This window comes from Marmota flaviventris, chromosome 1 (assembly GCF_047511675.1).
Source record: "Marmota flaviventris isolate mMarFla1 chromosome 1, mMarFla1.hap1, whole genome shotgun sequence".
NCBI lineage: Eukaryota > Metazoa > Chordata > Mammalia > Rodentia > Sciuridae > Marmota > Marmota flaviventris.
Window position 1 is genome coordinate 200,982,405 of NC_092498.1, and position 72,089 is coordinate 201,054,493.

General features: G+C 40.8%; 1 protein-coding gene across 1 annotated transcript; it reads left to right on the forward strand.

The window, feature by feature from the left end:
- Window positions 1-4,596: 4,596 nt before the first annotated feature.
- Abhd5 (abhydrolase domain containing 5, lysophosphatidic acid acyltransferase) lies at window positions 4,597-31,421 on the forward strand. Its single transcript, XM_027932334.2, has 7 exons — window positions 4,597-4,681; window positions 14,887-14,972; window positions 18,162-18,534; window positions 25,505-25,659; window positions 26,491-26,602; window positions 28,414-28,600; window positions 29,175-31,421. The coding sequence occupies exons 1-7, from the start codon at window positions 4,635-4,637 to the stop codon at window positions 29,262-29,264; spliced, it is 1,050 nt and encodes a 349-aa protein (XP_027788135.1). The 5' UTR covers window positions 4,597-4,634; the 3' UTR covers window positions 29,265-31,421.
- Window positions 31,422-72,089: the final 40,668 nt, after the last annotated feature.

A 72,089-nucleotide genomic window follows, 5' to 3' on the forward strand; every position in this document is an offset into this window, starting at 1 on the left:
CTTGATATATCATATTTCACACTTTGATTCAAGTTGAATCATATTTAATGGATTCTTCTTTTTCTACATAGTAATATGCTTTGGAGTTCTTCCACATTTAGTACATTTTTCTTAATTGCTGCCATAGTATTTTATATAATGGAGATATGAGGATTTTTTTAACCGTGGGCATAATCTCAGGCATTCTTAACTAATTTCATTTCTCTTTTTGAATACTGAAGCAAATATCATGGTATGTCTTTATGTGGGCATGAGAAAGACTAGAACCCCTGAAGTTAAATTTTGGGGACAGAGAGTACCTTAATTTTACATTTTTAAGCAGATAATTCCCAAACCACTTTCCAATGGCTGTACCAATTTGCACTCCCACCAACAAGATAGAAACATTCCCCACTGATCCAGGTCCTTCCCAATATTTAGCTTTTTTTTTTTTTTTTAACTTCTCATGAATGTGATCATGGTTTGAATCTGCACTTTCCCAATCATCAATGAGTCCCAACATCTTGTGGCTGCTTATGACTTGAGGCCTTTTTCTTCTGAGATGACTTTTAATTTTGTTCTTATTCATTTTTTTCTTTATGTGTTTATGATATGAAACCTGGGTTTCTTACCATGTCCAAAATAGTTGTTTCCCAGTCTGTCTCATATCTTTCACTGTGTTTTATTGTGCCTTTTTTTTCATACAACTGCTTCAAATCTGAATGCGCTAAAGTTAATCACTCTTTTCCTTTACAGCTTGGGGGTTATGTCTGGCTGACAAAGGCCTTCCAAATGGTTCTGAGAGTTCAATTAATACTCATTGGTTAATCAGTTTCTTGTCTTTGGGGGCTAGCTCTACCACTCAGTTCTAGAATCCAACTCCTAGGGAATCATAGTCCCCTTTCTTCTTCCTGCACAAATCATGGGGGAATCTCTCAACCTCCATTACATAGACATCTTTGAAAGCAACAACATAATGATATAAGGGAATCTGGGAATTGTCAAGTCTCAAACTCATTTTTATAGATGAGGACTGTGGAATCTTTACTTGCTGTCAGACACGATAGCCATAAGCCACAAGTAGCTTTTAAATTTTAATTAAAATGACAATGAAAAAAATCACTCTCACTAGTCAAATTTCCAATGCTCCATAGCCACATGTGACTAAAGGCAATTACACTGGATGGTGTGGGTCTAGAACATTTCCTTTACTGCAGAACGTTCTAGTGGACAGAGTTGCTCTAGAGTTTAAATACATTCTGTGGAGTGGCAGCAGGAACACAGGCATTACTGAGAGCTGGTTAGAAACAGAGAATCCCAGGTTCCACTCCAGATTTACAGTCAGAATCTGCAATTAAACAAGATCCATATATGTTTCAATGGTGATTAGAGACTGAGAAATTCTAATTCTATGATTGCGTCTCAAGATCATACAGGTGACCAGCGTAGGCCCTTTCCCTAATCAAGCTACCACTTGACATTATCTTCTGTCTCCTTCCTACTATCTCCCTGCCACACTTGATTTCTCAACATGTTTAATTACACAACTTTTAAATAAATTTTTATAGAGCAACTAGGCCATTGGGGGCCTCAGAAAATTTCCCCTTTTCCACGCCTTCACCCTCTTTCTGGTTTGCAAGTGCTTGCTTGGTAGACTTGTGGTAAAGATCCCAAGCCCCTGTGATGTTGCTCAGTATTTTCCTCAAGGGAACCACTGGTGAGAGGCTTCAAATTAAAATAAACCTCGAAACCAGTGGGGCACGAGTCATCAAACTGTATAATATACTTGCCCTTGGTGATACACGGCAGCATTCAGTACTTTCAGTCACAACCCTAGGGTAGAACATGCAAAGCAGGTTACATACTTTCCTTGGTTAGTATCCTGACCATCTGATTAGAGAATGCAAAGTAGCTGTTGGTGATCTCCTAACATAAGCACTGCTAACTGGCTAGCAGGTCACCTAAAGGAAGTGATTTGGAAGTAGGGACCAGGTTGGCCTTAAACTCTGGGAGATCTGCTTTCAGGGCACGACCAAAGTGCAGGGAAGTAATGATGAAGGAGATGTGGCCTAGGCAGTGGTTGATATTGGTGTTGGTGGTGTCCTCAAGCTACAGGTTAGTGACAGCTGTTATATTCCTTGTCTTCAAAGACAGAGCATAGTAGTTAGGATGGGGCTTAGGTTTAAACGCTGCTGCCTACACCCAGGGACTAGGTAGATGGCTAATTCCAGCTTGGTATTCTTTTTTTTAAAATAAGTTTGGTTTTTTTAATAGCTTTATTTTGTTTATTTATATATGGTGCTGAGAATCGAACCCAGGCCCTTGCATACGCGAGATGAGCACTCTATCGCTGAGCCATAACCCCAGCCCCCCAGCTTGGTATTCTTGCCATAGTCAAAGAAAGTTCCTTTATCAGCATCAAGGTGAAGCCTAAGCCAGAACTGTGTCCAGAGTTGGGGAAGATCATCAAGGCCTATAACCCTATGCAAAGCTCTGTCAGTTTATGGATAAACTCCAGCATTTGATCAAAAATCTCCTATTTTTTTTTTTAATTGTGCAGTAGCCACATACATCTATGAAAGTGAGCTTCAGGTACACAAAGACTTCTGAGGGTGCATGCTACTAGCCAGCCCAACTTTCTGAAAGTTGGATATGAACTGCTGCCACAACCTAGGGTTTTGTTGCTGGACACAGTACCACTGGGCTGGGACTGTGTTCCAGATAGTAGAATCCCCAACTAGGCTAGAATCTCCCTATCTAGAAGTGCTCTGAGAGGTAGAGATTGTAGAAGGCTGGTTTCTGCAGACACATTACAAGTCTAACAATGCCATTAATTCCTATAAAAGTATTTTTATACGTTCTGATCTTCCCTAAAATATTTTTTGAATTGGATCCAATACAGTAAGAAATATTTATTAGTTATTACTATGCTCAACAGGTTACAAGTGGCTCCACTCATTCCTTGAAATCACAGAACATACCACCATCTTTGAGGAACTTCCAGTGTAGTTGGAAGGATAATCAATCATGGCCATTAAAAAGCTGTAACAATTAAACAAGGCTGAGACTATGAGTGTCTGATGGGCTATAGACACATCTGGTTTATAGGGGGGATCAGAAGAGAAAAAAAAAAAAGAGGCTGCTCTGAGGGTGGAGTGACAGAGGAGAGTGATATGGTTTCAATGTGTCTCCCAAAGTTCATGTACTAGAAACTTGATCCCAATGCAGTGGTTTTGGAAGGTGGGGCCTAATAGGAAGTGTTTGGTTTACAGAAGCATTGCCCTCACACATGCATTAATGCTGTTATCTCAGGAGTGAGTTTGTTATAAAAAGAGTTCAGCCCCCTTGGAGTCTTTTTTGCACTCTCTTTGCCCTTCTGTTAATACAAGTCTCAGGCAATACTATGAATTCCTATAAAAGTGTTTTTTATATGTTCTGATCTTCCCTAAGGTATTTTATAAATTGGATCAAATACAATAAGAAATATGTATTAGTACCGTGCTCAAGAGGTTATGAGTGGCTTTCCTCCCTTTACATCACACAACATGACCTGTGAGGAACTTGCAGTATGGTTGGAAGGATATTCAATACTGTCCATTAAAAAGTTGTAACAATTATACAAGGCTGAGAATATGAGTGCCTGATGGGCTACAGAAACACATCAAGTTTACAAGGGGGATCAGAAAAGAGAAAAAGCAGAGTCCTTATCATATGCCACGACTTCCAGAATTGTGAGGTTTATTATAAATGACCCAACCTCAGGTATTCTTTTATATCAGCACACAATGGATTAAGAAGGAGAGTAATGAACTGAGTTTCAAATAAATGGCAGGATATTAACCTAGGCTCTGTAAAGGCAGGAGTCCTATTTCAATCCATCCTTTCCCAGCACCTAGAAAGGGTTGGGCACATAGTAGACCCACACTAAACACAAATGGATAAATGGTAGGGAACAGTATAATTTAAAAAGCAGTTTGTATCTGATGGCTATTTTGGCTTGAAAATAGGTCAAAAAAAATGTTGACATTTACATTAGTGATTTTCTCCCTCAGGAACCCTAAGTTCCTGAACCCTAAGTTCCTCAACACCTAAGTTCTTTTCACCCCTTCACCCATCCCATGTATTTAAAGCCCGCGGGTGGGGGTTGCTGGTTTGGGTCACTACTGTAACTCCAGAACCTAGAGCCACAGCTGAAGGGTGCTGTGAGTCATCCTTTCCTGCTGTCCACCCACTTGCAGGGACCAGGTGGTGAAGGCCAAACCCATCAAGTGGACTCTTTCAGGGAAGGGATGCACCTTAGTCCCAGACTACCAGGTGCTCGAACGGTATGCAGCTCTTAATAGTCAGTACTACCGGATGACCTACTTACAAATTCATTATCGAATGAGTTTCTACCTAACTCTCTCAGGTGAGTCTCACCAGTTCTTCCAGGTTGACTCTGCAGCAGCGGGTCGGAACAACGCATGCGCAGATGGTCGGCCGGCGGGGTGGGGGGAGGGGGGAGGAGAAGCCGCTGGGCACGCGCAAGCGCGGGCTTCCCGGCGGGTGTGCGGCGCATGCGCGAGCGGAGCGGCCTTAAGAGCGGCTGCGGCCGGGGCGGCGCAGTCGGCCCGTCAGCCGGCTTCCAAGCTTGTCCGGCTTCTTGCGCTGCGGCGATGGCGGCGGAGGAGGAGGAGGTGGACTCCGCCGAAAGCAGCCAGGGGTAAGTAAGTACGGCCGGCAGAAGGGTGCGTGATTCTCGGGCAGCGCCCAGGACTTGTCCCCAGCTTGGCAACGCCGGGCAGCGGCCTCGTCCAGTCCGATGCGCGTCCGCGCGGCACCCTGACGTGAAACCCCGCGCAGCTCTGCCCGGCGGGCGCGGTCAGCACCAGCCCCTGGGGCGTCCGAAGTGACCCGCTGCGCCTGGGGCCGCCCGCTGTTGTGTAAGTAGCTCAGCGAGGCGGTTGGGTGGCTGCGTTTCTGGACCCGCGATGGAACCTGGCCCGGCCCGGCATGGACAGCGGTGATCGGTCGTCCCCGCACCAGTCCCCGAGTCACTGTCCGCCTCCTAGCGCCTCTGGGTGTTGAAGTTCGCGCAGTGCTGGGTCCAGCTAGGCAAGACGGAAGGTGCCGCGGGCGGATCATCCCTAAAACCGGGGGAAAGGGGGCGGTGCCTCCTCCGCAGTCCTGGAGAAACAGCCCCTGAGAAGCGGGGAATTGGGGTGTCCAGGGAAAGGGGTCTGGGAAGTGGGCGTGTGGCTTTGAGTTCTGACTTCAGACTTTATGGAAAGAAGGTTAACCCCTTCTTTCCATAAGTTCAGCAATGAAAATTCATCTTTCAAATGTAGATCCTTTACTTCCAAGCCCCGCTCTCCTTACTGGAAAAGTGTTTGTGTGTGTGTGTGCGCGTGCGCTTAACTCCAAAAAAGACTCGCAAGTGTAGGAAAGTAGAAGGTGAAGGGCACATCTGATGTGAAGGTGTTTTGATAGAGGTAGACTAAGTATTTTTTTTTTTTATATCCACAACTAATTTCATGCAGTTGTGTGTAGAAGAGGAGTAGTTGGTTGTTGGAAAAGTTTAATTACCATAAAGATTATTGCTTCTCCAGACTAGTACTTTATGTTGGAGAGTAAAGTTGTGTACTTTTCCCTTATAAATTAAATATTTTGACAATAGTTCTACTTTAGATGTGTGGAGGAATTTTTATAAGAAACCTAATCTAACTGATAGATTATGGAGTATCATGAAGATAGGGGCATTTGGAAAGATTGCAGTAGGGGGAAATTGTGAAATATTAGAAACTAGGTTCTTCTCTGAGTTTTGTTTATATAATGATAGGGTCCACTGTTTTGCTTTATTAATGAACTTCCTTGTTACACAGAGATGAGTTGATGAATGTCATGTGATGGCAAGTAGGAATCCAGCTGGTATCTTGTGTTCCTATCAGGTTTGTCCGAACATTTTTGGCTCTTTTGGAGATTTCTGACAGGTGGACTTTGTAGTCTTGATGTTGTTGTAGGGTTTGAGAGTCCAGAACACAGCTGTTAAAAAAAAAAAAAAAAAAAAAGGATATATGGCTTTGGTGATGGCTGGAGGTCATTGAGGGCACACCATTAAAAATCATTAGCAGCTGATGAGCTATAGTCCCTGAATAGAGGTGGGCCTCCCTGGTATTCTTGGCAGTACACTTGAGCAATGTCCAGTGTCCACTCTTTACCAAGAAGGGAGAGAATGCTATGTTCCTGTTCCTACTGGTCATATTAAACCTAAAATCCTAGGTATTCCTGTTCCTATTTTGCAGTTGAAATTGCCACCCATGAATAATAAGGTTAGGTTGGAACCTCTTTCCTCTAGCTGTCTGGATTTAGTTTAAGGTATTTCCCCCATATTTGTGCTGCTTCTCACTTGGATTGGGACTGATGGGATGTTTGGCTCTTGTTTTGAGTCAAGTATCCTAGACTTAAGATGTTTAGGGTTTAGGTGGTGTATTGGTTTGAATGTGGTTTGAGTGTCCTACAAGGCTTCTTCACATGTTGAAATTAATCTGCATCATGAGATATTAAGAGGGTAGAAACTTAATCAGTCTATGATTTTAAAAGTAGGGCCTTTGGGAACTGATTAGGTTCAGAAAAAGTCTTTAGGGTAGAGCCCCGATGTGTATCCTTGTAGTTTTATAGGAAGAAAGAGAGAAATCAGACACATATACATACTGTATACTCTTGTACTCCCTGACTCTTGGCATGTGATTCTCAGTGCCACTCCAGACTTTTCCAGAAAGAAGGTCAACACCAGATGAGGCCCTTTAACCTTGTGTCTCCTGAATTGTGAACCAAAATATTTCTTTTCTTATAACTTTGTCTGTGATATTATCTTATTGACAATGGAAAACAGACCAATACAGATGGGGAGATAACATTAACAAATGAAACAATTATAAAACAGTCATCTGACAGTTTTTTGAAGTGTATAATTTTTGTCTTTTCCTTTGTGGCTCTAAGTGAAGATGGGCCTGCTGGGGAGCCATTTTTGCTTTCAATATCCAATCTTTTTAATTGCAATACAGTTGAGAAAGTGATATGTAACAAGAGCAGGATAGACTTCTGTGAATGGCTGTAAGGTTGTCCCAGAAAATTAATAAATATCAATGAAGTTTAGAGGAAAGTTGTCACAGAATAGCTCATTTACAGGATAGACCATAAAATGGGTTGTTTGCAGAGATATACTAAAGTTGATTTATGCCAGCAAGCCATTGTTAAATTTTTAAGAATTTTGCAGCACAAGCCATTGCTAAATTCTCGACATTTTGATCAACCATCAGCAGCTTGAAATGGGCTGTGGTGGGAGTATTTACAGTGTGAAAATCATTAAATGCTATAAATAAAATATAAATAAAGGATTTTTCTCTCTACTCCATGCCTCAGTTGGTTTGCAAGCATCACACTAGTTTCAGAATTTGAATGTAGTTCTTTGTGTTGGAGCTAGAAGAGTGGATTTCTCTCTTTTATCTTAAACAAAACAAAACAAAACTATTATAGTCTATTCCTTCCACCTGCTGCCATCTCCCCTTTTGTAACCTTTGCCACCTGACTTTAAAAATCAAGAAACTCCTCAGTGCCACATCCCATTGGCATTTTATTTTTCTCAGCTTTTCTTCTTGGATCCTTTTCAGTGTTTGATACCATGATAGCTACTTCTTTTTGAAACTCTGATTTAGACATTCTACCTCTTATGACATTTTGCTTATTGTCTTACTTGATGGGAACAGTAAACTTTTTTTATTAGGTTCTCTTAACTATTTTTATTCTCCAAGAGTCTATCTTCATCTTTGTTTTTACTTTGTTTACTCATTTTATGAACCGTCTCATCTGTGGAGAAGACACATCTCTCTTTATATTCTAGTGCCATTTCTAATTGTTGGATGTTTACATCTGATTTGTTAAACTTAATGTGTTCAGACCTGGACCTTACTTGTACTGTACTTACTCTTAAACTAGATAATATAAAATCAGCAGTTCTTCTTGACTTCCCTACTTTTATTAGGAAAATTACATTCTTTTGTTTATTATTTTCTTTAGTTTATGTATTTAGGGTAGATACATTCTTCTGATCTTCCAGAATCACAATTGTGACATTACTGTTGATTCTCCTTCGCTCCCTCCCTTGCCCCTGAATACCAAATCTCTTACCAAGTCCACTGGATTCTAAATGTATCTCTCCTTTCTAGTCACACTGTTACCTGGGAGCCACCTGGTTTAGACCCTCTTTATTTCCTCCTCTGGATTATTATAAACTCAATAACATGGCTTTTAGCATAGCTCATTTCATTAGATACTTTTATGTTTCCAAAAGGACCAGTCCTGTTTGCAGCACAGTAACATACAGTGTGGCTTTATTATATGTCCCCCCCCCACACACACACACACAGTGGCTTTATTATATATCTTTAACCTGACTTTAAAGCTCTTTGTAGGCAATGCAGCTCCCACCTGGCTTTTTTTTTTTTTTTTAATTTTTTTAGTAGTTAATGGACTTTATTTTATTTATATGTGATGCTGAGAATCAAACCTAGTGTCTCACACATGCTAGGCAAGTGCTCTACCACTGAGCCACAATACCAGCCCTCCCACCTGGCTTTTGAGTCTTTTTCCCTGAGTACTGTACTTTAGCAAAGCTTTAGGTTTCTGAGTCCTGAAAATGGCCCTTGCTCCTCTCTCATTTTACTATGGTTTGTTTAACATTGTTTTCTCTAACCTCAAACAATTGTGATCTCCCTTCTCTAAAGGTCCTTAGTATTTTTTTAAACTTTATTTATGACACTTATATCAATGTTTCCTAGTATAGTTTTTTATTATATATTTGTTTTGTCAGCTCAGTGAGAACAAGGCTTTTGTCTTACATATATGTCTGGTAGACCTTAAATTGGCTTTAAGCTTCAATACATTTTTGTTTAATTAAGCACTTCAACTATTGTAAATTTATGCTGATACAAACATTAAGATAAAAAACATAGTTCACACAGCTGCAAAATGTTTAAGAAACTCCTATGTTTTTTCATCATAAGATATACAGAAAAGTTTGAATTTGAATAGGACAACACTTAGGATCATGAAATTAAATTGTACTGGGGTGAATGGGAATAGGATTCTATTTCTTGACCTTAGTTGAACCAACCCATGCCTCACTGTTGTGCCTGCTCTCCAAAATGCCAATCACGAGCCAGCAAATGCAGATTTTAGTCCTGTGACAAAAGTCTTTTAAACAAAAGATTGTAAAGTTCCAGGAGTGATCCATTTAATAAAAAGCAACACAGGATAAATATTTCAGAATTACAAGTGTTTTTGATGGAGTCTTTAAAAGCTTGAACTGTAGTATTTATAATAGCTATTCTGAAACATTATATTGGCTTAAAAATAGCCTTCACTAACTGATAGACTAAAAATTTAGTTAGACTAAAACTCTTAAGTTTTAGTCTAATCAAAACATGGTTCCATAATCCTCACTCTGATTGTGAGTTATCAAAATAAATGCATGGAGACATGATTTTATTAAAAATAACTATTCTGTTTGAGACCCAGGATTTTACACTGTTATTTTTTTATCTAATGGATAAGTTTATTTTAGAACTAACAAAGAAATGTTACTCTGACTTGTTAAGCTATGTAAATGTAAATGTAAATGTACACATGTAGCTGCTTCAGGTTTGTTTGAAGGTGAAGTCATGAAAAGGTCTGACTTTTTGAATGGTCTGTTTTGCTGTGTGAGGGAAGGTAGGAAACAGTTGGCTGGAAGAGGGAGGGATTTTACCAGCACATGGCTTGTCTAAAACACTGGTCTTGGGCTGGGGATGTGGCTCAAGCGGTAGCGTGCTCACCTAGCATGCGTGCGGCCCCGTTCGATCCTCAGCACCACATACAAACAAAGATGTATGTCCGCCGAAAACTAAGAAATAAATATTAAAAATTCTCTCTCTCTTTCTCAAAAAAATAAAAAAATAAAACACTGGTCTTTTAAAATAATAAACTAGAAGTGGTGGTGGATGGGTGGAGTTAGAAAACTCTTAAGTAATGTGTTAAAATTAGAGGGTCTGTGTTGACATTGATATGATGGCCAGTGATAATTTGAATCATTTAAGTATCATTTGTCTAAAATAAAATGGTGTGTTAGTCACTTAAGTTGTAGTTGTATGAGACAGTTTTTTTCTCTTTCCTAAGAATAGAATTTAAGAAGTCAGTTCCCAGGAAAGAAGACCTTTAGTTGTATTACAGTTTCTAGTTTGAAAGTTTTCAATTATTTATTGGTTGAGGGATTATTCAGAACACATATATTTACACTTCAAATTAATCCATATATTAATAATAAAAATCAAAACCTCATGATTGCTTTAAATGAGATGGATTAGTGTGCTTAGTTTAGTTTGTAGAGAACAATAATAAACTTACGTGATTTTTTTTTCTTGACTGTACCAGTATAGTGTTGGAGGCTATTTTAAACAAAACTATAATCTAATGAAATCCTTTTTACTTATAACCTGATTAGCGATGTTATTTTAAGTGGCCAAGAGTGTGTGGAAATTGGCCAGACTTCTGTATATTTTCTTCAGAATACTTTGAAACCTCTTTCACTATTTCATAATATTTATAGATTGTGCAATTCAGGTTTAGTAATAACTATAGATATCTAGTCAGATGTCTTGGAGAACAAAACAGGATTACCAGGAAACTTAAATGTTCATGGCATGGGGTACAAGTACAATGTTAATAATATTGGAAAACAAAAAAAGATTAGGTAGAAGGTTACGGGGGAAAAAACTGGTGTTCATCTCTCAAACTCAGGATACTTAAAATCAGATTCTCAAATAAATGCACTCTAATATGTTCAGCACATTTCATTTGACTTTCCTTAATGATCACTTCTAATGTGGTCTTTTAAAGTTTTCCTTAACTCAGAAATCTGCTTATTAATTTTTTTTCTGTGTTTCCAGCTACAGTGGTTACAAAGCAAGAATACTTTTATTTGGTTTTTGATTGAATGCGTTAGGGCTTGGGTCTTTTGCCCTGCTAGTAATACTTGTTAGGGGCCAGCTGATGGGCTGTGTAGGAATCCTTTTGGGACACATTCCTAAGCCTCCTTGGTATTACAGATGTTTACTTTTGGAAAGTTACAGTCTCTGTGGTGATTGGCTTTTTTCATATTACAGTGGATACTTCGATCTCCTGAAATCTGGGTCTCTGCAGTGGATGATAGTGCTTACTGATTATCTGCTTAAATAAAATAGAGGAGTTAGGTTTTGTCTTTCTGTTCCCACCCCCCAAAGCTATGAGGAGGCAGTCCTGTATCTATTTCACTGTTTTATGGATAGACCATATAAATTTTTACTTTAAGGTTTGTGACCTCAGAAGAATGGCTAGAAATATGATAGGCTGTGTCCTTAGTTCCAGTCTCATGTCCTTGGTTCCAGTATTCCACATGCTCAGTCTAGGGAATGCTGAACAACACTGAACAGCATAGAAGATTCAGTGGGAAGCAGCAGAGGTCTTTGAAAGTGAGGTTAACTTAACCAAAGATAGGAGGTAGGGTAGGATGGGTTAGTTTAGAGGGTTGAGGCAACGGATGTAGGAAGATAAGGTGTGGGAAGCCTTAAACAAAGGGCAAGAGCTAAAGGGTGGATAAGATAGATCTTTGTTTTTCACTCTTTAGAAGTGTTCCTTTGAACCTATTAGGCATATAACACTCAATCCTGCAGTCTATCTCTAAGACAGAGGTAGAGGACAGTTTCTATAAAACATTTATCATCTGGTTAAAGTAAACCTGGACAGAAACATTGTCAGGGCTTAGGGGAAAAGTGTTCTATTACAAATGAAAACAAAATGTTTTATTATATTAAGAATAGATTTTTCAGTTTAAATATACTTGAGAAAAAACATTTAAAAAATGCTTTGATGAAAAGGCTGCTGTGCACATGAAGAGAGATGGCCCCTCTTCTTGTGGTTAAAGAGCCCTAATTTTAAATTAATGCATTAGACTTACAAACTCTGAGTTGATTTACAGACTCTGAGTTGAGCTGGTTATTATCATGGGCAGACAGTCCCATCCTTTGAAAGTTCATTTTGTGATAAGTGGTAAGTTGGTGGAGGTAGCCCTAATTCCCATATTATAGACTAGTATATAACTTTTTAAATTCAAGTACCTTGTATACCAGAGGTATTCGGAGTCTGAATTATTTTTTGGATGTAATTTTGTTTAAAGACTGAAACAAAGATTGCAGTTGTGTTTTCTTTGCTCCAACTTTATGATGTCAATTGGAGCAATAGTAGATTACAGTTCATTTCACTTTTTTTTTTTTTTCTAACTGACCTCTGATTCTCTCTGGCAAAGCGATGATTTTGAGAGAGATTTGCTTAAGAAAGTTGTTGAGATTGAGTTTTAAGTAATTTCCTTTTGGTGCTAGATCATATTGTTACAGTCAGAGACCTAATGACTGGTCAAAGACAAAGGAGCTTCAGCTCCGTGATAGTTTACTTAAAAAAAAAAAAAAAACACTAAAGGTCATGATCTTTAAAATTTTAATTGTTTATTAAACAGTTTTTCAATAACTGAAAAATTGTTGAATGAACTGAAAAATTAATTGCTGACGCCTTGAATCTTTTTCCTAGATAATTTGTAAATAGGTTTATAAATAGACTAATTAATGTTTTTTATTGTGTTTATACATTGAGGATAAATATAGGTAATATTTGCAAGGGATACTTAGAAGTCTTAGCATCTTTTTATTTTATTGCACAAGGATTGAAACTGACAGCAGAGAACATTAGAGTAGAGCCTTATTATAATACAGGCTGTTATATTTCTTCAGACCTTTTCTGTACATACTATTGCCATAATACAACTGCTTGGCTATAAAAGCCTGAACAAGTACATCTACTTATAGTGTTGTCCTTTGATCCAGTGTGTGTGTGCGTGTGTGTGTGTTACGTAAAGTAAGGTGATCAGAACCTAATATCTGCACTTTTTTGTTGTTATTCTATTTTCTTTAACATAAATGCCCTGTCCGTATGCTATTTATGTTAAAGAACCTGTGGTACTTCAAGTACTCACTGCCTGTAGAAATGAACCCCATCTGCCTTTCTTTTCACTTCTGTTATTTCTTATGACAGAGGCTCACAATTCTCAAGCCCTTACATGATCATCAGCTAGTTAGTGTGTTTGGCACTGGGGCTGTATGGATGACTCTGAAGATTGACTTATCCTTCAGTGTGGTAGGCAAATATGTAAATAAATAACCATAGCACTAGTAACCATCTCTGTATCAAGGGCTAAACCTCTGCCCTTGGCATCAGAGTCAGGGACGGAATCTCAAAACAGGTGAGTCATTCTGGGTAGAGGGAAGAGCTGGGCAAAGAGACATGCAGTAGTATGAAGCTTTGGGAGTGATGAGGTACCGAAAAAATATGATTGTCAAGGATCCTTTGTGCTGACTTAAGGAATGTGGACCTTGTCCTGTGCATAATGGACAACTCCCCAGACAGTTTAAGGACAGAAATCATCTGAGGAAAAAAAGGACTTTGGAGTCGCTCAGAATTGACCTAGAAGTCTCTATTTGTGTCATTTACTAGCTGTATACCTTTGGACCAAGTGTTTTCACATCTGTGAGGGGGAGAATTCACACTGGGAATACCCTGGATTGTAAGTGACTTAATCATTCAACAAGCACTACTTATTGAGTACCTATTGTATATAATATCCAGAGAATGACTACAGAGAAAGGAAGCGATGTAGGATGAACCTACAAAGCTTAGAAAAAGCTGGGTGCTAGATCAACCTTTCCAAAATTTAACACATTTCTTACACCTATTCTTATTCATGTTGTTCTCTATCATTATAGTGGCACCCTGAGAAGACTGGGGATCCTTATTACACCTTTATATCCAGCTAATCACCAAATCCATTGTGTTTTGCTTTTAAGCATTCCTTGGCCAAGTGTTCTTGTCTCTAACACTGTTGCCAAGAGGGGGTTCAGGCTCTTAATCTCTCATCTCTCTAGTTATTGATCACTTTTCCTCTTCTATTTAACATTTCTTTCACCAGAAAGTTCTTATTTTTCCACCACATACCCAGCCCTTGTCAACAGTCAGATAGATGATTACTGAAGCTCTACCTTGTCTCAGATTATTCCAATAAGCTTTTGGTCTGCTGCTGCCAGGCCAGGAGTTGAAGGCTCACTCTATCCTGGCAAAGTGTGTAAGTTCTAGTCGCTCTACATCTTTCTTTACCTGTTGCCTCAGATCTTCTTCTTTGTTTTCTTTCTTTGGCTGTGTTCTGAAAGATGCCTGGATTGTTTTTTCAACTACTATTAACTGAAACCCAAAGCTCTTTTGTTTTTCTGTTAATAGTTATCTAGTTTACCCTAGGCAGATTGTACACAGGCAGCTCTTTGCATTTGTATTGAGGGTATGTTACTACTCTTTCTCATGAGATTTGAATCTCTTTCTTTTTAACTTTGATTTTTAATAAGGGTTCTCTTCTCTGAACCCCAATGGCAATTACCATCACAGCATTTGCTGTGAACCTGCCATTCAAGAAACCTACTTAGTCTTTAAATGTTTTATCAAGAGGCTGTCTTGGATTAGAGGGAATGCTTTTTTGTTTTTTCTTGTTCTGCCCCATTTAGCCTCAACTGTATTATTTGGAATCTGTCCTTGAAGATAGACTTTGATATCTACTTGTAGACATACACACAGGCTGAAGTTGCATATCTGCTTCCCAATATTTTCTACAATGCTTTATACCTATTAGATGACTTGTGTCACTTGTAGCTCACTATCACAGAGATATAGGATTCCACTGCTGCTTTTCTTCTGGGTGTGTAATAGTTGAGAGTTGAGAAGACCATAAACTCACCTACTTGCATTTTGTTTTTGGTGCTCTAGGTCAGGATGGCTAACGGGTTGGCTCCCCACCTGGTGCCCTACATCTACATCACACCTTAAAGAAGCTGAAGAGAAAATGTTAAAATGTAAGGTTTTCTTCTTGAAAGTTCAGAACTATTTACTAAAATTGATCCAATATATTGTATTGCCTAAAACTGGAGATAAGATTCTATGGTGTGTTAGCTATTAACAAAATAACTTTTTCCCTCTTCTATGTCATCAGCAAGTGCCAAAATGTGGTGGGCCAGTGATTCTCAACTTTAAACTCTTTTTATTTTATTTTTATTTTCTTTTATTTGTTGCTCAAGACAATACAATGATCTTGACATATCATTGTATTCAAATAGGGTATGAATTTTCATTTTTTCACAAGTACAGATTGCAGGATCACATTGGTTATATATCCATGTGTATACATACAGCAATCCCAGTGTCAGTTGTATTCTGCTGCCCTCCCTATCTCCCCCTCCCCTCCCCTCCCATCACCTCTCTCTACCCATTCTACTGTGACACTTATCTCTCTCTCTCTCTTTTTTTTTTCCCTTCCCCCTCACACCATGGTGTATGTATTTTGTGTAACAATGAGGGTCTCCTTCCATCTTCCATGCAATTCCCCTTCTCCCTCCCATTCCCTCCCACCTCTCTTCCTTGTTTAGTGGTATTCTTCTTCTCATGCTCTTCCTCCCTACTCTGTTTTGAGTCACCTCCTTAAGTTTGTAAGGACCCCAAAGAGCTTTGTTTATAGGTTATTGTTACCAATATTTACCATATTAGAAATTGAAATTGAATAATTGAAAATGTTAATGCATTAATTTATTTGAAAATAATAATAATAAATCTGTTGCAAGTTAAAATAAGTTACAAAAAAATTAGCTACTCTCCACAAACAAAAATGTAATGAAGAAATTAACATCGTTTATATGTTTGCAAGTCTCTTTTCTATCTGGCTTAACATAAGGCATCTGGATTCTAATATCTGCTTCTACATTCAGTCTCTTGGGTAACAATTATCATGAAATCTCTAGAAAACTATATTCTCAGAAAATGAGAATGAAACAGCAAATGAAAATTTACTATTATTGCAAAAACAGTTTTGACTTACTCAGAGGATCTTAAAGACCCTTCAGATGTTCCCAACTATATACTTCAAGAACAGATTCTAAGGCTGGGGTTGTGGCTCAGCAGTAGAGTGCTCACCTCACTCGTGTGAGACCCTGGGTTGGATCCTCAGCACCACATAAAAAATAAATAAACAAAGATATTGTGTCCATGTATAACAAAAAAAAAAAAAAGAAGAAGAACAGATTCTAGATATTACAGAGCATAGTATAATAAAACAAGTACTAGATTAGAATAACATAGCCTACATCAGCCACCGCTGGCTACAGGATCTTGGGCCACTTTACTAATCTTCCTATTTCTTACCTTATGGTAGGATTATCCATAGAGTACTTACAACTCTAGAATTCTAGGATGCTTTAGTTATATGTTTATACTGGTGTGGAAACCTTTTTTTTTTTTGTTTGTTTGTTTCTTATGAGCACTGAAATTTTGTCCAAACTTCTACTGTTAGGGCATTCCCAGGTGGGTATAGTTTTAAGCAGTGGTATTTATTGTCCAGTTTTTTTCTGGTGATGCAATTTAGGAGAATAGATTAACAGTGTGAATCATACATGATTATTTTGTACATATGTGTAGATGTTTGTTCACACCTATTTTTTGTCCTGTTTACCGTTAATGAATTTTCTTGATGTGTATTTGGGGATTCAGTGCCTAATTTGGGTCACCTAGGAAGCCATCTTACATGAATTTTTAACATAAAAATTAATTTCTACTTTATATACTTAGATAATCTTGCTTTCTACAAAACTGGGAAAGTAGTCATTATGGCTTACAAAAATAAGGAATTGTTGTAAGGAGATTAAACAGGGTGCTGGACATTCAATAATTCATTTAACAAACATTGATTCCCTATTCCTGGGACTAGGGGTGCAAATAGGAATGAGAATTGGTCCTTGCTCCAATATCAGACATGAAGGCAAGCAACTAATACAGTGAGATAAGCTCTCTACTAGACATTACAGATAATTTCTATGGGAATACTCAGGCAACTGTGTTCAAAATGATGAAGTGATTCAGCTCTATACTAATGCCAGATCACCTCCTTTTCTAAATTAGTGGCACCCCCCCCCCCTTTAGGGGCATGGTAGCTGGGAATATTCTGAATGAATGCTAGATTTCTTCTTTGCCACCATTATGTGAATACAAAACCTGTGATTATTTCTTTGATGATTAAAGAGCGGAAACTCCTGGTTCTCCTTGTTTTGTCTACTACAGACAAATATGCATAAATAATTAAGGAATATAAAGTGCAGTTATTCAGTTGATATTTTAATGTAAATGAATCTCAGATTTAGTTTCATCTATAGTTCATTTTAAAGAGTGTTCATAGTCTTTAGTCTTGTGGTATTGAACAAAAGTAAGAGTTTTGTTCTATGAAATCATGATTATTTACACTTTCTGGACAGTGCTAGACTTGAACTCATGTTGCCTGATGCCTTATGCTAAGGAGTTCCTACCATACATACCCTCTCACCTTTTTTTCTACTAAGCATTGAGATGACTTAATATTTCAGTTAAGTGTTTAATATGGATATCTTTTTTTTTTAACAGTATTGGGTATTGAACTTGAGGTACTCTACCACTGAGCTGCATCCCAACCCTTTTTGGTTTTTTATTTGTGACAGAGTCTCACTAAATTTCCTAGGCTGACCTCGAACTTTGAAACTCAACCTCTTAGAGTAGCTGGGATTACAGGTGTGCACCACCCTCCCAGCTAATATGGACTTCTGAAATCCTTGTCTAAATTCATGAATCTTTTCATTATTCCTTCAAACTTGACTTCAACATTCAGTGCTTAATTCCGCAAATCTTCTACAAATTCAAGGTGGAATTCTTTTGTTATTGTCTGCTAATCAAGCATTCTAAAAATAATGGGCTCAGTGACCATCAAGTTCTTTGCATGTAATACTAAGTCGAGAGGTAATATGATTTGCCAAAGACTGACCATGGATGCTTGAGGTTTGTCTGATAATTTAAAATTACTTGTTTCAATAAAATAATCTCTTATTATTTTTTAGGGCTAAATCAGTAAAGGCTAAAATCATATGATTAGATACCACATGGTTTCTAGATTACTAATTTTTTTATGCTTTGAGTATATCCTTCTTAAAAAGAGATGAAACTAAACAAAATTTCTCTTATGTTTTCATTAGGTGTCCCCTGCACTTACAAAAAGGAACCTGTTCGTATATCTAATGGAAATAGAATATGGACACTGAAGTTCTCTCACAGTATTTCAAATAAGACTCCACTTGTTCTCCTCCATGGTTTTGGTGGAGGTCTTGGACTCTGGGCACTGAATTTTGGTGATCTTTGCACCGATAGGCCAGTCTATGCTTTTGACCTATTGGGCTTTGGACGGAGTAGTAGACCCAGATTTGACAGTGATGCAGAAGAAGTGGAGAACCAGTTTGTGGATTCTATTGAAGAGTGGAGATGTGCCCTAGGATTGGACAAAATGATCCTGCTTGGACATAACCTGGGTGGGTTCTTGGCTGCTGCTTACTCACTGAAGTACCCATCAAGGTAAGTGATGGTGACAGAAGAGAGGGATCATCACCTTGGCTTCTAAGTGCTGGTCTCTGGTTTCCATGTTTGGTGATTATTGTTGTCTGAGACTTACAAGATGAACATTCTCTTGAAGGACTAGTATAGTAGCTGAAATAATGATGTCAGATTTTCCTATTACATAAGCTATACATTGGTAAGTTTGATAAAGGACTCTATAGTTGTTATTTAGAAATGTATAAAATTTAATGTATGATTTTAAGCCACAAGTCAAAATTATTGTGATATTATTATTTATTATTATTATCATCATTAAACCTGTGGATCTAGCAGGCTTTTCCTAACCATTTCTAAGTTGGAATGGGTATCACAAGGTTAGAAGTTGAAGATCTAGGAACTGTGCTATCTTTGTGGCTTGGAGCAAATCATGTAACCTCTAAACTTTACTTTCCTTCATAGTGTATTTTGCATGGTTTTTGATAAATTCCCTGACCTTTCTCATTTATAGAACTGTATTTCAGTCATTGAATTAATGAATGTTTGCTTCAGAACCTTTCTAGCATTATTTCCTTTCTTTACCTTAGATTTTTGTGCTATTTCCTATTCATGTTGCTACTCTGAGAGGAGGTTACATTTGAGTATAAGAAAATCAAAGAAAAACATCATTGTTTTGCTTATCTTTTGGAAAGAAACAAAAAAAATAAATATCAACATTTTTGTATTGCCAAGGTATTTTTCCATTTAATCTAATCTTTAAATCCAGAATTGCAACAGACTTTGACTTTGAGGTCTGTGAGTGAAACATGGGATGATGGTCATTTTCCCAGTGCCTGTATACACCTGTGTATGAGGCCACCCCATTGTATAACTCCAGAGTACGTAGTTCTACACAGCATTTGGCATGTGGGGCAGCAGCCCTGTATGCCAAGGTTTTCTTCCTCTTGGCAGAGATACTGTTTCTCCACAGATGCATTAGCTAAACTTCAGCAGTAATACCTGGTAGAGAGATTACAGTTCTGTATATGCTAGATAGAAATAGACTTGTCAACTGGCAGTTCTGTTCTTTCAAAAGAAATCCAAATGTTCTCCTAATTAGCATTTTGGGCTTATTCTCTTTTTGTATTCTTTCTTAGTGATAAACATGTAGCTATGTTTTTGGAAAAGGAGGAGAAGGAAGTGGATAGTTTCCTAGTGTGAGACAGCAGAGCTTTTTGTGGGACTTGGCCTTTCTTTGTTTTTTTCTTTATCAGGTGTTTATTATGTCTGTTGTGGTATTTGTATCTCAGGAGGTGACATGGGATTCTATTGGTTAGATGCTGGTCATTAATTCTTAGAATTTTGGCCCTTTATAGTTACCTACTGATTATTAGATCGGTTGTTAAGATTTTCATTTTCAATTATGAAATGCTCTAAAGAAATAGGGAGACTGCAGAGATCCAGAACAGAGTGAACACTTAAAAACTGTCAATAAAAAAGAACAGCAACAAGTATCTAAATCAGAGCCAGTGATGTACTTAATGCTAGAAATAAAACTTGAGTACTATCTGAGGAACAAGAACCACTAAGTAGTAGGAATAGATGGATGTGAGAATGCTTAGAATAATTAGCATGTCTTAAATTCCTATGGTTGCCACCAAAATGTTATTCTCAATTAGAGTGTGTTGGACCTTGCAGGCTATATCCTTAACTGCATAAAACTTAAATTATTAAACACAAGTTAGTTTCAAAATGATGACATTCTCTATCCCAATTATGTGGGATATACTACAAGTATATGTGTTCAAGTTAACCTGGAAGTGAGGTTTAGCATTTGGTGTTCCTTCAATTTGACTCCACTACTGAGCACACAGTTGACAGCTTCTCTAGCACACACATAATAGCTCTGCTGCTATCAAGCAGTTGACTTTGTATCAACAAAGCAAATGCAGAACCAACTACTCTAAATGTCTCATCCTACTTTTTCTTGGTCCAGGTGACATTTTTATTATGCTGTCATGAGATTAAAATGAATTTTTGAATTGAGTTTCAGAAAGATTTGGGGATTTGGGGGAGAAGAAAGGGAAAGAGGGGGGTTTGGAGATCAGTGGAATTCAGATAATTTCTTTTGTTCACTACACCTCTTATCTCTCTCTCTCTCTCTCTGCTTTAATTCTTTTTCTTTAAAAAGAAAATGTCTAAAGAGTTAGCTGAGCTCCATTCATATTACAAATTTGTTTTGCTGGTGCAATAGCAAATGCCTATAATCCCAGCAACTTGGAAGGCTGAGGCAGGAGGATTGCTAGTTCAAGGTCAGCCTCAGCAGTTTAGCAAGGCCCTAAGCAACTTAGTGAGACCCTGTCTCAAAATCAGAAATAAAAAGGACTGCATATGTGACTCAGTAATTAAGAATCTCTGGGTTCAATCCTCAGTACCCCTCAAAAAACATTTTACATCACATCTTTTTATTTTTTTTTAATTTTTTTAAATGTTCATATCAAATTTAAGATTTTTTTATATATTTATTTTTTACTTATAGTTGGACACAATGCCTTTATTTTATTTATTTTTATGTGGTGCTGAGGATTGAACCCAGGGCCTTGCACATGCTAGGCGAGCCCTCTACCACTTAGCCACGACCCCAGCCCACATCTGTCTTTTTATAATAAATGATATTAATCATATCTAATTAAGGGAATACCTCTCTCTGCTTCATCATGTCTTTCATTGGTTCATCCATCAGGCATATGCCCATTATTTTGCTATGTGCTAGAGTGAGCAGAAAGAAACAAAGCCCAGAATCTCAATGTGTATAAAGTTTACACTATGTTGGGAAAGCAATGCACATTAAACGTTCATATAGTAGTATAACAGCTGTGATGAGTGCTGTGTAGGGAGGTGGGCAGGGTTGAGAACCTGACGTGATCATGAGGTGCAGTAATAGTTCCCTGCAGAAGTACTGCCTGAGCTGAAGTCTCAAATGGGACAAATTCCAGAGGCCCTGTGCTAGGCAGACATCTGGACTATTCCAGAAAGGCCAGTGTGACTTGTAATCAGAAAAGTTATGAGCTGCTTAGGAAGTGATTTCAGATGAGTACACACACCCAAGCTTCTCCCTACAAACAATCTTAGTTCATTTGTCTTGCTACAATGTCTAATAACTAGAGATGCCATCTACAAGTTCATTAGTAGATTAATGTGCTGAGTCACAAACAGTAGGGCCACTCACTGTATGAGGTGTCTTGGGCTGCCATCTGTAAAACCTTCTTTATAAGGTAAAGTAAGCCAGCAGTGGTAGCCAAAGATAACCATCACTTTTCTTTGAACTGTGTGCTCAGTTTTTCCTTTTCCCTTCCTTTCTACCCTTGCTGCTCAGGACCTTATACAAAGACTGTTGATGTTTTATAGATATTGGTTATAACCTAGGGAAAAGGAGATTCTGGAAACTTTTAACTTAGAAAATGTTTAGCAGAGATCCAGTCTGAAGTTAAAATAAGTAGGTTATAACCATTCTTCACTAATAAAAGGTTTTCAGATAATTTTATCTTGAATATTTTCCCATTGACCTTGCCTGGCTCTGTCTCCTGATTATGCATACCTGGGCAGAGCAATTCTTGCTGGGTCCTCTTGAGAAGAAAAGCTGTTCCACTCGACCTGGAGTTGAAGGAATTTAGGTCGTTCTCTGCAGGCCTTCCCTGTCCCCCTACCCGCAGTGGACTGCAGCCCATGGGGATATGTAACTTCTCTGAGAATGCCTTGTTTGTGCACTGACTTAAGTTCTTTCAGATCTTTTCCCTTGTTCCTTTCCTTGTTCCATAAATCGATTTGGGGACTGATTGTTTTTGCTGCATTATGTCTAATTGGTGGTTGAATTTCATGAAGGTCAGATTTATATACCCTTGTTAGCATTTAGACAAAATCAAATCTTATCCCAGTGTTTTGGTGCAGGTGTTATCCACAGCTTTTTCATTAAAGCTGTAACTTGCTCATCATCTTCAAACTCAAGACAAAATTCTAATGACTAATATTGAGATGAATGCCTTTCTGTGTTTCAAAACAGATGGGTTGTTCTCTTTTTCCTGCTCTACTGGTTCATTGTTTTTTCCTGTAGTTTAATTCGGTTTCTAGTTCTTGATCAAGATTTCTTGATAAGATGACTCACATATGCTGTGTTGTTAGACCCATTCCTGATCCTAAATGTGAAGTAAGAATTCCATCAGGGTGTCCTTTATAGAATATTCGATAGTAGGATGTGGGTAATTGTCATAGTTTAGGTATGCATTAAAACGAAGTGAGGAGGTAATCTTTAAGGGTGCAGGAGAAGATAGCCTGGGAACTTGGTTCAGTATCTAATAAGCTGTGAGCCAAAACCTGTGATTAGGCTTTCCGGAATGATGAGGTTAAATGACATTTTGCTCACCAGACTGGCCACTATCTTCTGGTGTCCCTTGGAATAAATTCTACTATAGAAATTTTCCCTTTTTTTTTTTTTGCTACCGTAACTAGCTTACATTTACTGGATACTTATCATTTGATAACCACCAACTTAAGTGCTTTGCATGGTTTAGCTTATTTAAAAATCTTACAACAAAAAATAAACAAGAATCATTTTATGAGGTCTTTTACCTTTAGTCAAAGCAGATGATAGTTATGTAAATATAGTTTAGATTTAGTTGTAGAGTTTTTAAAAATTATTTTTAAACATTTTGACCACAATCCTCAGTTACAAATTTTGTGTGTGTTTGTGTGTGTGTGTAAAACAAAAGTTTTGTGGGACAATACTTATGTTTGTTATATTTTTCTATTCCAGATATTATGGTTTTATTAAAATACACACCAGACTGGCTCTTTACCCTCAAAGTGGATTTTATTAACCATGAATAAGTAATGGCCTGTGAGATTAATAAAACAAATATCACCAGTAATATTCTAATATCGTCTGGGGAGCCAGACCAACTCTTAGGCTTACTCTATAATTATACTTTATAAGATGTGTATATTGTTATAGATACAGAGCAAAAGAAAATGTGGGAAAGCATAATAATCCACATTTACTGAGTATCTGCCATGTGCTAAAGCACCATGCTAGGTTCTGAAGACACAGAATTGAACAATTCTTGGGCTAATTTACTCCTTTATAAAAGCAAGAAGAGGTTATTTGCCTAGTATACGTGTGCTTTGCATAATTTATTAAATGACATTTTTACTTAGGGGTGATATTTTGAAGATTATATTAAGCAAGAGAAGCAAAAAGTAAAGCAAAAACAGAACTAGAGGAAGATGAGACTTCCCTTCTTCTCTCCTCCCACTTCTTGGGTCAATAGGTCAGAAAGAGTCTAGAAAAGACTGGATAGAATCCCTTAACAAATTTGTAACAAAAACTTAATCTTTTAGGATAGGGTATGTTTTAATAAAGAGTTCATTTTTCTTTTTAGCAGATAATTCAGTGATGAATAATATTGGCTATTTCCCAACTTGAGTCCTTGCTGCTTACAGCTAAATGGCTGATTGTCAATTCCTCTTGCCCCTTACCTAGACCCTGTCCCAAAATATAAAATTAGAAGAATTGGGGATATAGCTCAATGACAGAGCACCACTGGATTCAGTCCCCAGTACAACAAACAAATAAAATCTTTTAAACTGTAAAAGCACACCAAATATATGGAACTCTTATGTCACATATCTCTACACAGATTCATAATTATATTCCATAAATCTTCTCAATTCTTTGAAATCTAGGGTCCCCTATTAGAGCTGGCCTAGAGGAGAGAAAGCCTGAACAGTAACTTGTTGCCATCTGTTAGTATGCTAGAGTGGGAAAATGTGGGTTTTAGCCCCAGTTCTACCTTAACTAGCTTTGTATTCTAGGGCAGGTCGTGAAGATATGTCTCAGCTTCCTTCCCATCTGTGATTGAACCAAGTATTCCCCAAGGACCCATGGAGCTCTGTGCTGAGTCTGTGTTCTAAAGCTTTCCGTTTTAAAAAATGCAATCAAAGTAAAAAACTAACTGATCCTTACATGTGCTGACAAAAATAATAAAAGATTTGATATAAGGAATAATGCTCTCTGTGGACGTTTTAATTTCTTTCTGTTTCAGTTATGATTTTAGAATCATTGTCAGTTCATCCTCTGGAGATTTTGGCGGGCATTTGGATGTTTGGGTGACAGTTGAACATTGTATTGCATCAGAAAACCTTTGTGCTTGGTTTAGAATCTTTATGATATATAAAAGCATGACAGCCACATGAAAGTACTCTGGTAGTTCTGGTTTTTCTTCATTATGAACAAATTTAATAATGGAAAAATTAAAGCTATTAATGAGATATTTTTATATGAAATTAATGTATCTGTTGAGTAAAAAAGAAATTTGGGAAAGGATTAGAAACAGAATGTAATGCCAGTATGTCATGATGTCACAAGTAGGGTAGATAGATTGGACATCTGGAATCTTGTGAAAAGGAACAAACTAAAGGACACATTTTTTCTTCATGTTACATCATTCTTACATTTGTGAGAAAGTTCACTTAAACTTCTTTTGAACCCACTTTGACTTTTCTTAAAATTGTTAGAATGATTGATTCACGGGAGATTATTGTTGGTATCTGAGGCTATTTTTTTAAAGCACGATACTGATCTTTAGTCATTTCTCCAGTGTCAACCCCAAGATATATGGAATCATTCGATTTTTCTGAGTGGTTATTGATCTGTTTCATCTGCCAGAGTGTAGCCTAGACAAGTGACCTCTTTTCTCAAATAATACAGTTTTGTGCTCTGCTTTTACACATCTTTTATTATTGACTTAAATATTTTAAAATTAAGTCCTTTCTCTACCATATATCTCTCAAATTCTACTGAGTCTCAAGAGTTTATGTGTAATAACCAGTTTAGCAATCAGTTTTCTCTTTAACATGAACATTTTTGAAAGTGGTCTATCTTTATTGTATACATTGTTAGTTCTTTGAGGTTTAGGGTAGATATACCAAATGAATTTGTCTGTTCTTTCCTCAACAGGGTTAGTCATCTCATTTTAGTGGAGCCTTGGGGTTTTCCTGAGCGACCAGACCTTGCTGATCAAGACAGACCAATTCCAGTTTGGATCAGAGCCCTGGGAGCAGCATTGACCCCCTTTAACCCTTTAGCTGGCCTCAGGATTGCAGGACCCTTTGGTGAGTGCTCATATTCTAGGAAAGCAGAAGGTTTATAGATTAGCAGTTTAAGAGGCAGATGCTCCCTGCTTGTAGTGGGGGTGGCAGAGATGATATAGAGTATCAACTGCACCATAAAATTGTTGGTGGAGTAGGGTAATTCCTTTGGAGACAGGAAGGAAGGAAGGAAGGAATTGTCACTAAAGAAACAAAACCTTGCCAGAATAGTGGGTGTTGGTACAGAGAGAGAAACTAGCCGGGGGCTAGGCCCCAGAATGAAAGGTTGTGGTTGGAAGAGGCATCTGCTCTTCAGCCTTTATCCCTGGGGCCTTACCTCTGCTTCACTCCTCAAGAGGAGTGTGGCATCAGGAATGACCTCAGCAGGGAGTGTTACAGTGTTCCAAACAGAAATTCTTGAGTTTATTTTCCCACAGAAATATTTGTGTATCCCACTTCACTTGGTGCAAATGCTGGTGTGTTGTAATCCTGAAGGGGATACAAGTTAGTATGTTAATTTTATGTACTAACTGCTCTGTTCATTGGTCATGTTTAAAGAATTCATTTTCCTACAAAAATAAGTCCTAGAAAACTAACATATGTGTTTTTGAGCTCCTAAAGTGCATCTGTAAGTCAATATACAGCACTCTTTAATTCTTATTTTAAACTTCCCTTAGGGAAATTGAGAACAACTGCCAGGAAATGTGCTTTTTCCCACCTAAAATATGTATTTGAACACATGTAGATGTGTATACACATAACACTTATTATATGAGCAAGCATTAAAACTTTCTATATTATTTAGTTATAAGTTATAACTTAAAAATATACATGTTTTTATTTCTTATTAAATAGGTTTAAGCCTAGTTCAGCGGTTAAGGCCTGATTTCAAACGGAAGTATTCTTCAATGTTTGAAGATGACACTGTGACAGAATACATCTACCATTGTAATGTACAGACTCCAAGGTAAGGTTAAATTCTAAATTTACTTGTGTGTGCATCAAACTTTTTTGTTTTTGAATTTTTCCTTTTAAATTTATTTAAATAAATTTAAAAGGAAAAATGTCTAATACTTCTTAATTACTCATGTATTAATAGAGTGCCCACTATATAAAACATTGTTCTGAGTTCTGATGGGGGATTAAAAAAATAAGATGTACTTTCTTTCCCTAAAGTGCTTTTTTGCATAAGTTGAAGAAGCCTCGATCTTAGAAATCCTCCATTTTAGGAGGTGGTTGGGCTGGGAATTAAGAAAGCTAAAAAAAATATTTCCCAAATAGTATAAATGTTCCACCAGAAAAAGGAGTGCTGTTTAAACAAAAGTAAATGGTCTCCTGCACCATGGATCTTCTTAGAAACTTTACTATACCTGAGGGTATTGAACTTCCCAAGTTCATGGGAAATGCTATGTAGGAGTTTTCAAGTTCACTTGATGATTGCACCCTTTACTGAGGAACTCTTAACATCTGCACATCAGCATGAGAAACAAGGCTGCAGTTGGTAAGGACTGAGTGAGGGTTGGGTGGAGGGGAGGAGGGATTCTGCCTGTATATTGATAGTGATGAGAGAAAATATACAAGTGTGTGCATAGTAGCAAGAGAAAACAGGGGGCCAAACATCTTTTTTATAACATATGACTTATGGATGGATGTTGGGTGCAGGGTTCCAGTGGAGAAAGTAATCTAAAGATAGTGGAGAGGTAGGAAGACAAAGCTCTAGAGTTTCTAGAATGGAATACAAAGAGAAGAATACAATTCTTGTACTTTGTGGTATACCAATTATTGGGGGAGCCTATTTTTAAGATTGATTGAGCAATTCTGGGCTACATCTTGAACAAATACCTCAGGCAGTTTCTAGTATAGGTTGGTCATGAACCACACTTTTTCACAGACATGCTACCTCATTTTTTTTTCCTAAAACTAAGAACTGGACAGAAGGCTGAGAGGCTAGATGTAGAAACATCCTCCTTCCTTTTTTATCCTCTCTCACTTTCGGAAGAAAATATGTCCACCTGCTTCATTGAACAGAGTGAGGCCTTGGCAGCTATTGGTAGTTGTAGTCTCAGTCTTTTCAATAAAGAAGATTAGAATTTCTCTGCCAAGAGTGAGGGAGACTGGAGGTTTGGAATCCTCAAGAGAGTTTTTGTGACTCACTAGGCTGTCAGGTCTGGTGATTAAAGTCTATACATTTTATTGACTTGTTACAGCAGTTTTTAGGGGGCTGTTCAGGAACATTGATTGGTTTTCCTATGTGGGCTTGGGGTTTACGCTATACTCCTTCTCATTTCATGATTACATGTGCCTGTGTAGTCCTCAATTGTTGTCTTTCTTATGATGTAACTTGGTTTGTAAAAGGTAATTCAGAACAATGCTGAGTCCTTTAAGAATGACAGAAATGACCAGGCGTGGTGGTGCATGCCTATAATCCCAGCAACACAGGAGGCTGAGGTAGGATTGTGAGTTTAAAGTCAACCTCAGCAACTTAGCAAGGCCCTAAGCAACTCAGCAAGACCCTATCTCTAAATATAAAAAAGGGCTGGGGATGTGGCTTGGTGGTTAAGCACCTCTGAGTTCAATCCTTGATTTAAAAAAGAATGACAGAAATGGACCTATCATGGGAGTTAGCAAGAATATGTTCTTTATTTAACTGTGATATTTCTGAGATTTTTATTAAATGCTGGAGAAGCTAAATGTGGATGTGCTTTGATAGAGGTGAGACTGAGAAGCATATTCATCTCCAAAAGTTAAGCAATGTGGTTTTTTTCTTTCCCCTTAAAGTGGTGAAACAGCTTTCAAGAATATGACTATTCCCTATGGATGGGCAAAAAGGCCAATGCTTCAGCGAATTGGTAAAATGCACCCTGACATTCCAGTTTCAGTGATCTTTGGCGCCCGATCCTGCATAGATGGCAATTCTGGCACCAGCATCCAATCATTACGACCACATTCGTATGTGAAGACGATAGTAAGTATGTGGCTTGGTTTTTAGTTTTCAGTTGTACGTGAAATCTCTGATGTTCTCCCTTAAATAAGATTTTGGGTCATAATAATTTCACAAGCAAACTGTACCTGCAGCCTCAATCAGAGACCTGATCTCACATGTGAGATCTTCTTGTCCCAACAGTGAATTACCTTTCTTGAGGGGCTTTCTGGTCTCTATAGAGAGACTAAAAGAAACACTGGTCCAGTAGCATCTCTGCTAACTCGCACCCTCAAGACAGAACATTCTCCTTTTGTTCCGTTTCTCTGTTGGCTCATTCACTAGTGGTCATTTAGAGTGGGGTTTTGGGTTTTTTTTTTTTTCCTGGGGGGAGGGTGGATATTAAAATTTTATTAAGATTAAATAGATTTTTCTATTTACTTTTAAATCTTTTGGATGGCAATATTTGATAGTTAACCATAGCTCAGTTTTGCTTATTCTTTTACCTTATTTTTTTTTTAATGAGTCTCACTTTTATTTTTAAGCTTCCTTGCTTAAATATCACTGTGTTTTAATAAATGCTTGTGCACACTGACTATGACTGCTTTTCTTTCCCCAGGCTATTCTTGGGGCAGGGCATTATGTATATGCAGATCAACCAGAAGAGTTCAACCAGAAAGTAAAGGAGATCTGCAGCTTGGTGGACTGAACACACTGAAGCCTTTGTAAGAACACCTGTTGACTGATAGAATTCTTGAGCAATAATCTACAGTACGATGAAGATTGAGGAATGCAACCCAAGAACCAGGCAGTCTCCTTGACTGCATCTTGCACATTTCTTTTTAAAGCCATTTGCACATTTAAACCCGTTAGTGCCTTCTAGAAGAATCACTTTCCTTTCTCCTACACAAAATTGAAATATACAAGAGACTCAAAATTTAATGGCTTTAAATAAAAGGTTATTTATCCCTCTGTACTGAAAATCTGTAATTTTTCAATTAAGATTTTTTTCATTTTTACCTAACTTTGCTGGTCAGGTACTTTTAATATTGCAGTCTATTTTACAAATTTAAAGAAGTGGTTTCTGGGTCTGTTATGTTATATACTATAAAAGTGCACTTGATTTTCTTTGTCTGATTGTATTTACCACATCTAATAACTGATATAATTAATTCAAATTCAATTTATTTTTTATGTAAAAATTTGTCAGTTGTTTAGACTACTTCACCTGATTTTTAAATGGTGTGACAAGTGCTGGATATGTAGCTCAGTGGTAGAGAGCTTGCCTAATATACAGGAGGCCCTGGGTTCAAACCCTAGCACAGAAAAATAATTATAATAATGATGTTCTAAAGATTAAATGGAGTGACAAAATAGGTTTTTAGTTAAAAGTATGGGATTTAATCACTAGCATTAATTTTTTGGTTTTCCTCTGTTTTATATTTAAAGCTGCAAACCCCATGTTCGGCATTTTAAATGTGATACAAACTGCAACAGCATCACTCCTGGGAACCTTCTGTGTATGACACGGTTCTGTACTTTTAAGGAAGAATGACATTAATGCTTAAGGGATTCAAATACTGAATCTCTTAACCAAAAATCCAGCCCTTTCTCCTCCCATTAATGTTATTCTTTTCCTGGAACCAGGCTGCAGCAACTAGGACAGATTTCCTCACTTCAGGGGAGTTTAGAATTGTTACCTTCCAGTAAGCCATGTCGTATCATATTTTCATGAACATCTCCTCTTTAGATGGGTGCTAAAACTGGATTGCATTTTTACCACTAAAATAAAAAAATGGGTGCTGTTATTGTCTCATGGCACCAGAAGTGAGCTCACACTTGGGTTTGGTTTTTATTGAGTATTGTGTTGATTAAATCATTGCAGACTTGCATTTATATTGTGAAAAATCTATAACATTGATTATACTATTTGACAGTAACTATCATCAAGTGTGGCACTGTCTTGCAGTTTTAAAATGAGTTTTAAAACTTTGAAACTGTGAAAAAGCTCCATGTGCTAACTGGCTGCTGAGAAAATCCTCAACAAAATAAAATTGAGTATAATTGTCACCAATAAGGCATCTTTGCCTTATGTTTTGCTAACATTGTTGTCTAGGAGAAAGGCAGGCTATGTAAATAGACAGTGAACTAGAACAAATAATGGTTTGGGTTATTGTATTTTTTAGATGGTTAATTAGGGAGTTTGTAGTCATTAGGAAATGTAAGATTGTATGCTGTTGATAAACTGCCAGAGGAACTGAAAATTATGTTTTCAATATTATTTCCCCTGTAAAAGAACTACACAGAAGATGGAAACAACTTTCCAATGAACCATTTGTCTCACTCATCAGATTAACTAGGTTAGTTCAATATGACAACATGAAAGCTAGGGTGAGTTTCTCTACCTTAAGAACAAAAATAGCTTCACTATTTAGTCAGTGTCTCAGATAGACAAATTAAAACCTGACAATAGTACAAATAACTTGAGTAATATGCCAGTTTCTCTCATAGAAGGTTTTTGTCCAGGGAATTTGGTCCCACAACTTGAAGGAAAATTCCTTGGTTCACTTACTAAGTGGGGTTTCTGGCTACAGATGTGCCAAGTGATTCAGGAAAGATATACCCAAGTATCTGGTGAAGTTTACTACTGATTGAACTTTCTTCATTTGAAAACCTTGGGGTACAGTATATCTAATTCTGTAAAGATTGTACTAGCAGAGAAGGTCACAAACTAGAATTCTTTAAAATACTGTGGGTGCTAAATGTTTTTCTTTTTAAAAAATCTTTTTCAATGTTTGATCTTTGCTAAGTTATGCACATTGTATTTTATTTTATAGAATAAATTTTACTATGATAGTTGCAATAAGACAGCTGTATATTTCCTTGAGTGTTTATCGTGGGCCATTCCTTGACCTTTGATCCAGTGAGCGTTCTGTAAACGCTGTTATCCTGAGGGAACGCTACTCTAGTGTGCAAGTGTCATGGCTGATATATGTGGTTTTTCACATGTTCCCATGTTTTCTAAAGATAATTTCTGTTTTTTTTTTTTCCTTCCCCTTGGTTTCCTAAAACTAATTAAAAAAAAAAAAACTTACCTAGGCTTGGTTTCAGAATATTAGAGAACATTTTTGAAATATGTTCATATATTTTTTTAAAATATATATATTTAAAGGGCCATACCAGAACAGGAAGTTTTTGTCCTGTACCATGCTATTGGAAAAGAAGAAACAAGAATAACCAGAAGAACTCTAGAAAAGCATAATGGATATTAGATATTATTTTATAAACAAAGTCTAAGAATTTAATATTGGATAAAGGTAGCATCTCAATTGTGGAGGAAAACACTTAAAAGTGGTGTTGAGGCAAGTGTGGCTAACCATGTAGGAAAAAAATTAAATGCATTTCTTTATTGTACACAAGAATAAAATCTGGATGGATCAATGACCCTATTGCAAGAATGAAAACCTCTGGCCAAAATAAGCAAATTCAGGATAAAAAATGAAGGTATTTGTAACATTCATCACAAAAAACTCCAGTTAAGGAATTTTTATACTTTGGAAAGAAGCTGAAAGAATAAGCAAAAGCTATAAATAGACAATAGGCAGAAAATAACATGCTGCAGATGACCTTTAAATATATGAAGATATACATCATAAGAGAAGTGCCAATCAAAACTACCAAGACACTATTTCTTGTCAGATTGGGGAAAACCAAGTTAGGTGATACATTCTATTGTGAGATGGAGAAAACAGGTACTCTGAAAAGTATAAATCCCTGTGGGTAGAATTTTTTTAATGATTAATAATTAAATATGAATTTATCCTTCAATCTAAAGGCAATTCTAAAACTCCACATGAACTTCTTCACTGGTAAGAATATGAAACACTATTGATAACAGCTGAGGACTGGAAGCCACCCACATCCCCATTGAGAGGGGAGTGATGGAAGCATCATGGTATGTCCATACAGGGGAATACGGTACATCTGTGAAAACGAGTGAGGGCTGATTCCCAGAACACAGGAAATGAAAAACAGACTAGGACATGGTGTGCTACCTGTTACATAAGAAAGGAGTGATAACTGGGGAAGAAAAAAAAAGCAAATGTATTTTTTGCTCCTATCAATAGAAGTTTTAGGTACACCAATAACTAATCAGACAGTTCCCTTGGTAGTCCTGGAAGGGAGATAACAAGGATGACAACTAGAGCTGTGTATCTTTTAGATTCTGTCAAAGTTTTATGTTCCTTTTTTTAAAAAAATGTTAAAGCAACTCTTTAAAACATGTAACTATCAAGTTGGTAGTATAGCCACATGTAGACAAATATGTCAAGTGACCTTAAATCCCAGCATTTTGCCTATATTCCTATGAAGTATATCCTACACACCAAAGAACCACAAAGAAATCTTCATTCAGTACTTTTATAGCAACAATATTGTTGTTCCCCATACTGTGTGTGAGAGTATATACGATAAAGCAACTGTTTACTATGTCAGTGGAATCAAGAGCCTGAAGAGAACACATGCAAGAATACAATCAATACAATACAAAAAAACAATACAAGAAACCTGTAGTTTTATATTTGAATTGAAATGCAAGTAAAATCTGTAATTTCTTTTTTGAAAAACAAGCAAATGTCCACTGAAAAAAAGTCTGGAAGCAATTCCAACCCAATAGGAAGGTGTACCCTAGCACTTAAAGTAACCCACTAAAAGAAGGGAGAAGATGAGAAGTGACAGAAACCAAGGAAGCAGAATAAATAAAATCGCATCAGAAGGACCCAGTGGCTAACATGATAGTGCTCACCTTTGAAAGCAAGTAGGGTACCCACTCAATGTTTAAAAAATTGCTAATTGGAAAAAACCAAGCATTCTGACTTTTTTGTGTATCCAGTTTAACCTGCTAAGAAAAGTTCTTCATGTAAGAATCCTAACTAAGCTGGACATTTTGGTGTATGCCTGTAGTCCCAGCTACTCAGGAGGCTGAGATGGGAGGATCACTTGAGCCTATAAACCAATCTGAGCAACATAGCATGACCCTGTCTCAGAAAGAACAAAAGAATCATCATTAAGTACCAGAGGAATGATAGGATTAGGAAGACATCATTTTTCCACCTCTAATGAAATAATGGATCTAGGCGGTTAACAGTATTAGATGAAAAGTTGAGGGTGGGGGGCATTTTATTGTATGGCTCTGTTTGGTAACATTTGAACCCAGGGATGAATCTTAACATCACTAAAAGAGGAACAAGCAGACATCAGATGTCCTGCTTTGTTGTGCCACCAAGAACCTAACACCAGCCAGGAAAAATTATTGCCCCAAACAAATTTGCACACAAATCTAGTTAAGCCTGTATGTCTAGCCAGTTTGTAAAAACACCAGAGATTTAGGAATGCATTAAACAACATGCTAACTCCAGAAGGTGGAAAATTCCACAGAATAAATAATCCAGTTTCTTCAGAAAATTGAAGGTATAAAATAAAAGTGATGATGGAATTCTAAGATCAGAGAAACTTTTTAAAGGACCTTGTTTGTATCCTCATTTGAATGAGACAAAATGACATTTTTTGAAACAAAAGTTTAAGATGGACTAGGTATCAGATGATATTGAGGAATTATTAATTTTGTTAGGTGAAATAATGGTATGGTGGCTTTGTTAAAAAGCCTTTACCTCTCTGAGATACATACTAAAGTATATGTAGTTGAAATTATGACTGGGATTTACCTGAAAATAACCCAGACCGGAAATGCTCTGGGCAGGAAATAGATAAAATGAGCAGAATGTTCTGCTGATGCCGGGGATAGACACACAGGGGCTTGTGTGTCTACTTTGATGCATGTTAAAGAATTTCCATTGCTGAGGCGATGGCACAACACTTGTAATCCCTGCATCTTGAGACTCTGAGGCAAGAGGCTCCCGAGTTCAAAGCCGGCCTCAGCAACTTAGGCCCTAAGCAACTCAGTGAGACCCTGTCTCTAAATAAAATATAAAAAGGGCTGGGGATGTGGCTCATTGGTTAAGTGCCCCTGGGTTCAATCCATGGTACCCCAAAGAAAAAAGAAAAAATTTCCATAATATGAATTTACAGAATGAAAGAGAATGGGAAGAGAGATTGAAGAATGCCAGTATGAACGGTGGGAACTAGATGGAGGGGGGAGCTTTATAACTAACTATCTCAGCAGTAGCAGAAAGAGGGGGAAGTGATAGGGCAGAAGAGCAGACTGCAGTGCTGAATTAACAAGGATCAGGGCAAAAGGAGCCCCCATTTCCTGTTGACTGGAATGGAGTCATTTAGCATATGTAACAAAGTTGATTGTGGTCCCCACCACTTGACACAGCAATTTTGTTTCCAAGATTCTATCCCAGGAATATATCAGCATGGACTTGAAAAAAAAAATATTCATCTTGCAACATTGTAATATTAAAAGTCTGGAACAAGATGTGATTGATTAAATTATGGTTCATTCATTCAGTGAAATATTATGCAGCCTTACAAACAAGGTAAGATCTGTAAGTGGCTATCTGGAAAGTTTCCAAAATCTCTAATAAAAATAAACTAAAATCCAGAATATTTAATATACAGACACATAAATATGTACATACATACAGAATGTGTGTCTGAAGTTTCATAAAGATACACATATGCTCATATATATGTATAGGCTTTTGGGGGAGGATAAATATGTACATGAGTTTGTTAACGGTTAGTATTGGAGAGGGACAATTCTGTTGTAAATGCTTTTGTAAACTTTGGAGACTTGTGCATTTGCTATGTTTTAATAAAAACCAACTAAAATAGAAAAAAGAAATCCTAGTTAGTATAAAATATGAAAGAAAATAACTGAAGGATCTTACTGACTGTGCTGCCATCTGTGGGCAGATATGCAGATCCAGATTAGGCAGAGGGACAAAGGTTCAATGTATGGAAGGCTGTACGGCTCAGTGATTTCATTACTGAAAAGTGAGCTATGAAGTTATGACTGGTCTGATCCTGCTCTCCCTAACTCCAGAAACAGTCTCAGCACAAATCCACCTTCTTCATTCACCCTTATTTTCTTAAAATTATTGAAAGAGGCACCAGAATTAGAACATTTCTAATAGTATTTCTATAGTATTTCTCTAAGTTTCTACAATATACTCTCTCTTTTATCTGTCTCCATTTCATATGACCACCATATCACTCCTGATATTTTCTCTTAAAGTTCCCCCTAAATTTTTCTTTCATTGTAACATTAAGTTACAACTGGCTAGAATTTATTTGCTGATTTCCTGGTTATATCTTAGCTTTATACTCAATTAGATTCTTAACCACTGAGGCACATCCCCAGCCCTTTTTATTTTGAGATTGGGTCTTGTTAAGTTGCTTAGGACCTCACTAAGTTGCTGAGGCTGGCTTTGAACTTATGATCCTCCTGCCTCAACCTCCTGAGTCACTGGGATTATAGGCATGTGCCACCACGCATGGCTTATTTTTTTAAGACAGGGTCTCACTAAATTACTTAGGTCCTCACTAAATTGCTGAGGCTGGCTTTGAATTTGGGATCCTTCTGCCTCTGCCTTCTAAGCACGGGGATTACCGTTATATATATACTACCACACCCAGCTAAAATTTAAAGACATTTTTACCAGTGAGTTTGTAAATGACATGGGTAAGGAATTTTATTCCAGCGCACATTTAATCCTTAAGAAGACTTTTGTATATTTACATATGGCTTAAAAGGTTTTCATGAGGGCTGGGGTTGTGGCTCAATGGCAGAGTGTTTGTCTAGCATGTATGAGGCACTGGGTTCAATTCTCAGCACCATATATAAATAAATGAATTAAATAAAGGTCCATCAACAAATAAAATATAAATTTTTTAAAAAGTTTTTCATGAGTGCCTTTTAATTGTTTGATAATGTAGATTAACCTGAGCCTCCTCTTTTCCTATTAAAATATTGTATTCTATGAGAGAAGAATCACTTGGCTGACAGATGTGATGGTATAGAGATCTCAATCTGGTTTTCAATGTATGATCCTGGACACGGGTCATAGAAATGGGTATGAAAAGCTCCACAAACTGCTCTAGTTCCTCTTTGGTAGAATCAGAAACACATGAGTCATGGTGAACAGAGTTGGGGGGTAAGTGCCTACAAATCTTGTGGCCGTTTGTTGTGTTCATTGTGTACTATTTCCTAATTTTTAACCTGTGAGTGTTTTTATAACTGTAAGTTAATAGCAATGAAAACAAATGTTGAGACCCAAGGTGCCAGACACCAAGGACTGGCATTTCACTCTCCTATGCCCACCGGCTGCCCATCTTTCTGCCCCAATAGATCTTTAACATATCTGTCTGCTCAAGTCTTGAAGGTGCTGTTTTCTGTGGGGGTGGAAGGACACTGGAGTTCAAGGATGTGGAGAATAAAAGTTGGCAATAAAGGGAGGCCAGATGTTGAGGGCAACCCAAAGGGCCTAACTCAGGTGATGACCTGCAAGAGACGGGCCAGCTGTCCTATCTCTGTGTGGTCCCTTATCAGAAGGTTTTCAGTGATGATCTAAAGTCTTGAGACATCTCCTCTGTGCTGGGAGATGACCTCTCAGTTTCTTGTGGCCAGCGCAACAATGCCAGCAGCTGACGCATCTTCCTTAGCAGCCAAACACCTCACCCATAAGCACAGCCTGTCCCAGCAAATATCTGAGCATGAGACATGGACTGTGCCAACTCTCGGAGCAGTGACACTCAAACTCTAGTGTGCTGCAGTCATCAAGGCTGCTTTTGGTAAATGCAGAGTTGAGGCACTACTCCTGAGAAATTCTGATTCTACAGATCTGTGGGTAGGGCTTGGAATCTACATTTTCTACAGGTACCCCTTCCCCAATACAGCTGACATAGGAGTGTCCAAATTTTTGTTCTGTGGTTTATTGGGCTGTTCATTTTGACTCAAAAAGTACAAATGCTGCCTCTTTGTAGTAGCTGAAATCGCAGTTTAATTATTTTATTCTGACCCCAAACGGATGTTAATGGCTTGGTGGGTTGGTGTACTTTACATCAGAAGAATCAGTTAAGGGAACAACTGTGAAGAAACCAAGTCTCTTTCTTAGGCTTCTTGCTTGAGCAGAGGGGACACAGAGCATCAACCACGAGAGTATTAAGCTGGCTCCCCAAACACAGAAGGGAGCAATTTTATTTTATTGCAGGGGTGGGGTAGAGTCTAGGAATTTTAGTTGGCTCTGAGCACGTGTTCTGAGGTGCTTTCTTTGCAGGTCCTGGGCAAGCACTTCAGCCTGGAGGGAGGGCGGTCAGTGTGGAGCAAGTGCTCCCTGTCTCCCTGTAGATCACGTTGGCCTTGTAATAAGGACGTGTTGCTGTGGCTGGTGAGAGACACACAGGTGGGAGCAGAAAAGAACACAAATCAAGTGGGTAACAAGTCAAGGATCTTGGGAATTTGTTGTTTTAGAGGCTCCTCAACAGTTTAATGGCTTATGATATTTGTCCTGGGAGATTCCTGGCAAAGAATCCTGGCTTTAATGATGCACCTGCCTTCTGAGGCCATTAAGACTGAGTGACTGAGTGACTGAGAGGGTAGGGAATGGCATGTAGCATGCTTTTTCGTGTGTGTGTGTGTGTTAGTTATAGAGAATTGAATTGTTATGGAGGTGCTCTGCCACTGAGTTACATCCCAGCCCTGTTAATTTAATTTAATTTTAACTTTATTTATTTGAGACAAGGTCTCACTAAATTGCCAAGGCTGGCTTCTAACATGCAATCCTCTATCCTGCCTCAGCCTCCCTATCATGTTCTTTTTTTTTTTTTTTTGTACCAGGAATTGAACTCAGGAGCAATTAACCACTGAGCCACATACTGAGCCCTTTGTATATTTTATTTTGAGACAGGGTCTTGCTAAGTTGCTTAGGACCTTGGTAACTTGCTAAGGCTGGCTTTGAACTTGTGATCCTCCTGCCTCAGCCTCCTGAGCTCCTGGGATTACAGGAATACACCACTGCGCTCAACCATATGAAGTTCTTAATAGTTATCAAGCTATGAGTTAAGGTCCCTGGAGTACATGTTCCCCTTTCAGGGGTCAGGTGGGGGTGGAGGTGGTGGCCGACTGTCTTACATGTAGGCAGAAATAAGGGCAGAGATCATATTCAGACTTTGGGGCTTCCCTTTACAACATTCTCCATTTCACTACTTCCCCCTCATTTTGCAATGCTGCGGCTGCCCTGAACTCTGTCCTCTGGTCCTTGAAGCCAAGATTGCTGGTTTCCCACTAAAGTTCTGGTCTTCTCTCCTTACCTCACAGCCCTGCGCGATGGCCTTTCCTCCAATAAAAGCTGTAAAAATTCTGTTCTCTATTCCAAGTGTCAACTCCCCTCCTGAATCTGTTTGGTTTTGTTCATTTTGTAGCTGTTGTTTCTCGATCTTGTCTCTAGTTGTCAGTGAGTGGGTTGTGCCCAGCAGGATCTCATTTCTCTGTCCTGCAAGATGAGCTCCTAGATCAGACTTTGAGAATCAGTCTTTTCTCGCATCCCTTGAGACTAGCTAGTAAGAGGTTCGTCATGCTGAAAGGCATGCTTGCGTCTTATTTCTGTACTTCCTTTCTGTGACTACATGTAGCAAGAAATAGATATCGTACTTTACTCTAGAAATGTCAGCAAGAATTAGCCAGTGCAGGAGAAGTAGTGCGGTGTTTGCACTGCTTTTAGATAATGAGGCCTCAAACCTAGCTGGAGTGAAAATGTAGTTTTCAGGCAAAATCTTGTCTGGAAGCCATCATTTCTGTCTGTCTCTAAAGCCACTTTGTCGTCAACCCTTCTCTCTTTGGCTTTTGCTGGCCTCATCCTGCAGTAGTTTCTCGAGAAGTGTGCAAGAGTTCCCGGACCCATTGCTCCTGAGGGCTCTGCCCTCTTTGTCATGTGTGGAACTAGGCTGGTTCATTGTAATGTCACAACAAACAGAGCAAAATGGCTAAGTTCTTGAAGAATGCTCCATTCTCATATATTAACAGGGTTCTAATAATTTTAAATAGTAAGGTGCCCCAATACTCTGCATAACTCAAAACCCCAGAACACCAACTTCAGGATAAGATCAGTGAAGAGTCGAGGTCAGCAACAATCTTGAGGATGAAGGTTTTGAAACTTCTGCATTGCTGATGAAAACCAATCATGCTTCCCTAAAACTAACCCCTAAGTAACCCTGAGAGTGATATTCCTGATAGATTTCCCCCACTCTTCTACTCTCCAATATTGAGGAAGAAGGAATTTGAAAATAATGAGATGGCACCAATATGGGGTTTATTTATCACTCAGAGACTCAGGAATGGGGATCTGGAATTCTGAGAGTCACTGTCCTGTGACCCACAAATTGCTACTCTGACAATTGCTCATTAATCTTTGACCTGTGGATCCAGGAACCAACCATTAAGTCAGGTGTCACTCACATTCCTGTTCAGCAGCTTCTACCATCGGAGTCGCATGTGAGAACTAAGAAGGAACAACCCCTGCACACCCAGAGATGATACACTAAGCCTTATGCATAAAACCACTGTGCTTTGTGGTCACCGGGAAAACTCAGAGGCTCTCCCTCAGCATTTAAATAATTGTCATTCTCATACTAAATTGTTCTTTTAAATCTGCTGGATGGAGTAGAATCCTTTGTGAAAAATCAGGGTTTCCTGGGACCATGGGTCATGTTTGCTGAGACTGAGAAGCAGGGAGCAATGAAGAATAAGATGGTTCATTTAAAAAATATAAACTTTTGGCTGGGCACAGTGGCACATGCATATAATCCCAGCAGCTCGGGAGGCTGAGGCAGGAAGATCTCAGGTTCAAAGCCAGCCTCAGCAACTTAGTGAGGCTCTAAGTAACTCAGGGAGACCCCATCTCTAAATAAAATATAAAAAAGGACTGGAGATGTGGCTCAGTGGCTAAGTGCCCCTTGGTTCAATCCCTAGTGCCCCCCCCCAAAAAATACATATATATGTACACATACACACACGTTTGTATGTATGCATATGCAAACATACAAACATATATACAGGTATATGCACACACACACGTGCTTTTAAAGTCTTCAAGGCAACTCTAACAACAATAGTCTTGGATAGAGCTTCCAAGAGATCCACTCTTGTGGAAAAGCAGTGTTCTCCTCTTTGATAATGACTGAGTTCCAGAATCCTCGATAGCAGTGACCTCCATAATGACGAGGCTGGCAGAGAATATATGACCATGAGCCTGGTGTGTGAGAAACAGAAAGAAGGTCCTCAGATGAGTGGAGGACCAGGGACATCCTATGGATGAAGATAGAAAAAGCACAGTGATATTATAAAAAGTGCCACAAATACCTTAGGCCACTTCATAAGCTTTTGGATTTCATCCTAAGGGCAACCTGAATTCACTGGGAGAGTGAGGGATGGGACCAGAGATCTTTGAAAAGTATCTTCAGAAATCATCTCCATTTTACAAAGGAGGAAAATGAAGCCCAGAGAAGTTAAGTGCCTTGCCCAAGATCACATAACTGGGATATTAAAACCCAAAGACTCTTACTTCCTTTCAAATTCTTTCCGTTTGAACTTCTTTCTTCCCAGTGTTGCCAGATATTGTAAATAATAGGGTAGAGTTGGCCAGCCATGTGTGACAGTGGGCAGAATCTCTGCAGAAAATTATAGACACGACAAAGGTAGGTAGTTGGTCTAGCCAAGTTTTGATTGTGATCTTAGAAAACTACCAGTGCCTTAGCAAGGCAGATTAGGTATTTTTAGAATGATGACAAGTTGCTCTATGATAGAAGGTACTCAAATAAATATAATAGCAGTACGGGCCAGTACTCTTTTCTATGCTACAGAGTCTCTAGTCAAGAACATGGGAAAGGTGCGGACTCCTCCTATAACAGGAGTCCCTGGAGTGGTGGCTTGTTTTAAAACTGACATGTTTTGTTTTCTTTCCTCTTCTCCCTCTTCCCCTCCCCAAGGACAGGGGAAGCCAAGATGAACATTCTTCCTGTCCCAAACTGAGTTGTCTGCCCTTCCACTGGCTGTCCACAAGAGAAAAGAAATCCAGGCACACTCCTATAATCCCAGTGGCTCAGGAGGCTGAGGCAGGGAATCATGAGTTCAAAGCCAGCCTCAGCAAAAGTGAGGTGCTAAACAGCTCAGTGAGACCCTGTCTCTAAATAAAATACAAAATAGGGCTGAGGATGGGGCTCAGTGGTCCAGTGCCCCTGAGTTCAATCCCCGGTACCAAAAAAAAAAAAAAAAAAGAAAAGAAAGAAAGAAAGGAAGAAAGAAAAAGAAAAAAGAAAACCAGACCTGGAAACCTAAACAACAGCTCTTTCACAGAAGCCAGTTATACATTGATTAGATACACAAATAATAATTGGAAAACAGCCCTCGCATCCCGCCTTTTAAGTTCTCTTTTCCCCTAGCAGTTCATAAGGCAGCTTCTGGAATCTGAGTCCATTGTCTTTCTCCTTTGCTAGCAAAGCAATAAAGCTTTCCTTTTTCTTAAAACTTTGCTCTCATTATTGGATCAGCATCGGGGACAAAGACACAAAGACGATGGGAGCTTTCAGTATCACTTCCTACAGGGACATAAGATATTTGGAAGCCTATTTCTGCCTATAGTTCCTTGTCTGCTTCTGTTAACTTCTACTACAAGGAAAACACATTGCATTGTTGCAGAGGACAAGTGATTGCATCCAACCTGGGAGATTAGGAAAGCTGAAGCAAAGGTTAGCATTCGAACTAATATTAAGAAGCTGGTGATTAGAGTCTATTCATCCTTCATAAAAAATAATATTTTTTAATTTGTTCTTTTTAGATATTCATGACAGTAAAGTGTATTTTGAAATGTTATGCACATATAGAGTATAACTTATTCTAATTAGGAGCCCATTCTTGTGGTTGTACATGATGTGGAGTTTCACTGGTCATGTATTCATATATGAACACAGGAAAATTATATCCTATTCATTCTACTGTCTTTCCTATTCCCGTCCCTTCCCTTCATTCCCCTTTGTCTAATCCAATGAATTTCTAACCCCCACACCTCTTATTGTGTGTTAGCATCCACATATCAGAGAGAACATTTGGTCTTTGGTTTTGGGGGATTGGCTTTTTTCACTTAGCATGATAGTCTCCAGTTCCATCCATTTACTGGCAAATGCCATGATTTTATTCTCTGTATATATATATATATATCACATTTTCTTAATTCATTCCTCTGTTGAAGGGCACCTGGGTTGGTTCCATAGCTTAGCTATTGTGAATGGAGCTGCTATAAACATTGATGGGAAAAAAATAACATTTATGGAACACTTCTCCATGCTTTAATCTTTGCAACATTATTTCATTTTTTTCTTGGAACATCTGAATGGGAAAAGTACCCTTGTTTCACAGAGGAGGAACCCAGGGCTCAGAGAGAAAACTTGCAGCAGATGTTGATGGTGTCTGTCCCAGATGGTCTTACTGGGCCATCTCCTGCTGATGTTAGCTGGCAACTGTTTTATACCATCTGAGAATTATAGCCTTTCCTGGGCGTGTAACCTAGAAGACAACATCAAGGGAATATCCTGGCTGACAAAGAGATAGAACTTGGAAAAAGCTATCAAGAGACAAATGTTAGATTGCCCTGATCTATCTTTTAACTGATAAACATTCCAAACAGACTTTAAAAAAATTCTCATAATGGTGAATAGAAAATTATCCATTTTTAAAGATGAATTTCCTTGAGAGGCTCCCAGGTGGTGAGCAGAAACAGTGGGAATAAAGTCACACACAAACATCACCTAGTGAAGTTTTAACCTCTTAAGGATGCCAGGGATCCTTGGCTAAGCTAAAGAGCAAGTTCTACAGATCTCCAGGAGGAGACACAAAGGCAGATTTTTGATAATCAAAGTTGGCTCATTTTGATAATCAGAATTGGCTGATTGCGCATCATCAAAATGGGAACTATCTAAAAAAGTTTTAATTTTTTATGAAAGAAAATTATTTTGAACTTAGAATTCTATATCCAGTTTACTACCATTAACAGTGAGATGAAAATAACAGTATTCTTGGACATGTAAAAACTTAGACAGGAGCCCAATGTAATTTTTATAGAACTCAATGCAAAATGAAAATTTGAGATCTCTTGTTCAAAAATTATGAAGAATTTCAAGATGGCAACTGCAAAGCATGAAAATAAGTGTGGGACACCCCCGCCCCCGCCACAGAATGCAGGTCCATTTTCCTAGGCATGTTCAGCTCACATACCCAGAAAGTTAACCCTGAACCCAGAAAGCTTGCCACCCATGAACTCTTTCTATGTAAAACAAAATTGAATTTTGTTAAGGTGGGTGGCACAAATATTCACGAGAGACACATCTTTGAGATTAAGCAAAGATTTATTGACAGAGAATATCAGCCAGGCTGCCTTCCTACAAGGCCTGCTGGATAAAACTTCTTAACTATATACTCAAATACAATGGAGTAGTTAAAAAATAACCCATCTGGTCCTGTGATTGTTATTTGATGTCTTTTCTGTGGTTTTGGTAGTTAGGGACTCTTCCAGGGAGGGCCTAACAGGAATGTCATGCCTGGCTGGGCAGGTACTGATTTTCAAAATGAAGTTACTTTGGCCTAAGGACCTTTTTAAATTTTTTAAACAAATTTAAAAAAGAGATGGGAAAAAAAAAAATGGAGTAAGATAAACCAAATATCCCAATTAAAAGATTGTCTTAACCACAATATTCTTTATGAAGCTTAAATTTGTGGTTTCCTAAAGAATACTATGAAGAAAGAAGGATGATTATTTTAAAATCACACATTAAAATTTAACAATTTCAACAACACAGAAGGCATGGGAAAGGGGTAAAAGCACAAAGCATGCTTCGTGCCTTGTGAGGTTTAGGAACAATGGATGTTTTAGACACCAGTTAACTAGAACAAAACATATTTTTTTAAAACCGATTCCAAATATTGAGAGGAAGCAGCAATATTTAAAAGTAACCACAAAACTAGTGACTAAAAAATAACATAGTTTTATTATATTGCAATTTCTGTGGATCGAGAATCTAGGCATGATGCAGCTGGGTCCTCTGCTTCAGGGTCTTTGTGGGGCTGCCGTCAAGGGGTTGGCCAGGGCTGGGCTCTCATCTGAAAGCTCGAATGAGGAAGTATCTGCTTTCCAGTCTTCTCTGGTTGTTGGTGGGATCTGGTTCCTGACTGCCCTGTGGAGTGAGGGCCTCTGTCTCTAGCTGGCTGTCAGCTGAAGCCACCCTGGTCCCAGCAGGGTGAACCTCCCCAGCGTGGTGAACCAAGATTGCTGGTGAGATGGAAGTTACAATCCCATGTGATATAACCACAGGTGACATCATCCTTACTGGATTCTATTAATGGTTCCAAAAACATGACAGGCAACCCCCCTCAGGGGGAAAGGAACCCAAGGGTGTGCAGACCAGGAAGCAGGAATCCTTTGGGGCTTACTCACAGCTACATACATTTACAAGAGGGTTTGTCAGAAAAAGGAGACTTGGCCACACACCTGATCTACGCAAAGCCTCGCCAGCTCTCCCCACAGTTTAGAAAGTAAATGTCTTGCTCATCCCTACCTAGTTTCAAATGCAATCCTATAATCACTATTTGTTGAATGCATATATCAATGGCTGCGAAGGAACACAGTTTTGAAAAACAGTTTGATATCATTAACAGGTTGGTTTCTATTTGCATTGAAATGAACTTGGCAGTTTTGCATATTAAAGGTCAAAATGTCATGCCAGGAAGGACAAAACAAGATCTTCAGCACATGCCAGGACAAAATCTTTCCACCAGATGCCCTTGTGCTTGCCTTTCTCATCTGGACTATTGTCACAGTCCTGCCTCCTGTGGCCATTTACATTTGAATCACGTTTCTCTCTGGAAACTTGAACAAATATAGTACCTCCTTCTAAACGTCCTTTACTCAAGGAGAAAAACATTTTGGGGGGTACATATTTCCACAATCACAATAGCATAGATTTTAATCAGTGTGCAAGGGAGCAGCAACTGCATCACATTAACCCCTTCAGTGCCTTCAAGATCACATTGTTGGGAATTGATTCATTACCACTGTTGCTGTCTTTCTTGGCACAAGAATCAGGCCAACCCAGAAATCTGCGAAGTCATGTCCAAGAGGAAGGAAGTCTGGATTCCTGTCCCATCTCTCCCACAGATGGGCTGTGTCGCCTTGGCAATTCACCTCCCTGTCTATGCAATGCAGGGCTTGGATGAATAATTCAGGGATCTAGCCCTCTGAGTGAGCTTTGGGGTGAGTCTGATTAGGTCCTGGGATGGACCCTGGGGTTCTCTTGCCGGGCCTGGTGCAACCACTGCCAGCTGTTGGGAGGCTGGCCTCTAGTGGCTCAAAGCTATCTCCCCTGGAGAATTGCCCTGGGCCAGACAGGAGCTTCCCTAAGAACCCAGGAGGCTTCATCCTGTACCTGGTGCCTGTGTGGCCTGTGAATGTGTTATGCTCGAATTCAGGACCCCCAAAAGACCACCAGAGACCAAGATCGATGTAAGCAGCAAAGAGGTGTTTATTGCGAGCTAGCTGGGTCCTCCACGCGCACACAGCAACTGGTGATGCTGAGAGGCCCCGAGCCCAGGGTTTGCAGCAGTTTTATACACTCTTTGGGGGAAGGCAGGGACTTCACATACATCATAGCATCTCTTAGCAAATCATCCCACACCTCGGGAAAATCATAAAACATGATTAGCACAGTCACTGGCAGGAACAAATTGGGTAGGGGTGATTGGTTACTACAAGAGGGGGATTTGTTTGAACTGAGTGGTTTAAGCCAAGAGGGGTGTTCATGCTGAACTACATAGTTTCCCAGCACATTATCAACCACCATAAACTACTGGGAGGGTCATCTGGCATCCCAGGTATTTCCCTGTCTCATGCTGATTGGTATCTGTTAGGGGGTTGCTATGGGTCCCCAACTAGACTGAATGAGTCAGGGACACCTGGCACAGCAGATCTCTCCTGGTATTTGTAGATAAACAACTCAGCGGGGTGGGTATGTGCCTAGGAGTGCTCTGTGGGTCTTTCCAGGATAAAGGTCACGCCCCCTTCCTTGGACAGGATTTGCTCTGAGGTACAGGCTGGTTTTTCAAATGCAGAAAGCCTGTCACTGCTTTGCCAGCTCTTGGGACCCATCTGCAATGCAGTTCTCTCTCTGAGTATCTGTGGGATGGACTGAGGTCGGGCATCTTTCCTTAACTCTTTCCACACTCCATTTTGCCTTCTTCTCTCCCTTCTCCTGAGCACCTCCAAGATCCAGGACTCTAGAAGACTTGTCAATCTCTACTGGAGACCCTGAGCCAACAAAGGCAACTTGGAGGGGAGGGTCCGCAGATGTGGGGTTCCCTGCATTTGCCTGAGGGTGTAAGATCATCATCATTCATCATGAAAATGGGAGATGATGAGGTGTAAAAGCCCAGAGGAAGATTTTGACTTAAAGCACTAGTTATATTTAGGTAAATATGCAATCTTTAGTTTATGGAAATTGTAGCTTTCATTTGAGGTGATGGTGGGACCTAAGCAGAAATTCTTACACGTGCCTGGCTCAGAATGGGTCCTCTACAAATATATCCTGAGCTAAATTAAGTTGGATTTCTTAAAAGAGGCCTAAAATTTGTGTAGGAGGCTTAGTCGTAGAAGAGAAGTGTCTGGGGGCACAAAGGGGAGAGGAGAGAGAGTTTAAGGGAAAGTCTGGCATCCCCTGAGCTGAGGGCTCATCTGTCCCAGCTCCTCCAAGAAGCTTGATGGAGATCAGAACTATCCCTGGAGAGGGTCCTAGGAGGTCCCGGAGACCTTGACTCAGGACAACGGGGTCCTTGACAAATGCCATAGAGAAGAATTTCTAGACATATCAGACATTAAGACAAGATTTATATAGGAAAGCAAGTAGTGTGAATTCAAGAGCCCATCTTGAGAGTAAGAGATGCTTTTGGGGTTCTCAGGCTCTTCTTTTAAAGGAAATCAGGTGAGGAGTGGGCATGGGAAGGTATGTGGGGATGACATCTGTCTGGTGATCTCAAGGTGGTGATGGTGATCTGGAAATTCTCAGGATCCTTTGGCCCATATCTTTATTATCTGATCAATAGGTAAGGTTGGGAAAGCACCCTATATTATAGGTTTGGTATCTCCTTTTGCTCAATCCCTTCTAAAAAAAATTAATGTATTAGTAGGCTAATTAACAGTGCACAGGGCAATTTTCATGAGTGGATGACTTTCAGATTATGAGTGAAGATCTGTAGATTTCCCAGATATTTGGGGGTGACAGGCCTGAGAAGTTTACTGGCTTTGGGGGGTGAAGGTATGAGGAACTCTAGTCCTGGGCTTTTAGATTCAAGTTATATTTTCTTTGCTCTTTCTTTGGTCTCCTTCCTACCTTTCTCTTTATTTCTTCTATCCTACCTCAGGAATAGGAGGAGCAATGATCTGAGGGTTAACTTTAGCGGACATGTTTAGACAATGAAAAACCAGCCTCTACCTCAGAGCAAAGCCTGTCCAAGGAAGGGACATGACCTTTGTCCTTGGAAAAACCCACAGAGCACTCCTAGGCACATTCCCACCCTGCTAAGTTGTTTATCTACAAATAACAGGAGAGATCTGCTGCGCCAGGTGTCCCTGACTCAGTCAGGCTAGGTGGGGATCCATAGCAACCCCCTAGCAGCCACCAATCAGCATGAGACAGGGAAATACCTGGGATGCCAGATGACCCTCCCAGTGGTTTATGGTAGTTGATAACCTTTTGGGAAACCATGTAGTTCAGCACTTACACCCCTCTTGGCTCAAACAATCAGTTCAAACGAATACCCGTTTTGTACTGACCAATCACCCCTATCCAACTTGTTCCCGCCAGTGAATGTGCTAATCATGTTTTAGAGTTGTTATTTGATTTTCCCGCGGTGTGTGATGATTTGCTATGATGTATGTGAAGTCCCTGCCCTCTCCAAAGAATGTATAAAAATGCTGCAAACCCTGGGCTCGGGGCCTCTCAGCGTCACCAAGCTAGCTCGCAATAAACACCTCTTTGCTGCTTACATCGATCTTGGGTCTCTGGTGGTCTTCGGGGGTCCTGAATTCAAGCATAACAACAGCAGATGGCAGCTCCGGGAGGCATCCCTGGTGGGTACAGAACTGCCTCTTCTGTTCTACCAGCCACCTTCCACTGTACTGGTGAACTTAATGGGTGTGCCATCTGTCCTCAGCTCCCCTGGGTTCAGGAGGGATAGGGCAGGGCTTCAGAAATTTGGGTGCCTTGTGCTAGGATTCATGGTTCAATACTGAAACGCTCCGGTCGCTTGACTTTGGACTTGTAATCATTTTGTGTCCTTATTTCCTCGCCACCAAGTGGTCAAGGAAAGCAGGGAGGGGCTCTCTTTGGATTTTTCTGGAAATGGGAGCCATAGGAGGAACAGAAGTTCTCCAAGCTCTCCCTGGACTTGAGATCAGCCATGGCCAAGAGTGCGAAGTGTGCCCACCCCCAAGCTGGAGGTCTTCCCTGGTTCATTTTCCAAAAGGGGTCCCCTAGGCAGAGGTTCATTTCCTGAGTAAAGGTGACATGGGCTAAAGGGGACAGGCCCTGGAGGGGGACAGGGACTTGACCTCCAGATCTGATTACTCCTTCAGAGGTATGAGGGTTTTCCAGAGTGAAATGTGATGTTCTTAACATTGGCCTCCAGACTCTAAGCCAGGGTCTGGAGGAGGCCCTCCTGACCCCAGACACCATTAGAAACAGACAGCCCACCTCCCCAGACTATCAGGGACCCCCGACTCTACCCTGAGCTTTCTTGGTTGGGGGGGGTAGTGAGTAGATGGAGGTTTAATGGAAAGTTGGGTGTCAGGAGCTGCTCTGGAAATATATGCCCTTAAGTCCTGAGCAAGATACTGAACAATTATTGTGCCCCGCAATAACTTGGGCTTTACCTCTGCTTAGATAATGAGGCGTGGCTCCAGGAGTAGGTGTCAGCAGTGGGGTTGAGTTACACTCACCTGTTCCTTTGTAATCCTACCTCTTTGCCCTTCTTGGAATAGGAAACTCTCCTTGTATGTCTCCTATATAAGAATAAAGAATTCTAGTGGCTCCCTCTCTTTCTACGGACCCCTAAGGTCACAGAGCCATCCCCGGATTTTGAAAAGGTACTTCTGTGTGTTTGCATGCTTTCTTCGCCATTTTCTTAAGTGATTGGGATAGTGAGATTTTTGTGAACCCAGCATTAGGTCACCAGCTAGGATAGATGGCAGTAGTTGGGGGATGGGAAAGAAGAGAGAGAAAACCAAGGAAAGAAACACAGACAACGAGCACCAAGCGGGTAACTGCTGTAGGCCACGTGCCTTCTCATAACCCATCTCACCTGACCCCCTTGACAGCCTTGGCAACCTCAAGTCCCCTCCCAAGCCTGATCTTCCCCATGCAAAATGGAGAATAGAAACTGGCCCAAGGCCTCGTAGGTCATTTCACGGATCCTCATGGCACTGAGGATCCCTCCCCATCCCCAAGAAGAGATGGAGCCCTGAGAGATTAGATCATCTGCAAAGAGATGAGATGAGACCCCATCACTAGTTTATATATGTCAGCCCTCTGGGGTGGTTCTGTAGCACCCAGAGAGACCCAGGAGGGGGAGGCCAGAGGCAGGGTGGTACAGCTGAGAGCTTTGGAAACCAGATGAAAAAAATAAAGATACTGAATACTCTCCATTTAGAGCAGCAGTCAGCACACATTTCCTGTACCTGATCAGAGAGTAGAATTTAGGCTTTGCAGGCCCTCCAGTCTCTGGTGAAACTATTTAATTCTTCTGTTTTGATGCAAAAACAGCTATAGATATAAGTGGATGGAGGCAGGTGTGCACTAATAGAATTTTGTTTCCAAAACCAGACGTTCAGCCTGTGGACCGTAATTTGCCAACTCCCTATTTAGAAAGACACAACATAGATCCAAAGGACTCAGGGCGAGACAAGGAGGAGAAGAATTGGGGTCAGCAGGACACTGTATCCTTCGCCTCAAGTTGTGTAGTCCTGAGACTACCGTGATAAAAAGAAAACAAGCCTAACAATCGAGACTGTCCTGTCTGGGAATGGTTAAGCACTGGGAGCTAGACAGGACCCTACTCTTTGGTTGGGTGACAGATTGTGAAAGAGCCTCAGAAAAGGAGGTGGGAGGACTTACTTGCTCCAAGATAACACTCTCCCAGGACAGTCAATCAGGTTCTCTGTGGCTGTTGCTGGAAGTCTTGTGAAATTCTATTTCCCAGAAGGTAAGGAAAGGAGACCCAGCTGGTAACCTGGCCCCATGGAACTTGGCCTCTTTACTCTGTGACACTTATCCAGCTCTGTGCCACCGTGGAAGCAGGGCATGACTGGGTTCAGCATCACACAACGAAAATACTTGTGTGGCAGAAATGCACATCTCAGAATGGCAGATCATAGGTCTCATTTCCTTGGAACTCCATTCCTGGGTTCCCAGAGCTGTTGGGAACATAATTCCGTGATAAAGTCAAACTAACCTTTGGTTGCTCTTAGCACCAGCTGCTCCAGCAGATCAAGGGCAGGATAAAGTACAGGAGAGAGAATGAAGTTGGTCCTGCTTTCCGTGACTCTGATCGGGACTGGATAAGAAAGTTGGAAACTCCATTTCTCTGATGAGCTCCAAACTCATCAGCTTTTTGTTGTCAAAAGCCATCATTGGAAGTTCTTCTCTAGGAAGGGGATCTTAGCCAGAAAATGCTGGGACAGGGGTTCCAGCCTCAGGAGTTGGGGGCTAAAGGAGATAAGACTAGGGAATTGCATTGGGAGCCCAAAAGAGTTTGATCTGTGATAAGCAAAGGAGATTTAAAAACAGACAAACAAACAAACAAAGGCACATGTTTATGAGGGCCTGGCCTGCTCAGCTGGGTCTGAGCACCACTAACAAAGGAGATGTCCAGACCCAGTTCCAGGGAAAGTAGCAGCTTCTTCACCCACTGCCTCTCTGATTCCCAGTTGTGACCGTGGAGATGAGGACCCAACTGTATCTACATTGCTCATCTGGAAGTTAAATTCTAGCAGACTGGTTTTCACCCCAGGGCCTGTGGGTGTTTTGGACAGGAGCTGGACTGTGTTCTTAGGAGGTGAATAAGTCACTCAGGAAAGTTTTTGAACTGAGTATCACCAGGAAATGGCTTCCAAAAACAATTTGCTTAAAAAGTATCTCCAGCAGAAGAAGCCCTCTCAAAGGTTCTGGGACCTATATAAGTGGCCTGTTCTCTGGAGGCAGAGACATGCATTGGATTGCAGGTGTCCAAAATTGGAAATGTAGCAGATGACCTTGAGGGTCTTGTTTAAAACTTCAGAGACACATTCTGCTAAATTAGACTCTTCTGGGTCGAAGCCTAGGAATCTGTCTTTGACAAGTTTCCTAAGTGATGTGGATATACAGCCTGGTTTGGGATCCTGACCTTGGGGCACTCTTGAGATTTCTGTTGGTGCTAGGGAAGAGTTGCAGTAACTGTCCCAAATGATGCCCAAACAACTGCCCTACTGCCCCTGACCTTTTTACCTTACTGTGCTACAAGCCAGAGAGGAGGACAGACTCAGAACCAAGACATAGTTTGTGCCTCCACAAGCCCTCAGTGAAATGTTTAATCAGGGCACCAGTTACAAGGACCCCCACCCACCCAGATTCTTAAAGAAATTGACCCTTGAATGTAATAAATATGGAAAAGCAGCAAAGTGATTAAAACTTGTCCTAATGTCTTTTTTTTTTTTTTAATTGATGCTGGTTAAAAAAAAAAAAAAACAACTAACAGGCTTTATCATACCACTCTCAAAGGCAATTGGTATAGGTATTGTTTGTTTTATCTGCACATTTCAAATTTCATCAACAGACCTTTAAGAATATAGAGAAAGAGATGGGAATGAGTGCTTCAAACAGAACAAGGATATATGCTGAAATATGATGTAAAGATGATGATTGATCAGGAAATAAACAAAGCTAGAATAATAATATCACTGTATTCTGGTGGGCAACACTGAAGATATAAATACATAACTAGATATACAAGCTAGAAATACATTTTTAGTTAAAATGAAAATTCGTCGCAATGGAAAGAAGATGGTTAGATCTTGCAGTTACTCAGATGGAGCATTTAAAACAAAATTAAAAGTTATAGGACTATTCAATATATGGTAGAATTTTCCAATGAAACTGTCTGAGCCTGCAGATTTCTTTCTTGAGGGCTTTTAATTACAAATACAACCTCCTTAATAGTTGAATAGTCCTTGAACCATTAAAGATATTAAATTCATGTTTTAAAACCTCCTACAAAATAAGTCTCTTTTGGTTTCGGATTAGACGCGTGAAGAACTCGGAAGTCATCATTCCCACCCTCAAATAAGAAAAATCAATGAACAAAATTAGTGATTTTTCTTGGACCTTTTAAAGAATAGAGGCCATAGGATAATCTGCCACTTCAAAATCTGGACAGAAAGGCAAATACAAAGAATCACAGCTGAGTCTACTTATCTGAAGCAGAATCCAGTGGAACCATAAACTGGTGGGGATTGTTAACATTAAAATTCCAATAAACTGCTGGAAGCTGAGTCTAGGCAAATGGGAGGGTGAAAATCCTTAGGTTTCAGTCCTAAGGATGGCTCCACACTTCTGTGGGTTTTACCTCTAGGAACCTACTAGATCCTTCTGGTGAAAAATCAAGAGAGATTCCCCTCCTGGCTCTGGCATGGAAAGGGGAAAGGATAGGTCCAGAGCACTCCCTACAGCAAAGGTCAACGGGGGGAACAGACATCACCAGAGCCTCATCTCACCTGGGCAAAGGGCTTTTTCCCCAACCCCAGGTGAGTTCACCTTTTGACTCACCTAAGGGCCTGAGGCTCGGGCAAAGGTCATATCCCAAGGACTGCTCCCTGAAAGACTGAGATTTAGTCAGGAGATTATAGAATATCCCCTCCCCAACACCTCATCCCCACACCAATGGGGTTCCTCCATGAATTTCAGTTGGAAGAGTTCTAAGACAGATTTTATCTAAGGAGTAGTTCGAGGGAAGTTGAAAGACGGCGGGAAAGATGGACGAGGACACGGGAGGGACAGTGTGAGATCCCAGTGAGGAACCGGCTCCCCTTGCTTCCCATCCACTTCCTTCATTGTTCAATTCCAGGATCAGTGTGAAGCCACCTCCGATTGTTAACCTGGCATGTTCTGGAGTGAAAGGACCAAGCCCAGTCAGATTCCTGTGCTTGAGAATTTGAGATGAGAAATGAAAATGATGTTACATTTCATGGACATAGAAGGTAAAAGTAGCCATGGAGTAGGCACAAAGCATCACATGGCCCATTCAAGGAACAGTCCTGGTACAGACTAGGATGTGAGAGGAGAGGGAGGGGAGGTGTGATCTGGTCACCCTCAGGGATCAGAGCAGACCCAGAGAGGGGCCAGGTCCTGTGGAAGGCAAGATGGCTGCATGAAGAGGCAGTTCTTGCTGCTGAGGGGCCTGAAGCTGCCTTGACTATAGGGCAGGACTGGTGATTTGGGGACCTTGGGGTCTCCGTTGAGCTCTGTCTTCCCTGTCTGAGAAACTAATGTGACTCCATTTTTGAGAAACCAGCCTCTACCTCAGAGCAAAGCCTGTCCAAGGAAGGGGGCGTGACCCTTGTCCTTGGAAAAACCCACAGAGCACTCCTAAGCACATACCCACCCTGCTGAGTTGTTTGTCTGTAAATAACAGGAGAGGTCTGTGGCACCAGGTGTCCCTGACTCAGTCAGGCTAAGTGAGGACCCATAGCAAAGCAACCCCCCTAGCAACCTCCAATCAGTATGAGACAGGGAAAATACCTGGAATGCCAGATGACCCCCCAGTAGTTTATGGTGGTTGATAACATGTTGGGAAACCATGTAGTTCAGCATGTACACCCCTCGTGGCCTAAACCAATCAGTTCAAATGAATCCCCCTCTGGTACTAACCAATCACCCTTACCCAATTTGTTCCCGCCAGTGAATGTGCTAATCAATGTTAAGAGTTGTTGTGTGATTTTCCCGCTGTATGGAATGATTTGCTGTGTGATGTTGTGATGCATAGAGTATTCCCCCAAAACCTATAAAATCTCACTGAACAAAGGACCTGGACTCACTCCCTGGGACAGCTGCGTCGGGAATGGTTGTGAGTCCAGGCTCGAGCTTGCAATAAAGACTCTTGTGTGATTGCATCGGATTCGGCTCCTGGAGGTCTATTGGGGTCCCATGAATCCGGCATAACCTGTCCATGTGAGGTACTTGTTACTAGGATGGCTACTGTGTGTTCTTCTAACACACACACCAGGAAACTCAATCCATACTCTACACCTATGAACCAGTCATATGATGCTGGTGAAATAGATGATATGTCCAGTTTTGTACAGAGGGATTTTGAGATATTTCCACATATGGGCACTCGGGATGCAGTTTGGGTCTGAAACTAAAGGGAAAGGTGTGGGCTGGTATCCAGATTCAGGCTGCAGCTCAATGATAAAGCTCAATACATAAACTACTGTCCATGCAAGAGGCCCTGGGTTCAAACCCCAGTGCTGCAAAAAATATCCATTTGATAAATCAATTAGTCTCAGCCCTCATTAGGAAGAAGGTGCCAGTTAACAGGTGGTAGGAGGGAGAGTTCCTGCAAAGTGAATGATATCCAGGTAAACTGAGGCCCACTGGTACTTAAGCAGTTGGCTTTCCAAACCTTAAGAGTCATGGAGACGGGAAAGTTTCAATCAGAGAGGTACAAAGAGAATCAGAAGAAAGCAAAATCACAGAAAACATTTCAAGGTCAGGGCACTTATGCTGTAAAAGGCAACATTTGCACACACCAAAATCTAATCTAATGATAAAGAGAGCCCTACAAATCAATGTGAAAATTTAAAAAAGTGTTTAACAAATGTAGCTATTTGAGGGGAAATAAAATCAATCGAGAGCCCACTTGCTGCCCTACCCCCAAATAGGTTCAAATGCATTAAAGAATTAAATCATCCTGATTATATTACATCTCTTGATTATATTTGTGCTTTATGTTTTTAAATTGACATTTTGGTTTATTATTTTTACATTGATCTCTGACTCATCTCAATTCAAAGGAAAAAGATCAATGGAGCTACATAAACTACTGTTCATGCACCAAAAACATTATATACAATATTAAATGACCTTTTTTTGTTTTGTTTTTGGCTGAGGCCAGGAATTGAACCCAGGGCCTCATGCATAGTAAACAAGCACTCTACCACCAAGCTGCAGTTCCCAATCCATATGCAAAGTTAAGAGGACAGTCGGGTGTGGTGACGTACCCCTGGAATCCCAGGAATTCAGGAGGCTGAGACAAAAGAATGTCTTCTTAGTAGATAAAGCACTCATACCAGTGTGTAGGAATTACAGTAAGACTCAGGTAATGTGGGCAAAGACTATCAAGAGGAAGTACACACTGAAATGCTTAAAGCAGTTGGGAAACCTGTTTAAGTTTACTAACTATCAAAGGAACAAATTCAACCAATGAGCTAGATTTCCTAAATTCTGGTCACACTGGCTGTTGGGCAGACACTTTCTAGTGGCCCTGTACACTAGAAGCAATTTGGCAACTGTTATCAAGAAACTAAAAATGTCTCTTGTGTACCCTTTCACCCAGGAACTTTAATTCTAAGAAGCTGCCCTGAGAAAATAAACATAATTGGGGTCAAAGATTCACACCAAGATGTTTATCTCAGAACTAAAGTAACAATGAAAGTACAGGACATGCTAAATGTTGGCAAATAGCAGTTGTCTAAATTTATGGTACATGCGTCTAAATGAATATTAAGACTCCACTGAAATAACACTCAAGAGTTTTTAATGCTTTTATAACATTTATGATCCAATGTTAAGGGAGAAAAACACAAATTTGAGTTAATGACATTTTTACCTATTTTTAAAAGTGACCTAAAGGACATATATAACATATTAAGAACTTCTGTTGAGGTGATGCCTGGTAGAGTGATTAGAAAAGTGCAGGTAAATATTTTTGCAACAAGAATTTCAATTACGAACATGCATTTTCGTATTGTTGACTTTCAAAAATCTTTTTCTTCTTGAGCCGAAAACCCTTTCCTTCGCATAAAATTAAATCAACTCTGAAAAGTTAATTAACTTGAACAATGTGTTGAAAAAATTAAATTGATAAGAGAACTCATTGAATTTTTAAAAAGCACTAAGGCTACTGTGATTGTATACGTTCTATATGCAGAGAAAATTATTATTATTATTTTTTTTTTTGTAAAGGGAGGAAAGGAGACAGGACTGGGTAATGAGCCTATGTAGAAATCTACATGGGGTGGAGGTGAATATGTGTGTGTATGTGCGTAAGAAAAAGAGGGAATTAGCGTGATTCCTTTATGAATTCATATCAGAGAATGGTATTCTTTATTTTTCTATTGTTTAAAAAATATTTAAACACAGAAAAATTGGGAGAATCATGTATACCCCATTCCTAGATTCAATAAACGTTAGTTAGCATTTTGCCATTTTCAGATTTTTTTTGGGGGGGGGCATGATGTACCAGGGATTGAATTCGGGGGCACTTGACCACTGGGCCACATCCCCAGCCCCATTTTGTATTTTATTTAGAGACAGGGTCTCACTGAGTTGCTTAGCGCCTTGTTTTTGCTGAGGCTGGCTTTGAACTTGCAATCCTCCTGCCTCAGCCTCCTGAGCCACTGGGGTTACAGGCGTATGCCACCACGCCCAGCATTTTCTGACTATTTTATTGTTAAGGAACTAAACATTGCAGATTCCTATGAATTTCCTCCTCTGCTCCTGCCTCCCTGCACCAATTCATTCTCTCCACCTTGTTGGTTCCCTATCTCTTAACGTATGAGAGACAAGCAAAGACTTGTGCATACAGCAGGGGTGCAGGGCTACACTTTCAACCAGTCTCTTCAGGCAGACTCACCTGGCCAGGTCCCTTGCCCGTTAAGATGAAGAGGACCCTATGCACACCTCAAAACTATGCAGTCAGAGGCGCTGGAAGTTCTTCCTGCTCCACCCTCGTAATCCACACACAGTCTCTCCCTTACTCCTGGAGCCTCTAGGCTGTGCTGCTGTTCTTTCGGGCGGATCCTGTCTCCACACCACTGCAGCCTGTTACTCTATGCTTTTTCACAGGCCAACTCTGAGAATAGTTTTCCATATTTCTTCCCCTGGGAACTGAAGTGTCAAGGAAGCATGCGCACCAGGCTAGTGAAGAGCAGGAATCCTTGCGGTCTGTCTGCTGGGGATTTCATTCATCCATCTATCCATCCATCCATCCACCCACCACTATTTATTGGGTTCCACTCCATAGGAAGCACTATTCTGGCCTGCAGTAATGGCATATTGAGCAGTCAGTGGCTAATTTCTTATCTGTATCATTTTCTTATTGCTACTGTAACAAATTACCTTACAACAGAGATTCATTGTCTTATGGTTCTGGAGGTCAAAGTCTAAAAGTAAGGTGTGTGGGCAGGGCAGTTTCTTTCTGGAGACTTTATTTAAGGAGGAATCCATTTCTGGCCTTTTACAGTTTATTGAGAATGCTTGCCTTCCTTGGTATATCACTCTGACCTCTGGTTCTGTCATGGAATCTCTCTTTCTTTCTTTTTTTTTTATTTCCTACTCTCTTGCCTCCCTCTTTTAACGATCATTGTGATTATGAGATAATCCAGTATATTTTACCTTGCATTAGTCCATTTTCTGTTGCTACAACAAAATCCCCGAGACTGGATAATTTATAAAGAATAGAAGCTTATTTGATTCACAGTTCTGAGTCTGGGGAGTCCAAGAGCATGGTGCCAGCCAACTGCTCCTCCTCTGGGAGGGGCCATCTTGCTGCATCATAGCATGACGGAGGCATCCATGGCGAGACAGAGCAAGTCCGCTAGCTCAGACCTCTCTTCCTTCTTTGATAAAGCCATTCATGACATCATGGGGGTCCCACCCTTGGCCTGTGTGATAGACAGAATAACACACCCTCCTACCCCACAAGAATATCCAGGTCCTAATCCCTGAAACCTGTAAATATGTTATGTTAAATGGTAAGGGGGAATTAAGGTAGCAGATGAAATTAAGATTACTGATCAACTGACCTTTAAATAAGAATAATAACCAGGATTTTTCAGATAGGCCCCATACAATCTCAAGGATACTTAAATGTGGAAGTGGGGACAGAAAAGTCAATACCATACCACCAATGTGACATGACAAAGACTGGACTGGTCATCGCTGGATTTGAAGATGAAAGGGGCCATGAGCCAAGGAATGTGGGCAGCCTCTAGAAACTGGAAAAGGAGGGGAATAGATTCTCCCCTTGAGTCTTTCAAAAGAAGCACAGCTACATGGACATCTGGATTTTATCCAGTAAGATGCAGGATGGACTTCTCACCTCTAGAACTATAAGACAATGAACTTGTGTTGTTTGAAGCCTCCAAGATTGTGACCATTTGTTACAGCAGCAATAGGATTCTAATATAGTTTGGAAGTTTAGGAAGATGTTGAGGATTTGGGCTGGGGATATAGCTCTGTTGGTAGTGTACTTGCCTCACATGCACAAAGCCCTGGGTTCAATCTCTAGCACCACAAAAACAAACAAACAAACAAATAAATAAAGGAAAATATTAAGGTTTTAAATGAGGGACTAGGGAGCAGAGGTGGAGACTTGGTCAATTGTTCTTTAAAAGACTTTGGGATGTGGGGAGTTGGACAGATGTCTGTAAAGATAGCTCTCAAACAGACATGGGGGGCCCCAGACACCAAGGAAGTGAGAGAAATGGGGGTAAAGTGTGCAATTATAGAAAATCAGGAAAGGAGAGTCTTGGTCACTCTGGGAATGTAGTGGGAAAGAGATAAGTTGAGAAGGAGCAAGCAGCACTCAGAGAGGAAGAGAACTCCAAACTTTATTTTGTACCGGTGGGCCCAGAAGAGAACAAACTCCAAATTCTGAGCCCTGAACCCCAGTTTCTCACAACATTTATAGGTTATTTGGTGTCATTTTAGACCTGTCTTATCATCGGGGAGAAAGAAAGAAAGAAAGAAAGAAAGAAAGAAAGAAAGAAAGAAAGAAAGAAAGAAAGAAAGAAAGAAAGAAAGAAAGAAAGAAAGAAAGAAAGAAAGAAAGAAAGAAAGAAAGAAAGAAAGAAAGAAAGAAAGAAAGAAAGAAAGAAAGAAAGAAAGAAAGAAAGAAAGAAAGAAAGAAAGAAAGAAAGAAAGAAAGAAAGAAAGAAAGAAAGAAAGAAAGAAAGAAAGAAAGAAAGAAAGAAAGAAAGAAAGAAAGAAAGAAAGAAAGAAAGAAAGAAAGAAAGAAAGAAAGATCCTAATCTAAATGACTGAAGGCCTTGTACAGAGTCTCTAGCATAAAACAAGCTTACAGAAACAGGAAAGAAGAAATGGCTCTTTTCACAGGCATCTCTTAAATCTCTAGCCTTGAAAGCCTGGCACAGGGGTATTTACATTAGGGTACTTATTTATAATACAAAAGATAGGAACCCATGGTTTATTAAGCTTCCTGAAAAAAGGCTTCTGGTGGTGGTGGGGTGGGGGGGACTGACCCTTTCCCCAGGCATCAGTTTCTTACTATAATGTTTTTATAATTTCATTTCACAACCAGGTCTGGTTTTGCCATCACAGGAAGCAGGGGATGAGCTGCTGGACAGGGAGGAGAAAGACACATACATGCCTTTGCCCAGGGCCTGCTGCATCCCGAGTTCAGGAGTGTTCATACCTCATTTTACAAATGAAGAAATGGAGGTTTAAGATGGAAGTACCACATCAGGCTGCAGGGATGAAAAAACAGGAAGTATTCAAGCTCCTGTTGTTTTGGTGAGGCAAATACAGCCCTGTGGGGCCCGCCAACCTCAGATGTAACGTCAGAGCATTCCTGGCTTGTGTAATGGAGCTATGCTGCCCAGATCTCCCTTCAGAGAGGACTTGGTGGCCAGCTGTGGGGCATGCGGTCAGGAGCTGTGAGCTCCTTCATGTGTGTGGCATTCAGCACTGGAGGAGCCAGATGCAGAAAAGCTGGAGCAAATGTGGACACTGGCCGGCCATCTTACTGCTGGCCCTAGGCCGAGCCAGCCAAGCTTCATGGGCCTGGGTCAGCTTCTCCCTCTGCTTATCCTGCCCTACTTCTCACCACAGTCCCAACCCCTAAGAAATCCAGGGGACCTGACCTGCAGTAGAACCACAAGTCTTTGGACAGGAGAGTCTTTGGAGAGAGGGAGGCTGTGATCGAGTGCTGAGGGGGCTCAGCTTAACATTGTAGATATTTTCTAAAAGCCACTTTTGTTTCTTATACAGAAAAATGAGGCAGGCTCCTTCATCTTTAACACTTACTTTGTTTTTGTTTTCTCTACTTGCAGATGAGATGGGGGTCCTTGCCTCTGTGTGTGTTAATGAGGGAGACTTAGAGCCCTGGGGCCTGATGACCATGAATCCCTGGGGCCTCAGCATTCTCCTGACTGAGCCATGCTCAGCTATGCCTGCAGCCCCTGGCTGCTGTCCCTCTCAAGTCCCTGACTCTGCGACCCCCAAATGCCTGTAGGCCTGTAGAGGTGCCTGCTCTGGGACCAGGACACCACTTTACCACCTGATTCTTGTCCCAGTGGGAAACTGACATTATCTATTCAAAGGACAAGAGGGAGCCCCTGCTGGGAACAATCTTTCATCCCAACATTCACTTCCTCCTGGCTCCACCCCCTGGGAAAGGGGATTAGGCCATCCACACCCACTACAGATAGAGGAAGAGCAGAAGTGGTGGGAGGGGTGTAGTGGCCACAAGTGGAGCCTCTGCAAGCCCTCAGCCAGGGACCATGTGGCAACAGGCATATGGATATCAGCCCAAGTCATTTTCTACTTCAATCCCTCAATACTTTGTTTATTGGGAATTTATCTCTTAAAATGCAGCTGGCAGCTTCCTTCTGCTTGTCTTTTATCAGGAGAGACAGACTGCAGGAAAGAAAGACGGGGGAGGGCTGGGGATATAGCTCAGTTGGTAGAGTGCTTGGGTTGCATGCACAAGGCCTTGGGTTTGATCCCCAGCACTGCACACAAAAATAAAAATTAAAGTTTTTTTTTAAAAAAAAAAGCCCGGGGAGGCAGTCAGAGAAGGGGGCATGGGCCTCAGCTACCCCTCCCAAGACAGCTTCCTGGGGGGCCTCACAGGCATAAGCAACCAGATTCTAAGAAGTGGCAAAAGCTCTAGTTTGTACCTTTGTGGGTTCTTGGGTTGTAAATGCTCCTCCCCCAACTGATGTCCAGCTACCTGGCCTGATGTTACTGGGCATGGACTTGTGAGGGGATGGGAGGTGACCTACCCTTAGATTGTACGTCCATCATACAGATGTGACACACACAAAGGCGCTCAGGAGCATAGATCAAACTAAGATGCAGAGACATCATTAGGGCATGATGGGTCTAGGGTCTGTGTATGTGTTATCTTATTATTTCATTGTAAGTTTATGTGATTTGATTTTTATGATGACTGTTTAACAGCCAGATCACAAAATTTCTGGACATTTAATAAGTATTCTCATGGGCCAAGGAAGAGCCAGCTGGGTCACAGCACTGTGGGCAGGGCCCGATGGCAGCTCATGGTGCTTTCAGAGATGTCACCCTAACTTCACCACCAGATTGAGTTTGTGGTGAAGGGACACAGGGATACCCCCTCCTGTGTGGCTGCCCCACCCTTCGCTCTGCTTCCAGTTGGTCCTCTCCTGTGCAGTGTCCCTGAGGGACATGGAATGAGAAACAGCAGGGCTTTTGGAGTCTGCCATTCCTTTGTGGAGGCACCTTGAGCTATATTACTTAACAGCTCTGTTAAGTTGTTAAGTCTCAGTTTTTTGATCTGTAAGATGGAGTAATAGTAGCTACTTCACAGGGTTATAACGACTTCCCACAGACTTTGCTATCTATCTCCCAATACCCCTTCTCCCTCTTTTATACAGCAGTCAACTTTGTGCACACATACGCCTGTCTACATTAAAGACTCTATTTCCAGCTGGGCGTGGTGGTGGCACACTCCTATAATCCCAGCTAAACAACTTAGTGAGACCCAGTCTCTAAATAAAAAATACAAAATAGGGCTGGGATGTGACTCGGGGGTTGAGTGCCCCTGAGTTCAATCCCTGGTACAAAAAAAAAAAAAAAAAATTCCCAGCTACACAAGCTTGTTCTGGGCTAATGGGATAAAAGTGGAAGCTATGTGTGTAATATCAAGCTTTACTCTTAAAAGGTAAGAACATCTCTCCCTTTCCATGCTCTTTTTTCTTGCTGGCTGGGATGCTGATATCATGGTGGGAACAGAAGTAGCCACTGGAATCCAGAAGGAGAAAAAAAAAAAAAAAACACCTCACATTGAAAGTGGCAAAGAAACCAGGTAGAAGATTTGTTCTGGTGATTGTGGGGTTATGTATCAGCTGTGGTCCAGCTCCTTAGCTTTTGATGAGTGACAAATAGTAATTAAACATTTTTATTGTGGTGAAACCTATGTGAAGCAAAAGCGATCTTTTGAAGCATTTAAGCATGTCATTCAGTAGCACTGAGTATATTCCAATGTTGTGTAGCCTCACCTCTGTGCATTCTAGAACCCTTTCGTCATTCCTCGTTGCCTCCTTTCCCAGCAGAGGGACCTCTATTGTTTTAAAGAATCTCTATGAATTTGACTATTCTAGGTACCTTGGGGAGGAGGAATCACGCAGTTTTCGTCCTTTTGATTCTGGCTTATTTAATCAAGCCTAATGTTTTCAAGGTTTATTCATGTCGTAGCCATGTTAGAATTTCCTCCCTTTTAAGATCTGAATAGTATTCGATGGCGTGTATATTATTGTTTATTCATGTATCCACTCAGCTGTTGATGGACATTTGAGTCATTTCTGCCTCTGGGCCTCTGTGGATAGTACTGCTATGGTGTAAATCTTACCTTGGGTCTTTTTGTTAAAGCAGTGGAACCAACATACTGACTAATACCCATCTTAAATTGAGTAACACCCAGTGTTAGCAGTTACTGGCATGTTTCTGCTTCCCACTCATTCTTTTCTGGAGAGTAGGTCAAGTGCTGTGAGAAAGAAGAATTTGGGGTAAAGACCAGGGTGTGACAGAGCTGGCTTATAGCAGCTCACAAGGGTCTGTGACTTGATTTTCAGTACTTGTAAGCTCAGTGACTTGAAATCAATCATGGTGGCTTTTTAGACACCATGCTAGTTGGCAAACTGTACAAATCAAAGGTTTGGTTTTTCTTTCTTTTTCTTTTTTTGGGTTTTGGTTTTAGAGAAAGCAGAATGTTTTTTGGTTGTTAAACATTTATAAGCGCCTCACTGGGGGAAGCCCTCATTTGCCAGAGACCCAATCCTTGACTTTCACAGACTTTGTTATAACTCCATCTTAGGCGCAGAACTTTGAGAACATGACATGAACCACATTGTTCATGAGTGTGGCTAGTTTTATATGGGATTATGAAATTGACGTGTATTTGCGTGTGTATGTACATATTCTTTCTGAAAACTGCCTCTGGCAATGGCAGAGAGGACACTCTCCAGATGTGATTGGCTTAAGTTGGGGAGGAGAGTACCCGATTCTCCATGCCCTCTTCCCCTGCCATGGCATGTCCCAAGTCTGTGTTGAGAAGGCTGCCCAAAAGAGGCTGGCCCCTTCGTTGCCTGGGGACCCTGAATGGTAAACATGAGTAAAAGTCCCAGCTGACCTGGAAGGTGGCATGGTGAGAAATGAACCTTTATTGTTTTAGGCCATGGAGAGGGTGCAGTTGATAGTGGTATACCTTCATCTAGTTTGTCCTGATTGATAAAAAGCTCCTGTGGAGATGCCAGGGAGGAGGGACACTGGGCTGTGTGCAGATGCAGAGGCTTAAATGTCCAAGGGACCAGGCGAGTGAGTTCCACAAGGGGGTGAGCATACAGAGAAGAGGGCCTGGGGTTTGTCTGTGGTGTCCGGGTCAGTGTTGGAGAGGTGAAGAGGAGCTGGCACAAGTTGGAGATGGAGCAGTTGAAGCAGGGGGAGGCCCAGCATGTAAGGTTCTGCAGGTGGAGTGAAGAATGGGTCCCGGATGGGCCAGGAATAACTGAGAGTGTCATCAAGTTCAGGCCTGAGCTTGGTGCTGGTGCTAGCGGAGCAGAGGTCTCTGGTGAGCTGGGAGGGCCGTGAAGGCTGATTGGCATAGATCTACAAAGAAGAGAAAGAGAGGAGGAGAATTGCAGAGGGGCACTAGGGACCTTTAAGGATTCTGTTCTAGAGGCATGACAGCTGGGTAACATCTGCACAGAAGCAGGTGGGGTCAAGGACGTGCTTTCCCCTTTCAGAGAGAGGAAACAGGGACGTGCTTGTGTGACAGTGAGAAGCCTGAGGTAGGGAGCTGCTGGAGCTGTGCTCTGAGAGGGGGCGGGCTCTGGGGCAGAAGAGCTGCCCTTGGCTGGAAAGGCCCATCTCCCGTAGTAAGGCTGGAGAGAACCGAGGCTGAGAGCTCAGAGCTCAGAGCACGGGCCAGGGGGCTGGAGCCTGGAGTCAGCTTCTGCTTCCGCTTCCTCCAGGCAATAGGAAGCTGTCAGCAGTGGGGGGAGAGCAGGGAGAGGAGCTGGCCTGAGGGAAGACCGCAGACGCAGACAAGGCAGAAAGCCCTGGAATAATGGGGCCTGGAGGTGGGGATGCACTGACCCGTTAGGTGAGAGGGAAATGATGTGCAGATAGATCCTGGTCTGCTGCCTTCGCTCCACTCCTCCTCTGGGCAGAAAGCTCCAAAGGAGGAAAATTCTGGGGTCTCAGTGGATTTCTGCCCAGTCCAGTCTCAGGGGAATATGCTCTAGAAGGAGCAATGACATGGGCGGAGGGCAAGGCTCAAGCCAGCAATGATTTCTCTCTGTCTATAGCCAGACAGAATAGCCCACCTCTCCACCCATCAGTCAGTCAACACTCATCTCATTTATGAAACACCTGCTAAGCTCTGGGCCCTCAGTGGTAGCTGGAGATATTAAAATACTGTCTTTCCTAATAGACTAACTGGTATATGACATGACAGGAGTTCAAGCAGAAAATGCAATTCTACAGAGAGCAAGGAGGGAGCAGGCCTCAACAAGTAAGTGGGTGGGTTTTTGGATCCCCCCCTAAGAAGGTGGGAAGGATGTTCCTGCAGAAGGGATGGATTGGCCAAGTCCCCGGTGTGAGGCATTGGGCTTGATGGCATAGAGGATGGTCCTGGGCAGAGCTGCCGCTTGGCTTCTGCTCATGACATGGTTTTTGCTGTTTTGTTCCTTGAACACCACCCCCTTCCTGGTGCTGCTCCCCTGCCAGTATCAAGAGAGAAGCAAGGAGATGTCACCTTGAAAAGGTGCCTTTGAAGGTCCATGAGCCGGGACCTGTATTTTCTTTGTAGCCCTAACAGTCTTTAAAGTTGATTTTTTTCTCTCTATTCATGGAATACAGGACCTAAGGGCAAGTTCTCTGTTGTTCTTGTTTACAGCATTTTCCCGACATCTAGAAAAGTCCCTGGAGCAGAGTAAGAACTTACAAGTGTGCAATGAATGAATACATGTGTGCATGTGAGTCTCAGGAGACATGCAGGGACAGGAGCACCTGGGTATGCATGTTGGTGGGTAGATGGAAAGGGCTGACCCTTGTCCTTATTTTGAGAAATTTTGACAAGTTTCAAGAAGTTTCCAGTTACGGGTGAGAAAATGCATGTATACATTTTTTTTTCATGTTTTTTTGCTAATATCTTTTTTTAAAAAATTTTTTATTGTTGGTTGTTCAAAAGCATGTATACATTTAATGCATGGAAAAGTTAATAAGTGGCAATTACCATGCTTTTCGCCAATATTAGCGTGAGTTTCTTGAATAGGTGAAGACTTCACAAAGAAAATCCATAATTCCTAGCTGCTACAAAGGGCCTTGGGGAAGAGGCTGCTGTGCCGCAGGTCTCCACGGGGAGGCTTGGGAATTTAGTACTCAAATCACTGAAACTCTTAGGGTTCATCATTCCTTGGAACTGGCCTAAATCTTTTACCAAAACCTTTAATGAGGACTAGATATTAGCCAGTTTGCAAGAGCAAATCTTCTGCCCGCGATTCTCATGTTTGTGGAAAAATCAAAGCTGCAAACTGTCCTGATTGTGTGATTCCGAGAAATGGACCTGCACTCTACCAGCTTCACCTTTACCTTAATCTCCAAGATCTGGGGCAGGTAGAAGAACCTGAGATTATGGATTTGGGTTTTTTTTGTTTGTTTCTTTCTTTTTTTAAATTTATTTTTAAAATTTTCAAAAAATTTTAATTTGTTATATATAACAACAAACTGCATTACAATTCATATTACACATATAGAGCACAATTTTTCATATCTCTGGTTGTATATAAAGTGGAGTCACATTCTTCGTGTCTTCATACATGTACTTAGGGTAATGATGTTTAGCTCATTCCTCCATCTTTCCTATCCCTATGCTCCCTCCCTCCCCCCTTTTCCCTCTGCCCTATCTAGAGTTTATTTAATCCTCCCATCTCCTCTACCCTGCAGCATATTATGAATCAGAGAAATCATTCAGCATTCGGTTTTTTGGGATTGGCTAATTTCATTTAGCATTGTATTCTCCAGCTCCATCCATTTACCTGCAAATGCCATGATTTTAATCTCTCTTAATGCTGAATAATATTCCATGTGTATATACACCACAGTATCTACTGAAGGGCATCTAGTTTGTTTCTACAGTTTAGCTATTGTGAATTGTACTGCTATAAACAGTAATGTGGCTGTGTCCCTGTAGTATGCTGTTTTTAAGTCCTTTGGGTACAGACCGAGGATTGGGGTAGCTGGGTCAAATTGTGGTTCCATTCCAAGTTTTCCAAGAATTCTCCACACTGCTTTCCATATTGGTTGCACCGATTTATAGTACCACCAGCGATGTATGAGCGTGCCTTTTCCCCCACATCCTCGCCAACACTTATTGTTGTTTGTATTCTTAATAGCTGCCATTCTGACTCGAGTGAGATGAAATCTTAGAGTAGTTTTGATTTGCATTTCTCTAATTGCTAGAGATGTGGAACATTTTTTAATATATTTGTTGATTGATTGTCTATCACCTTCTGAGAAGTGTCTGTTCAGTTCCTTGGCCCATTATTGATTGGGTTATTTGTTTTTTGGGTGTTAAGATTTTTGAGTTCTTTATGTATCCTGGAGATCAGTGCTCTATCTGACATGCATATGGTAAGAATTTGTTCCCAATTTGTAGGCTCTCTATTCACCATCCCGTTTATAGATTCTTGATTTTAATTCTTGCACTATGGATTTTGTTTTTGTTTTATTGGTTTGTTTGGTTTAGTTCTCTACCATGAGGGCTGAAATAGCAGATGTGCAAAGTGCCTTCAAATTTTTCCCTTAAACCCAAACCTTCCCTTCTTGGGGTAGTTTTATATCTATTAGGAAACAGAGACTCGGAGAGAGGCTAAGGACCTGACTCAGAGCAGGGATTCATGCCCAGATGACCAACTAACAAACTTGTGCTTTTTCCAACACCAGGGCTCACCAATACAGAGGGCTGCGGGGTCCCTGGGGAAATCAGCTCAGGTTTGTGATGCTGAGCAGTGACTGCCCCTCCCTTCCCTAGAGGGAGTGAGGTCAGGTTGGACTATGCTGCTCTACAGCAAAAGAAGCCACATCTTTCCATGCCCCTAACTTTTAAAAAGAAGCTAGCAATCTGGATTTTGATTGAAATTTCCCGCCTTTAACGTACAGCGACTTAGCTGGGCACAGCAGTGCATGCCTGTCATCCCAGCAACTTGAGAGGCTGAGGCAGGAGGATCTAGAGTTCAAAGTCAGCCTCAGCAACTTGGCGAGGCCCTGAGCAACTTAGATCCTGTCTCAAAATAAAAAACAAAAAAAGGGCTAGGGATGTAGCTTGGTGGTTAAGCACCTCTGGGTCCAATCCCTGGTACCAAATGAAAAAAATTAAAGTACATTTACTTAAAACACTATGCTAGTCAAGTAAGACCCGTGTGTGGGCAGCCCCCCACTGTGGGTTATTTTCCAGGTGTCCTGGTTGGGAGGATGTTTTGCTGTGTTTAACAAATACCTGCCCAGGGTAGCAGAAGCAGGCAAGAATTTGTTTTCTTACATACCAAGAGGTCTCAGGTCACAGCCCAGGCAGATCCACCCAGGCTGGGTCCATCTTTCTCTTCCTGAGTGGGAACGGCACTCTGAGGGCGTGAGCAAAGCAAGAGAAGGGTCTGTCTGGTACGTTTGCTTGTGTTGCTCCTTAGTACAAACCTCCAAAGCAAATCTGCAAAGGACGTCTGCAGTGGCAACTGCTCTCCACAGAATTCATTGTCCCCACTTCTGGGTTGGCATGAGCAAACAGGAACCCTTAGCTCTGCAGAGGAGAGTTTCTCCTAAATAATGTTTTAAACATACACTTTAGCCAAGCTTGATATCCTCTTCCCTCTCCCAACCCCTAGACCCTCTCACCCAGGCGTCACCTTCAAATCATCTCTACAAACTGCTGGCTGAGTGTGGGAGGTACACGGGGGGTGGGGGGGTGGGGAAGGGGTGAGGCTGACCTGGGAGAGTCAAAGGGCAGAGGGGTGAAGGCTGTTCTTAGGATTCATCGATTTGGGCATTGCCAGGACACAGGGGGCCAGTGGAGTTTCAGAAACACCCTACAGCATGTTCCCTTCCTTCTGTGTGCAGCCGTATATATTAATAAGGAAGCTATTTTGCTTTACCTATTCTGGGATAAATTCCCCAAAATAGTGAGAGACAGGGAGAAATGCTCTCCTCCCGCTCTGGCCTCCACCCCCACCCAGCTCCAGGATTTCTATTTCAGCTGCAAGTACCATAGCTGGTATCCTCCCCTCTCTCCTCTGGGTGAGTGGGAGGAGCTGCAGAAGATGTTAATTCCCACTCATCAAAGATGCACACTTTCATTTGGCTGCAGACAAGAGAAGCGGGGAATGCACAGAGCTGCAGACTGATCGATTAACTTACATTCTTCTCAGAGAGATTGAAAAGAAAAAAATTACCAGGCTAAAGAAAAAAAAAAAAAATTACCAGGCTAAGGAGAGCCTTTCTAGCTTCCAGAATTTGAATGACATTGTCAACCATATTGTGCTGGTGTGTCACCAGAGGCCATATCAGAGTGTGCAGGACTTCTAGAAGACTCCTAAAGCCCCCAGTAGGAGGTGGGCAGCGATTTCACAGCCAGGCCTTGCTTGGGCTCAGGCTCCTGAGCATAGGGAATGTTCTAGTGGAGTTCTCCTATAGCACGGGGGTGAGGGGGGGAAGGCTTTCCTATCTTTGCAGTTGCACGTTTGCTGTTCTGTTGTGGTCATTGCTGCTGGAGGGAGGTGCTCCGTTTGGAAAATTGACACAGGACATAGCTGAATCTGAAATTGAACTCAGGTTCTTGTCTTTATCATCCAGGTGATAGTCTGGGTCTGGTGGTCAGAAGCAGACCTCCAGATGACTTGGAGAGTGTTTCATTGGGAAACACTCCCAGGAAAAACCAGTAGAGGACCAGGGACACAGGATCAGGAAGAGAAGGAGACGAGGCAGGGGTGTAATGGTGTGCCACTGAGCACAGTCCCAGGGAGGGAGGAGGAGGACACACATATGACTCAATTCCACTGGAGCTTCGTTATCAGTGTAGGTCATTCCCCAGGGTGTTCCTAAATAAGGATGAGTAAAGCTAGGACATTTGCACCCCTGCAGCCACAATCCCAGGTTAAAGATTTCCCCAGCTGACCTCAATGCTCCTGTGAGTAGGCAAAGTAGACCCTGAAAGTCCAAGGAGACATACAGAAGCCAAAAGTGTATGCCAAAGTGGAGGCATACAGAAGCCACTGTTCATAACACGTAGACAGATACTCACCATTTCTGCGGCAAGTGACCTCAAGAGTTGACAGACCTCTGAGACAGATGTGGAAAATTCTTCTTCATAGAATTGGCACCAGATTAAATACGATACACGAATGTACACCACCTAGACCTTATAATAGGGCTCAGACGTGGGGAACTCTCACTAAACAATATCGTGATTATGGCGAAAATTGGCACAAACTTAACTTCTGTAGCCTACTAGGTCAGTCCTGGAAGGGAGATGGCAGATGTGAGTTCTTACCTACGCTCCTCCTGTCCCGTGGGAAGATGTGGCCCATCAGTTGACACACCCTTCCCCTGAAGGATCTTCGTGCTTTGCATACTTGTTGGAGCTGATATTCTGGCAGCCATTATCAATCTGCCTGAGCTGGAGCAAATGAAGCATCTTCCAGCTCTAAGGTAACAGGAAACCCTCTCCCTGCAGATGCCCCCTTTACTGCTCCCTGCACCCTCCAGCATGGCTCCCCCCCCCCCCCAGTGTGGTTCTCTCAGAATGCTCTCTGCTGGGAGGCTGGCTAATCATCTTAAAGATATGCATGGTACTCAAAACATTTGTGGAGCATTTCTTCTACTATGGCCTTCAGAGAAAGTCTGAGACTCATTGATCACTTTATTAAGCACGTACTATGTGCCACACACTCTGTTGAGGACTTGATAGGCATTGGTTACTTAATGTTCACAGTACCCTGCAAGGTGGGTACCATTATTATCCCCATTTAAAGGTCTCCCCCAAGGATACTGAAGTTGGAGGGTGTTCAAATCTGGAATCCCCTTCAACAAAGTCTCACGTGTTCAGAGGTGAGGATTTGGGAAAGTGAGTGGATGGTAAGTGTTAGGACATCATCAGTTGATGAGTCTATTGATGACTGAATGGATGACTGGGAGGTAGGACCTAGTTGGAGGAAGTGGGTCACTAGGAGGGTTGGAGGGGTTCATCTTCTCCCCATCCCCTTCTTCTCTCTCTCTGCTTTCTGGCTGCCATGAGCGGAGCAATCTCTACCGGGCCCTTCTGCCATGATGCTCTGCCTCACCTCAGACCCAGAGCAATGGAACCAGCCCACATAGACTGAAACCTCTAAAACCATGAGCCCAAATAAATTTTCCTTCTATAAGTTGCTTTTCCCAGGTATTTGTCACATCAAGGCAAAGGTGACGAACACAGAGGGTGTCATAGTTCAATTTCCATTACTATAATGCAATACCTGGATTTGGGCCACTTTATAAAGAAGAGAGGTTTATCAGCTCACAGTTCTGGAGGTTCAAGGGCATGGAGCAACATGCTCGGCTCCAATGAGGACATCATGGCAGATGGTTTCACAATGTTAGGAGTTGGTACAAGAGGGAGTGATCACACAGCCAGACAGGAAGCCCGAGCAGCTGGGGATAGGCCAGACTTGTTTTTGTTTTTAAAAATAACAACCTTCATCACAAGAACTAACCAGGGTCCCACAAGAACTACCTTCATCCCTCCAGAGGCCTCCCAGTAGGGTCCTCTCTTAAGGGTCCCACTGCCTCACCACTGCCAATCTGAGGACCAAGCTTCCAACACATAAAACTCTGGGGAACAAACCACATCCAAACCATGGCAGAGGGCCCAAGTGGCTTCCTGAAATCACACAGAAAGTGGTGTTGATCTCCTTCGCCC

Bases quoted from the DNA above. Each gene is read 5' to 3' on its own strand.
- Abhd5 (XM_027932334.2), top strand. From the start codon at position 4,635: ATGGCGGCGGAGGAGGAGGAGGTGGACTCCGCCGAAAGCAGCCAGGG. The intron at 18,535-25,504 runs GTAAGTGATGGT...TTTCCTCAACAG, and splicing joins TCACTGAAGTACCCATCAAG to GGTTAGTCATCTCATTTTAG. The intron at 28,601-29,174 runs GTAAGTATGTGG...TTCTTTCCCCAG, and splicing joins ATTCGTATGTGAAGACGATA to GCTATTCTTGGGGCAGGGCA.